The 72,089-nt window shown below is 40.4% G+C and overlaps 1 protein-coding gene across 3 annotated transcripts; it reads left to right on the top strand.

The window, feature by feature from the left end:
• Positions 1-17,575: 17,575 nt before the first annotated feature.
• On the top strand, positions 17,576-54,944 carry ACTR2 (actin related protein 2). 3 transcript variants are annotated; one of them, XM_032291939.1, is made up of 10 exons: positions 17,576-18,930; positions 30,122-30,232; positions 32,321-32,335; positions 37,183-37,398; positions 37,934-38,006; positions 40,867-41,003; positions 42,201-42,350; positions 45,084-45,229; positions 48,819-48,951; positions 52,380-54,944. In XM_032291939.1, the coding sequence occupies exons 1-10, from the start codon at positions 18,883-18,885 to the stop codon at positions 52,548-52,550; spliced, it is 1,200 nt and encodes a 399-aa protein (XP_032147830.1). In that variant the 5' UTR covers positions 17,576-18,882; the 3' UTR covers positions 52,551-54,944. The 3 variants fall into 3 exon arrangements, with proteins under 3 accessions (XP_032147830.1, XP_032147831.1, XP_032147832.1); XM_032291941.1 differs by having other exon boundaries at positions 18,709-18,930; positions 32,318-32,335; XM_032291940.1 differs by lacking the exon at positions 32,321-32,335.
• The last annotated feature ends 17,145 nt before the right edge of the window (positions 54,945-72,089 follow it).

The following is a 72,089-nucleotide window of genomic DNA, read 5'->3' as shown; positions in this document are numbered from 1 at the left end:
CTGAACCCAGGAGGCGGAGGTTGCGGTGAGCCGAGATCGCGCCATTGCACTCCAGCCTGGGTAACAAGAGCAAAACTCCGTCTCAAAAAAAAAACATTCTTTTAGGAGTCAATAAATTGCATTTATAGTTTATAGTGAGAATTGAATTCAAGCATAATAGGTCAATTATCCACGTTTACCTAAACAAATACAGAAAAGTGATCGTATTTCCAGAAATGTTAATACAGGTGATAGGAGTGAACATGGTGAATCTTTTATTTGATAGTTAAGGAGAAAGAAAAAAGAAAGAAGGGGAATGCAGAAGAAATATGTATACGAGCTGAGACTATCTGATCATCTTAATGCACACTTAGTACCTCACCGATGAAAAATAAGACAGTACGACTTTTGCCAGGCGCGGTGGCTCACATCTGTAGTCCCAGCACTTTGGGAAGCTGAGGTCAGGAATTCGAGACCAACCTGGCCAACATGGTGAAATCCTGTCTCTACTAAAAATACAAAAATTAACTGGGCATGAGGGCAGGTGCCTGTAATCTCAGCTGCTCGGGAGGCTGAGGCAGGAGAATCGCTTGAACCCGGGAGGTGGAAGTTGCAGTGAGCTGAGATTGTGCCACTGCACTTCAGCCTGGGTGACAGAGTGAGATTCCGTCTCAAAAAAAAAAAAAAAAAGACAGCATGACTTTCAATGTCATGACTGTGCTTTGTAAAAAGTAATAACAAAAACTTTTAAAATTAAAAGAGTAATACATTTATTGAGAGCAGAAACCAAACAGAATTGTATAAAGTGAGAAAAGTTTTAAAAGTCTGGCCAGCATCACAAAGTTAGTCATTGTTAAATTGAAGACTAGAACCCAGGTCTTCTAATTCACAATTTGCAATTCAGTATCCTTTTCACTAGATTCATTATTCCATCATTTAACCTGTCTACACCTCAGTCTATTTTTTTTTTTTTTTTGAGAGGGAGTCTTGCTCTGTCACCCAGGCTGGAATGCAGTGGCGAAATCACGGCTCACTGCAACCTCCACCTCCTGGGTTCAAGCAATTTTCCTACCTCAGCCTCCCGAGTAGCTGGGATTACAGGTGCCCGCCACCACGCCTGGCTAATTTTTATATTTTATTAGAGTCGGGGTTTCACCATGGTAGGTCTAGCTGGTCTCGAATTCCTGACCTCAAATGATCTGCCCACCTCAGCCTCCCAAAGTGCTGGGATTACAAGCATAAGCCACCGTGCCTGGCCGTCAGTCTACTTATCTTTAAAATAAGAGGCTGTAACAAATATGAAGGTAGTTATGGGTACCTGAGGACTATTTTCAATTTTCCACTAAAGAACAATGATACTGATTATTTTAGTGTGTGCCATAATAGTTATTAGAGACACATGTCAGATAGTCCTCTACACATGCTGAACACACAAAGTACATGCACCACCTGGCCAGAGTTCAGAGCAACAGCCAAAATTAAGCAGCAAAGCGTACTCAGTGGGCTCATCATGGTAAAAAGATTGAAACCTCTGAACTAAATTGCTATGTTGCTTTAGCAATGGCAGAGAGTTTTAACCCCCTGTTAACTCTTCTTGTTTACACTTTATTGAAAGTCAGGATTATAGAAAGGGAGCCAGAGTTTGAAGAAAGTGTGTTTACAGCTTCATTGAGAGCTGTAGGTGAAGATCTCAGCTGACTCATAAAGACTATGATACAGATAAGAAGTAACCCTAGGATGGTGCTGGGAAAAACAGATAGCCATATGCATAAGAATGAAATTAGATCGCCATCTCTCACCATATATAAAAATCAATTCTAAATTGATTTGACTTAAATCTAAGACATAAAACTATGAAGCTGCTGGGAAAAAAATTGGGACATTGGTCTGGACAAAGGTTTTTTTGTGTGTGAGAGACTGCAAAAGCAAAGGCAACAAAAGCAAAATTAGACATATGGGATTATACAAAGCTAAAAAGCTTCTGCACAACAAAGGAAACAATCAACCGAGTGAAGAGACCATCTACAGAATGAGAGAAAACATTTGCAAACTATTCTTCTAACATGGAATTAATAATCAGAATAAATGAGGAACACAAACAACTCAACAGCAAAGAAAAAAAAAGCAACATTGATTTAAAAATGGACAAAGTGATTTGAATTGAGACATTTCTCAAAAGAAGACATACAAATGGTCAACAGGTACGTGAAAAAATGCTCATGATCACGGATCATTAGGGAATAAAAATCAAAACCACAATGAGATATATCATCTCACTCCAGTTACAATGGCTGTTAACAACAAGACAAAAAGTAACAGATGCTGTTGAGGATGCAAAAAAAAGGGGAACCCTCATGCACTGTTGATAAGAATGTTAATTATTATGATCATTATGGAAAACTGTATGGAGATTCCTCGTAAAGCTGAAAATAGATCTACCACATAATCTAGCAATTCCACTGCTGGGTACATAACCAGAAGAAAGGAAATCAGTATATCAAAGAGATATGTGCACTCCTATGTTTATTGCAGCACTAGTCACAATAACAAAGATATGGAATCAAGATAAGTGCCCATCGATGGATGAATGGATAAAGAAAATGTGGTGGACATACCCAGTGGAATATTAGCTATAAAAAAGCATGAAATCCTATTACTGCAGCAACATGGATAAGCCAGTAGGACATTATGTTAAGTGAAATGAGCCAGGGAAAGACAAATATTGCCTGTTCTCACTAACATGTGGGAGCTAAAAAAGTTGATCTCAATGAGGTATAGAGTAGAATGGTGGTTACCAAATGCTAAGAAGGGTAGTGGGGAGGAAGAGATGAAGAGAGGTTGGTTAATAGGTGCAAAAATACAGTTACAGAGCAGGAATAAGTTCTGTTTGATAGCACAGTAGGGTGAATGATAATTTATTATATATTTCAAAAATATGTAGAAGAAAAGACCTGGAATGTTCCCAATACAAAGAACCGATGGCCAGGAGCAGTGGCTCATGCCTGTAATCCCTGCACTTTGGGAGGCCGAGGAGGGCAAATCACCTGAGGTCAGGAGTTCAAGACCAGCCTGGACAACATGATGAAACCCTGTCTCTACTAAAAATACAAAAATTAGCTGGGCATGGTGGCAGGCATCTGTAATCCCAGCTACTCAGGAGACTGAGGCAGGAGAATCTCTTGAGCCTGGGAGGCAGAAGTTGCAGTAAGTCAAGATCAAGTCATCACACTCTAGCCTGGGCAACAAGAGCAAAACTCCATTTCCAAAAAAAAAAAAAACAAAAAGCTGGTAAATGTTTGAGGTGATGGATATCCCAATTACCCTGATGTGATCATTACATATTTTATGTATGCATCAAAATATCACCTATATCCCATGAATATGTACAATTGTTATGTATCAATTAAGAAAAAGAAGTAATTCCCCAGGGAAATAGACAACATAGACACCTTAGGCCTCCAGACCAATAGAAGAGGCAAGATCTGAGCTTAGTTTTACTAGGCTCTATTTTTATTTCTATAAATTCACATATTTTTTATTTTAGACTTGTTTGTTAAGCTTCAAGGCCTGAAACAGCTTGTGAAAAAAAGCTCATTCTGTTCCAGGCACATTGCTTTTGGGGGACTTGGCCAGGGAATATATCCCTTTTTAATCTTTCATTAGAGATGTAAATTTATCACTGAACATACAAGTCTTCTGTTTGTTCTCTTTTCTTTTTTTTTTCCTATGTCACCCAGGCTGGAGTGCAGTGGTGTGATCTCGGCTCACTGCAACCTCTACCTCCCAGGCTCAAGCGATTCTCCTGCCTCAGCCACTCAAATAGCTGAGGCCATAGGCGTGCACCAACATGCCTAGCTAATTTTTGTGTTTTTTTTTTTTTTTGAGACGGAGTTTCACTCATGCTACCCAGGCTGGAGTGCAATGGCGCGATCTCGGCTCACCGCAACCTCCGCCTCCTGGGTTCAGGCAATTCTTCTGCCTCAGCCTCCTGAGTAGCTGGGATTACAGGCACGCGCCACCATGCCCAGCTAATTTTTTGTATTTTTAGTAGAGACGGGGTTTCACCATGTTGACCAGGATGGCCTTGATCTCTTGACCTCGTGATCCACCCGCCTCGGCCTCCCAAAGTGCTGGGATTACAGGCTTGAGCCACCGCGCCCGGCAATTTTTGTGTTTTTAATAAAGACAGTGTTTCACCTTGTTGGCCAAGGTGGTCTCAAACTCTTGGGCTCAAGTAATCCACCCACTTCAGCCTCCTAAAGTGCTGGGATTACAGGTGTGAGCCATGACGCCTGGTCTGTTCTCTTTTCATTTTTTTTTTTTTTTAATGGGGTCTCGATATATTGCCCAGGCAGATCTCCAATTCCTGGGCTCAAGCTGTCTTCCTGCCTTTGCCTTCCTAAGAGCTGGGATTACAGGTGTGGGCCACCATGCCCAGCCTGTTCTCTTTTCAATAGCAAATTATTATATCAGATTTTAATCACAAAGTTGAGGCTATAGTGTATCTTATTTAGGTTAATGATTTATAAATTCTGAATTTAATCACATTTTTCTTCTTTTTCTTTCTTTTTTTTTTTTTTTGAGACGGAGTTTCACTCATGTTACCCAGGCTGGAGTGCAATGGCGCGATCTCGGCTCACCGCAACCTCCGCCTCCTGGGTTCAGGCAATTCTCCTGCCTCAGCCTCCGGAGTAGCTGGGATTACAGGCACGCGCCACCATGCCCAGCTAATTTTTTGTATTTTTAGTAGAGACGGGGTTTCACCATGTTGACCAGGATGGTCTCGATCTCTTGACCTCGTGATCCACCCGCCTCGGCCTCCCTAAGTGCTGGGATTACAGGCTTGAGCCACCACGCCCGGCCCAAAGTTTTTTATTTTTAAACCTAGGGGCACTGAACATTGATTGAAAAGTCAGCTACTAGAAGTCAAATTCTTAGAACAATAAAAATGATACATCATTGTGTAACAGATCCTATAGGCATAAGTTTTATCATCTATGTGTTATGTTACATATATGTGTATGTTTATGGGAGTGATAGACATTTAATTATAGTGTAGATCTATTATACAACTTACAATAAAACTTATTCAACAGGAGCGTCATTGTTCACCTGTTGGACAGCACATTTGGGTCAGCAGGCCTCAAAGACAAAAAAATTAAATGTAAACAAAAGCCTGAAAGAATCTACAGTATGTGGCTGAGTTTTGGTAGCAACATGTATTAAAATGTTGCAAAAGTTTGTAAAAGTGCTGTTGATGAATTTATGGTAGAGTGTCTTCCATATGTCTTCCATATTTTATCCAGAAGCCTAAGAGTGCTCTAGGCTTAACACTTAACAGGATACACTATCATCTTGCAATTTATTGTGTGTAAGGTAATGGAGCCTTGACAAAAGGAGAACCAAAAAGAAAAAAATCTGCCATTGTTTATTTAGTACTGAGTATTCTGTCCACAACCTAACTACCTACCTACAAATAAACACACACACACACACACACACACACACGTTAAAAAGTTAAACGGTTTAACAAGCTTTATAAAGATGAACACTAGACCCCTGCCTTATTCTCTCTACTCCTAATTTCTTATTCTCTTTACTCCTAATTTCTTATTTTTCTCTACTCCTAATTTCTTATTCTACTACTAATTTCTGCTCCCAGAAGGCTACAACTTTAACTCTTTTAGTTATTTCTTCTGATATTTAACCCTCTATTTCTAAACATGCTGATTTGACTATTTTTTAACATGCTGATTTGACTATTTCTTGATCTTTTTCAATGTAGACATCATCTATTAATCATCTGCTGTGGAAAATCATTTATTCTCTTAGGACACCTCCCCAATAACCAATACACACATTTCCTTTCCCCTTGCCATCCTAACATCAATATATCATATTTGATTAGACCATTATTCAATATTTACATTCATACTGAGTCATATAGTACATATGATATTTCCTTGGTACAATTATTTATTTATTTATTTATTTTTGACATGGAGTCTTACTCTGTCACCCAGACTGGAGTGCAGTGGTGCAATCTTGGCTCACTGCAACCTCTGCCTCCCAGATTCAAGCAATTATTCTGCCTCAGCCTCCTGAGTAGCTGGAATTACAGGCTCATGCCACCACGCCTGGCTAATTTTTGTATTTTTACAAAAATATAACCTTTTGGCCATCTTGGCCAGGCTGGTCTTGAACTCCTGACCTCCAATGATCTGCCAGCCTCAGCTTCCCAAAGTGCTGAGATTATAGGTGTGAGCCACCATGCCCGGTCTACAATTTTTAAATTTTTTCCTAGACTTAATCATTACCCCATTTTTTCCTTAGTTTTTCTTTGTTCTTGCTATCACTTATTCATCACCAAACTACTACAAGTATATATTTCTCAAAATTTTAAAATATGTCAGAAAATCTACCGTGTGTGTGAGTGAGAGTAATGAGAGAAAAAGAGAGAGAGAGAGAGAGAGGGAGGGAGAGGGAGAGAGAGAGGCTGATTTCCTTCCTTGGGATTTCTGTTCCATCAGCATTCATGGAATTCTTGTCTCCCTCCTGTATTGGATCCAGGCCTCAGGCCTCCTAGTTCCTCTGATTCCATATTTCTTTTTTTTTTTTTTTTTTGAGACGGAGTTTCGCTCTTGTTACCCAGGCTGGAGTGCAATGGCGCGATCTCGGCTCACCGCAACCTCTGCCTCCTGGGTTCAGGCAATTCTTCTGCCTCAGCCTCCCGAGTAGCTGGGATTACAGGCACGCGCCACCATGCCCAGCTAATGTTTTGTATTTTTAGTAGAGACGGGGTTTCACCATGTTGACTAGGATGGTCTCGATCTCTTGACCTTGTGATCCACCCGCCTCGGCCTCCCAAAGTGCTGGGATTACAGGCTTGAGCCACCGCGCCCGGCCTGATTCCATATTTCTTGAGTAACTCCCCTACTTCCCTTCAGTAACTATCTGAGGAAGGGAGCATATCTAGAAAACTGTTTCTAGACTCTTGAAAATAACTTTTATTTTTCTTAAATAATTTTTTCTCTCTGCTTTCTGTTCTTTCTTTCTAGAAATAATATTCTGATATCGATCTGATGAGTCTAGGCTGTCATGCCTGTAATCCCAGCACACTGAGAGACCGAGATGGGAGGATCACCTGAGGCCCGGTGTTCAAAGCTGCAGTGAGCTCTGACTGATCTACTGCACTCCAGACTGGCTAACAGAGCAAGACTCTGTCTCTAAAAAAGAAAAGAAAGAAAATAAATAAATAAACACTAAAAATAAAACAAAACCAAAAGAGTCCCACTGATTGGAAGCTGTGTGTTGAATGCTGTGTCTTGCTAACTAGTGGGTTTCACTGTACTGTAATCTAGCAGGGGTTTGACTACTTTTGTTAGAGGACCACCAGCTGTCAATATCTATTGATGTTGTTTCTGAATAGGTTTTTTTTTTTTTTTTTTTCGCAAAAGAAAGAGATGAATGAGGTAGGGTGGAAGTGGAAAACTGACTACCAGCTCATTGGCAGCTTCCCAATAAGCTAATGGCTTATTGGGAAGGAGGCTGGGTTGCTCACCCTTTGGATACAGACTTCTCACTACCTCCCTGTTTTTAACCAGGCTCTCATCCTCAGATATGCATGTCCTTGAGAACAGGCTGCCTTTTTCTTCAACTAATCTGAGAGTAAACTGCTCTATTCAATTACAGAGGAGTGGGTCATTGGCTGCCAGAGCTGAAGGAGGTTATTTAAGAGTCCAACTGATTTGGACATATTTTCAACCAGGTCCTTTTCGGGATTCTTCCTCATGAATACGCTTGCTTTCCTCCCTATTTCCACCTCAGGCATTAAGTTTTAAACTTTCTAAAGTTTTCTTAGTTAATTATCATTCTTTCATCTGCTCTCCAGTTTGTATTTGCTGATCTTCCTTTCTCACTTTTCCATGTCTGTCTTCTTGTGGGTTTTTTTTTTTTTTTAAACCCAAAGCCTTAGCTGTCATTTTGTTGGCATCACGGAAAGAGTGGAGAAAATGTGTGAAGCTTGACCATGCTTGAGATGTCAGTATTTCTCAAAGTCTAGTTTTAAAACAAAGTCTGCCAAAAGTATGCCACTATTACTGGACTAGAAGCTAATCTTACTGTGGTTTACAAAACCCTCCATCTACCACTCTTCCCTTCATGTAGTATACTCTAGCCTCATGGGCCTTCTTCTATTCCTTGAATGAATGCACTAAACTAATATTTTTTATTTCTCTCTGTCTTTCTTTTCTTCAAAGCAAAGATCACTAATTGTCTCCCAATATCCAACCTCCCCTCTTCCTTGGAAATAAAACTCCTAATTAGTAGCTCGGTACATGGCTATCCAGAACAAAGACTACATTTTCCAGCTTCTCCAACAGGTAAATGGGACTAGCAAAGTTCTAGCTAGCGAGATGGAGCTAGGAACACTATATGATATGGAGCTTCCAGAAGAGTCCTTAAAAGGAAAAAGCTTGTACTTCATCATCTCCACGTCCTAACCCCCACACTTCCTTTTTCTTACTGGCTGAGATGTAAAAATGATAACCATAGCACAAACAACCATTATATACTATGAAGCAGAAGCTGTATGATGAAGATGGCAAAGCCACAAGGACAAGAGGCCAGATCCCTGTTACTGTGGAGTGTCATTTGGCTCTAGAATGTTTACCTACCGGCCAGGCAAGGTGGCTCACGCTTGTAATCCCAGCACTTTGGGAGGCCGAGGCGAGTGAATCACCTGAGGTCAAGAATTTGAGACCAGCCTGGCCAACATGGTGAAACCCTATCTCTACTAAAAATTCCAAAATTAGTCAGGCGTCATGACACACGCCTGTAATCCCAGCTACTCTGGAGGATGAGGCAGGAGAATTGCTTGAACCCGGGAGATGGAAGTTGCAGTGAGCCACGATGGTGCCACTGCACTTCATCCTGGGTGACAGAGCAAGATTCCATCTCAAAAACAAACAAACACCAGAATGTTTACCTACCAACTTCATTTATGTGGCAGAGAAATAAACATTGGTGTTCTAAGCCACTGTTATCAAGGTCCTCTGTCATTCACAGCTGAATCTAACAATGCCAAAAGGTTCAGGTTGTGTGCTACCTCCTTAGAGTGGTATTCCCCATTCTAAGTCACTTTTAATTATTTTCCTTATAGCACTTCTCATTATCTGAATTTATCACATTTTTAAAGTTTGCTTGTTCAATATGTCTCTCCCAACAAGAATGTAAGCTTCATAAAGGCAAGAACCATGCCCAGGTCCTAGAATGGAGCCTGGCATACAGTGAGTGTTCGGAACATATTTGTTGACTAATAACACCTGGTTGGGTCAGAACCTACTGGTGTTAGGAAGAGAGGGAGATTCTCTAGGCTCTCTCTGCATGGAATAGTTCCAGTATCTCTGTACAATATCACACTTGCATATCAATTTCTTGATTACGAATTCAACTCTTCAAATGTTTTAAAACCAGAAAATAAGGTTTCTGAAGAGATGACTCACATCTGTTGGTTAATAAAAGATATGGGCTGGGCGTGGTGGCCCACATCTGTAATTCCAGCACTTTGAGAGGCTGATGAAGAAGGATTGCTTGGACTCAGGAGTTCAAGAGCAGCCTGGCCAACATGGTGAAACCCCATATCTACAAAAAAAAGAAATACAAAAATTAGCTGGGCATGGTGGTGCATGCCTGTAGTCCCAACTACTGGGAAGGCTGAAGTGGAAGGACTGTCCGAGCCCAGGAGGCAGAGGTTGCAGTAAGTCGAGATCATAGGACTGCACTCCAGCCTGGGTGACAGAACCAGACCATGTCTGAAATAAACAAACGAATAATAAATAAATGGAACGTCTTCTACTCTAAATTGATAAACTGGGATGATTATGGTTTATAATTGATTAGGACACATAGTTTTGGAGGTAGGCAGACAAAGCTATGAACAGCAGTTTTACTGTTTATGGAAGTGTGAACTTGACCAGTTACTTAAATTTGCTGAGCTTTCATTTTCTCCTTTGTAAAAAACAAACAAAAAACGGAGAATGGTAACACCTGCATTTCAGGACCAATGGGAGTATCAAATGAGATAATCCATGTAAGAGATTAAACAATTTCCTCAAGGAGAGAGCTAGGAAGTCAGGGTCCAGTTTTTAAATTCAAGTCTGTGATATGATACTGGATTCGTCTTTTTTTTTTTTTGGTTGGAGTCTCTCTCTGTTGCCCAGCTGGAGTGCAGTGGCAGGATCTTGGCTCACTGCAACCTCCACCTCCTGGACTCAAGCAATTCTCCTGCCTCAGCCTCCCAAGTAGCTGGGACTACCAGTGCATGCCACCATGCCCAGCTTAGTTTTGTATTTTCAGTAGAAACAGGGTTTCATCCTCTTGGCCAGGATGGTCTCCATCTCTTGACCTCGTGATCCACCCACCTCAGCCAAACTGCTGAGATTACAGGCATAAGCCACTGCACCCAGCCAATACTGGATTCTTAGCTCTTAGCCTCTATACTGTGCCACCACTAAAAAGGCCTCTGTGACTGTCCTTGTCAGTCTTGCAGCCTTGCTGTGTTTACTTGGATCATCACTTCAACTGGCTTGAAGAGAATATTTTTTTCTTCTTAAAAAATCTCAGCTTTATTTGGTGAAGCAAGACTCAGCATTTAGGACTTGGAGTTAGTTCAGTCACAGAATTAGAGTATTTGGTAGGAAAGACAACTTCTGGATTGGAAAAAGTACTGACAGAATCGGTGAACCAAAATACTGACAAGTCAGTATCCCCAAATGAACTGCTTTAACTTTCATACCCAAATTTATTTTTCTGAAATAATATTAATAGCTTTGAGATACAACTAACATGCGATATAATAATTCACTCGTTTGAAATGTATAATTCAATGGTAAAGTTGCACAAACATCACCACAATCAATTTTAGAACATTTTCGTTATTGCAAAATGAACTTTCATACTCATTAGCAGTCACTCCCCATTTCTCTGCCACCTGCTTTCCCACCTCCCACCCAGTTCAAGCAACTGCTACTCTACTTTCTATCTCTATAGATTTGCCTGTTCTGGAAACTTAATATAAATGGAATCATACAATATGTGGCCTTTGGGAACCAGCTTCCTTCCCTTAGCACAGTGTTTTTGAGGTTCATCCATACTGTGGCATGTATCGGTACTTCATTCCCTTTTATGACCAAATATAGTCTATTATATGAATACACAAGTACCACACTTTATCCTCTCATCAGGTAATGGACATTTGGGTTGTTTCCACCTTTAGGCTATTATGATGAATGTTGCTATGAATCTTTGTGTACAAGTTTTAGTAGGGACACATGTTTTCATTTCCCTTGGGTATATACCTAGGAGTAAAATTATTGAATCATATGGTAATTCTATGTTAAACCTTTTGGGGAACTGCCAGACTGCTTTCCAAAGTGGCTGCACTGTTTTGCATTCCCACCAGCAATGCACAAGGGTTCCAGTTTCTCCACATCCTCATTAACATTTACTGTCCTTTTGATGATAGCCAACCTAGTGGGTATGAAATGTAATCTTGTAATTTTGATTTGTTTTGCATTTACCTGATGGCTAATGATTCATGTACTTATTGGCCATTTTTATAGTTTCTTTGGCCAAATTTCTGCTCAAATTGTTTGGCCCATTTTAAAATTTTGGTTGTCTAATTATTTATTTATTTATTTATTTATTTTTATTTTTAGAGTTGGGGTCTCATTCTGTCACCCAGGCTGGAGTACAGCAATGGTGTTATCTTGGCTCACTGCAGCTGCGAACTCCTGGGCTCAAGTGATGCTACCAACTCAGCCTCCCAAGTAGCTGGGATTACAGATGCCAGCCACTGTGTCTGGCTGTTTTGATTTGTTTTTCTGTCTGCTCTGTTCACTGAGTTGTACAAGTTCTTTGTATATCCTACATACACGTCTCTTGAAGGATATATGATTTGCTCACATTTTCTACCTTACCTTTCTGTGAGTTGTCTTTTCACTGTTTTGATGAAGTCTTTTGTAGTGCACACATTTTAAATTTTGATGAAGTTAAACTTGTCTATTTTTTCTTTTGTTGTTGTACTTTTGGTGTTGTATCTAAAAATCCATTGCCTAATCTGAAGTCATAAAAATTTATACCTATCCTCCTCCTAAGTTTATGATTTTAGCTCTTATATTTAGGTCTTTGATCCACTTTGAGTTAGTTTCTGTAGATGATGTGAGGTGAGGGAGAGATAAAAGAATGAGGGGCCAAGTGCAGTAGCTCACACCCATAATCTTACTATTTTGGGAAGCCGAGGTAGCAGAATCCCTTGAGTCCCCAGGAGTTTGAGGCCAGCCTGGCCAACATGGTGAAATCCCATCTCTACTAAAAATACAAAAATTAGCTGGATGTGGTGGCACACACCTATAGTCTCAGCTACTCAGGAGGCTAAGGCAGAAGAACTGCTTAAGCCCTGGAGGCAGAAGCTGCAGTGAGCTGAGATCACACTGCTGAACTCCAGCCTGGCCAATAGAGCAAGACTCCATCTCAAAAAAGAAAAGGCTGGGCACAGTGATTCACGACTATAATCCTATAATTCTAGCACTTTGGGAGGCCAAGGCTGGTGGATCATGAGGTCAAGAGATCAAAACCATCCTAGCTAACACGGTGAAACCCTGTCTCTACTAAGAATACAAAAAATTAGCTGGGCATGGTTGTGCGTGCCTGTAGTCCCAGCTATTCAGGAGGCTGAGGCAGGAGGATTGCTTGAGTCTAGGAGTTCAAGATTACAGTGAGTTATGATCATGCCACTGCACTCCAGTCCAAACAACAGAGACCCTGTCCCAAGAAAGACACACAGAGAGAAGAAAGTGTTATAAACTAAAATAGACATATCAAACACATGCAATTTGTGGACCTTGTTTAGAATACGATTTTTAAAAAAACAACTTTTTTCATTTCTCTTGGGTATATACCTAGCAGTAAAATTCTTGACTCATATGGTAACTCTATGTTAAACCTTTTGGGGAACTGCCAGACTGCTTTCCAAAGTGGCCACACCATTTTATAAACTAAAATAGACATATCAGCCGGGAGCAGTGGCTCATGCCTATAATCCCAGCACTTTGGGAGGCCAAGGCAGGAGGATCACCTGTGGTCAGAAGTTCGAGCTGACCTATGTTGACCAGCCTGGTCAACCTGGTGAAACCCCGTTTCTACTAAAAATACAAAAATTAGGCAAGTGTGGAGGCACGCACCTGTAGTCCCAGTTGCTGGGGAGGCTGAGGCAGGAGAATAGCTTGAACCTGGGAAGTGGAGATTGCAGTGAGCCAAGATCATGACACTGCACTCCAGCCTGGGCAACAGAGGAAGACTCCATCTCTAAAATAAAATAAAACAAAACAGATATATCAACTAATATAATCTGTGAACCTTGTTTAGAACATTTTTGAGACAATTAGGAAAAACTGGCTATGGGTTGAGTATTAGCCAATAAGAAATTACTATTAATTTTGTTAGTTATAATAAAGGCATTGTAATTGTTTTATTATTTCATTATTTATTTACTTATTTTTTAAGACAAAGTCTCACTCTGTCACCCAGACTGGAGTGCCGTGGCTCGATCTTGCTCACTACAATCTCTGCCACCTGGTTCAAGCAATTCTCCTGCCTCAGCCTCCCAAGTAGCTGGGATTACATACCACTACACCCAGCTAATTTTTGTATTTTTAGTAGAGATGGAGTTTCTTCATGTTGGCCAGGTTGGTCTCATACTCCTGACCTCAGGTGACCCACCTGCCTTGGCCTCCCAAAGTGCTAGGATTACAGGCATCAGCCACCACATCTGGCAGGTATTGTAATTGTTTTAAAAGTGTCTTTATCTGTAGAACTACCATCAGATCCAGCAATCCCCACTGCTAGGTATACATCCCAAAGAAAGGAAATCAGTGTATTGAAGAGATATCTGCACTCCCATGTTTACGGCAGCACTATTCACAATAGCCAAGATACAGGATCAGCTTAAGTGTCCATCAATGGATGAATGGATAAAGAAAATGCAGTACACACACACAATAGAGTACTATTCAGCCATAAAAAAAGAATGAGATCCTGCCATGTGCAACAACACAGATGAAACTGGAGGAATTATGCTAAGTGAAATAAGCCAGAGACAGAAAGACAAATATTACATGTTCTCACTCATATGTGGGAGGCAAAAAAGTAGATCTCCTGGAGATAGAGAGTAGAATTGTGGTTATCAGAGGCAGGGAAGGGAAACTGGGGAGGGCGATGACAAAGAGAAATTGGTTAATTTTACAAAAATACAGCTAGATAGAAGTTCTAGTATTTTAAAATACAATAGGGAAATTATAGTTGACAATATTTTATTGTATATTTCAAAATAGCTAGAAAATAATAATTGTATTGTTCTTAGGCTGGGGGTGTTGGCTCAGGCCTGTAATCCCAGGTCCAAGTGAGATGATAGAATCCCTCCAAAAAAGTCATTCCTGGCTAGGCACAGTGGCTCACACCTGTTAGGATTAGGATTGGGAGGGAGGATCCCAATGAGATGGGAGGATCATTTGAGGTCAGCAGGTGGAGACCAGCCAGGTTAACATAGCAAGACTTTACCTCTCTTTCTTTCTTTCCCTCCCTCCCTCCCTTCCTTCATTCCTTCCTTCCTGTCTTTCTTTCTCTCTTTCTCTATCTCTCTCCCTTCTTTCTTTCTTTCTTTCTTTCTTTCTTTCTTAGGCTCACTACAACCTCTGCTTCCCAGGTCACTCAGCTAATTTTTGTATTTTTAGTAGAGACAGGGTTTTGCCATGTTGGCCAGACTGGTATTGAACTCCTGGCCTCAAGTGATCCGCCTGCCTCTGCCTCCCCAAGTGTTGGCATTACAGGTATGAGCCACCGTGCCCAACCACCATCTCTATTACTTTTAAATACAATACAATTAAAATAACACAATTATAATAAAAAAGTCATTCCTAGGCCAGGCGCAGTGGCTCACGCCTGTAATCCCAGCACTTTGGGGAGCGGAGGTGGGCAGATCATGAGGCCAGGAGATTGAGAACATCCTGGCTAACATGGTGAAACCCCATCTCTACTGAAAATACAAAAAATTAGCCGGGTGTGGTGGCATGCTCATGTAGGCCCAGCTACTTGGGAAGCTGAGGCAGGAGAATCCCTTGAACCTGGGAGGTAGAGGTTGCAGTGAGCTGAGAATGTGCCACTGGACTCCAGCCTCAGCGACAGCCAGACTCTGTCTCAAAAACAAACAACAAACAAAAATTAGCTGGGCATGGTGGTGTGTGTCTATAGTCCCAGCTATTCAGGAGGCTGAGGCAGAAGAATCGCTTGAACCCAGGAAGTGGAGGTTGCAGTGAGCTGAAATTGCACCACTGCACTCCATCTTGAGTAACAGAGTGAGACTTAGTCTCAAAAAAAAAGAAGTCATTCCTGAGTAGGATGACCCAGGTTAGGAATGACTTAGGTTTTCATGATAGATCTGGAGTTTCCAAAACTCTGGGTAAACAGAGCTCAGGCTTTGTAGCCAGGCACACCTGTGTCTAATCCTGTTTTTGCTACATGATAGGTAAATTTGGACAGGTAACTTAAATTATTTTAAGGCTTATTGAAGTTACAACACGAAATTTACACATCTCAAAATTTACCTATTACAAGCGTGCAGTTTGATGATTTTTAGTAAATTTTTATGGTTGTGTAACCAAGAAGAAGCCCCTGAAACAGTCCAAGAAGCAGGCCAAGGAGATGGACGAGGAAGATAGAGCTTCAAGCAGAAACAAAAAAAGGAGCAGAAGAAACTGGAGGAATTAAAAGAGGAGGCTGAGGGAAAGGGGCCCCTGACCACAGGTGGAATTAAGAACTCTGGCAAGGCTGGTTGCAGTGGCTCACGCCTGTAATCTCTCAGCACTTTGGGAGGCCAAGGCGGGCGGATCCGGAGTTCAAGATCAGCCTAGGCAACACAGTGAAACCCCATCTCTACTAAAATACAAAAAATTAGCTGGGCAGCCTGTAATCCCAGCTACTTGGGAGGCTGAGGTGGGAGAATCGCTTGAACCCAGGAGACGGAGGTTGCAGTGAGCCAAGATTGTGCCACTGTACTCCAGCCTGGGCGACGGAGCAAGACTCCGTCTCCAAAAAAAAAAAAAGAAAAAAAAAGAAAAGAAATCTGGCAAAAAGTAAACTGTTCCTTGTACCTAAGGAGATGGTGACCCTTTATTTCATCCGTATTTAAACATCTGTATTCCCTGCCATAATGTCTTTTGCCACCTATAGCTGGAATTAAGTATTGTCTTGGAGCTGTTGTACATTTAAGAATAAACTTTTGCAAAAAAAAAAATTTCTATTATGTCAATTATCAATTTTTTCTTTTATAGATCATTATCTTAGTGTCATGTCTAAGCATTCTTTGCTTAATATCAAAAGATTTTCCTCCTTTTTTTCTGAAATTTATAGTTTTAGCTTTTATATTTAGGTCTATGATCCACTTAAATCAATTTTTGTGTGTGATGTGAGGTAAGGATCAAAGTTCTTTTCTTTCCCTTCCCACACCATTCGTTGAAAAGATTACCCTTTCCCCATGGATTGTTTTGGCACCATTGTTGAAAATCAACTGACCATAATGTAAAGGTTTATTTCTGTACTACCTATTTGGTTCCACTGATCGATATATATCTGCCTCTATGCCAATATTACAGTCTTCATTACTGTAGCTTTATAATAAGTTTTGAAATCAGATATGGAAGTTTTCCATCTTTTTCTGTTTCAAAATCCCTTTATTCTGGCTCCTTTTCATTTCACATAAATTTAGGACCAAACTTGCCAATTTTTTTGTTTTCTTTTGTTTTTGATATGGAGTCTGGCTCTGTTGCTCAGGCTGGAGTGCAGGGGCACGATCTTGGTTCACTGCAACCTCTCCTTCCCAGGTTCAAGCGATTCTCTTGCTTCAGCTTCCTGAGTAACTGGGATTACAGGCACATGCCATCACACCCAGCTGGCCGAGTTTTTTTATATTTTTAGTAGAGATGGGGTTTCGCCATGTTGGCCAGGGTGGTCTGGAACTCCTGACCTCAGTAGATCTGCCCACCTCGGCCTCCCAAAGTGTTGGTTACAGGCGTGAGCCATCTTACCCAGCCTCACATTCTTTCTTTCAAAATAAAAATTAGCAATCCATTTAATTCCACAAAGAGGAAAAGTAAAAGAACACAGAAATGCTTGAGTTCAATTTGCTGAGACCAATAAAATGTACTTTCAAGAAAATTGCACAGCACTAGCATTGGAGCCACGAAAGTAAGATATGGATTTTATGCTCAAGGAATTTATGAACAAATAAATTTTTCCGCAGACTGAGGTACTTCTCTGTTAAAGCAGGTAAAGGGAAGAAATGTTCTCCTGAGACCTCCTACCTATTCTAATCTCTCAAATTTCCAATTGCAACAATGGCAGCTTTATTTATCTGTTTACATTTATCCATGTATTAGGCGTTTCATATAAGATTAAATTTGAATAAAGCACTCTATGCCTTTAGATAGGTTTGAAAATCACTGGTCTAATAAGAGAACGGTGAAAACTGAGAGGCAGCTATTGGGGGGGTTCACGATTCCTGTTTTATTCTATTGTTGAACATGTACAGCCATGTTGAAGGCAAAGTTCTAGTTCTCAGCTCTCAAAAAGGATGGCATTTTAAATGTGAATTTTAATGTCATTCATCCGATAAATATTTGTTGCATGTAATAAGCACAATAATGTTATTCATATGTTCATAGTAAAATAATAGCGAGGAAAGGGAGTAAGGAACATCCTGAGGATATCAGCTGTCATCAGAGATGTGACAAGCTGGGTCTCAGAGCACAACTTTGCCAACCGATTTTTAAAAAGGAAAAAAAAATGAGGCATCGTAGATAGAATCATAGGTTCAAAAGAATAGAATTAGTAAGAAATAGCTACCACTGAATGAACATTTCTTCTATTCATAGACTCTTATTCTCACCACACCCATGGAGATAGAAGTTATCACCATGCACAGACAGGGGTATGCCAAAATTACAAAACTCGTGAGTGGCAGCGCCACGTTTGAAACTGGAGTTGTCTGATTTCAAAGCCAAGGCTCTGGGCTCACAGATGTACATGTACTGAAGAGGTGTGAAGAGACATGGGACTACTGGAAGAAGGAGGCAGTGAGCCAGGAGGCTGGAAATGCAGGCACCTGCTTTCTCTCACTTGACCATAGAGCAACTTGGGCAAAGGAGTGGGCTGAAATTGGAGTATGGAACAAACGCATGATTTCAAATAAGCGTGTGTGTATGCATCCCAGTTCTGTCCGCTGAAAAGGCCTAGAAGCAATGATACACCAAGCCCTGTTCAATGGTGGGGTCGGCCAGAACCTCCCAGGCTTGCTTCCGGTCCTCCCCGCCGGCTTCTCCGCTACATTCCACGTCGCTGCAGAAGCAGTGTCCTTCACCTGCCTGCGTCTTCTGCAGTTCCTTAAGCGGCGCCCTTAGTTTCTGTAACACTTTAGGGAGAAAGCCGCAGGACCCGCGATAACATTGGCCGCCATTAATGCCCGGCAAAGCGCCGGGAACTGGAAGCAGCGAGGAAGAACCTGGGTGGGAAGCAACCGTGACAGCCGAGCCGGAAGCGGAGTTGCGGGAGGCGCCTCGACGCTTCTCCATTTTTTATTGGAGCTCACCGCTGCCAGTCGCGCTTCCAGCCCGTCCCACACTTTCCGCTCAGATATTCAGCTAAATGACGGGCGGAGCCGGGCGGCGACTTCCTGTTGGGGGAAAAAAGTTGGGCCGAAGGAGGGGCCGCGAAGAGGGAGGAGAAAGAAAAGAAAACGGCGGGGCGCGGCGGCTGTAGGTTGTGCGGCGACAGCGGCTCTCACCCGGGCGGACGATGGACAGCCAGGGCAGGAAGGTGGTGGTGTGCGACAACGGCACCGGGGTAAGCGCCGGGCGAGGAGGCCTTGGCGGCCACAGGCGCAGGCGGGGACGTGCAGCGGGGGCGCGGGCCCTCGGCCCCCTGGGCTGCACCTCCAGGCCCTAGGGGCCAAGGGGCGCGGGGCGGTGCCTCCCACCTTCGCGGGCAGGAGGTCGAGCCGGCCGTGCCCTGGTCTCCCCTTAGCTTGCCACCCCTTTAGCCTGCCACCCCCGCAGCCTTCTGGGTCGGGGCGGCTGGCGAGATCGACACTGGACGCGGAGCCTACTGGCCGCTCGGCAGGGACCGGCTCCGCGCTTGAGCGGGGCAATTGGGCTAAAGCGGACCGAGGGGTAAAAGACTAAAGCGGCCGGAGGGGTAAAAGGCTCGGTTTGTGTGTTCCGAGAAGTGCTGTTTTCCCCAGGGCCGCCGGTGTGTAAAAAGGAGAAACACCTAGAGGCCTTCCTCTTCCTGTATAGTTGAAGATAATACCAAACGAGAAGCAGGAAACGGGTTCACTTAAAAAAAAAGGAAGTGCTGTCATGGAGTGTGGGCCTCAGCCCTTTCGCTGTGTTTGTTGGGTTTTTTGTTTATTTTTTCGAGGGAAGGGGGTCCAGATTGGCAGCGCATCGTTCACTTTTTGTTCTACATACTGGTGGTTTGGACCAGGTACAGGCCCGCGGAGACCAGCATGTTCCATTGGGTGGTTTGGGGACCTAGGGCCCGGCAGTGTTAATTCCACTGACCTTAGGGGAAGTTAATTAGTATTGGTTACCCCGCCCCCAGCCCCCTTTTCTCTTAGTCTCAGAATACAGGTAATATTAGACTTTAAGATTCAAAAATTGTAAAATCTGACCAAAGCACTGATTTAGAAACTATTTGAAAGTTGTTTCTATAATCCCAGCACTTTGTAGGCCGAGGCGGGCGGATCACGTAAGGTTAGGAGTTCAAGACTAGCCTGGCCAATGCGGTGAAAGTCCGTCTGTTCTAAAACTACAAAAATTAGCCGGGCGTGGTGGCGCATGCCTGTAATCCCTGCTGCTCAGGAGGCTGAGGCTGAGGCAGGAGATTCGCTTGAGGCTGGGAAGCAGGGGTTGCAGTGAGCTGAGATCGCGCCACTGGACAACAGGAGTGAAACTCTGTCTCAATAAAACAAAAACAAAAAGAAAGAAGATTGTTTCAAACCTCCCTCTTGCCAGATTTTTTAAAAATATGTTTCGGGTAGCAAAGTCAGCAAATTAGAAGACGGCAATATTACTTATTCTGGATGACTTCTGTGATGATTTCTAACCATTTTAATGTTGCAACATTTTATGACTTTTCTCCCCTCTCTCCCATAAATATGATATACGAATTAAAATGCATTTTACTTGAACAAAACACTTTGGAATCTGAATTGTTGAGGGTGAAAAAAAGCTGGTATTTACTGCCATAATAATGCCCTTGATTAGATTTGTTACAGACTTTTACAAGCAATAGTTATGCCAGCTTCATCTGAACTGTGTTAAAAATGGACTAGAATAAAAAGTGTTAACATATAATGAGGCCAGGCACGGTGTCTCACGCCTGTAATCCCAGCACTTTGGGAGGCTGAGGAGGGCAGATCACCTGAGGTCAGGAGTTCGAGACCACCCTGGCCAACATGGTGAAACCATGTCTCTACTAAAAATACAGAAATTAGCTGGGCATGGTGTTGGGCACCTGTAATCCCAGCTACTCAGGAGGCTGAGGCAGGATAATCGCTGAACCTGGGAGGCAGAGGTTGCAATGAGCTGAGATTGTGCCACTCACTCCAGCCTGGGAGACAGAGTGAGACTAAGTCTCAAAAAATAAAAAATTAAAAAAAATATATGTGTATATATATATATATATATATATATATATATATATAATGGGACAGTTATTCAAAATGTAATACTTCCACTGCTATGGAAACATGGTTAAGATTTATTAAGTTAAAAAAGATTTTAGAATGATTCAGTTTAAGTGTGTGTTCTTTATTAAAAATGTGTGTCCACAAACCTATATCTGCATATGAAAGTTTTCTCTATCATCCAGGCTGGAGTGCAGTGACGCAATCTCGGCTCACTGCAACCTCCTTCTCCCAGATTGAAGCGATTCTTCTGCCTCAGCCTCCCTAGTAGCTTACAGGCCTGTGCCTCCACACTCAGCTAATTTTTCCATTTTTAGTAGAGATGGGGTTTCGCCATGTTGGCCAGGATGGTCTCGAACTCCTGACCTCAGGTAATCCACCCACCTTGGCCTTCCAAAGTTCTGGGATTACAGGTGTGAGCCACTGTGCCGGCCTTAATGTTTTATTTTTGTAGAGACTAGGTCTCCCTATGTTACCCAGGCTGGTCTTGAACTCCTGGGCTCAAGAGATCTGCCCACCTCCGCCTAAAGTGCTAGGATTACATGCTTGAGCCACTGCACTCAGCTTTCATAAGCTAATGTTATGTTACTAATCCGTTAGTAGTTTTTGTTTTGTTTTGTTTTTGAGATGGAGTCTTGATCCGTCACCAGGCTGGAGTGCAGTGGTACAATCTCAGTTCCCTGCAACCTCCATCTCTCGGGTTCAAGCGATTCCTCTGCCTCAGCCTTCTAAGTAGCTGGGACTACAGGTGCCTGCCACCACGCCTGGCTAATTTTTTACATTTTAGTAGAGACAGGGTTTCACCATGGCCAGGATGGTCTTGATCTCCTGACCTTGTGATCTACCTGCCTCAGCCTCCCAAAGTTCTGGGATTACAGGCTTGAACCACCATGCCTGGCCTCTGTTAGTTTAGCTAACATTAGAACGCTGATTTTAGGCTGGGTGCGGTGTCTTATGCCTGTAATCCCAGCACTTTGGGAGGCTGAGGTGTGAAGATCACTTGATGGCCAGGAGTTCGAGACCAGCCTGGCCAATATGGTGAAACCCTCTGTCTACCAAAAATACAAAAATTAGCCAGGCATGGTGGCGGATGCCTGTAATCCCAGCTAGTCGGGAGGCTGAGGCAGGAGAATCACTTGAACCTGGGAGGCAGAGGTTGCTGTGAGCTGAGATCACGCCACTGCACTGGTCCAGCATGGGTGACAGAGTGAGACTCCATCACAAAAAAAAAAGAAAGCTGGTTGTAATATTATTGATTTGTCTTGTGTCTCATCCATATTTTTAAGATCCTTTTCCTTAATACAAATGATCAGTTGCTGTGATATAAATGAAGAAAGTGAGTGTAGTTAATTCAAATAAAAATTTGTTGTTATGCTTCTAGTTATTTTTAAATTTTATCCAGATTTTCTATGGACATGATTGGTTTCAACCGAAGAAACAGTGGTAATAAAATATGTGAATCATATAACAGAAATGCTGTGGTAGTTCTGAGTATGTAGTATGTAGAGAACTAGGAATCACTTAGATTGTATATTTCCTACCACTTGTAGACATAGTCATCTTGATTTTATTTAGGTACCTGAAGTTATAATGATTCTTTTATAATTAAATATTCAAGAAGATATTCAGATGTAATTTTTGAAGAAGTTATGGAAATAGTTGTTACCCTAAGGTTTTCTCTTTTGTTCCTTACATGCCATAGGTTTTAAAATGGTAGGCTGGCTGGGTGTGGTTCCTCATCCCTGTAATTCCAGCATTTTGGGAGGCTGAGATGAGACGATTTCTTGAGGCCAAGAGTTTGAGACCAGCCTGGGTTAGTATAGCAAGACCCCATATCTAGTAAAAAATAAAATAAAAATAAAATTATAGGCTTTTTGAAAAGTTGATTTTTTTTTTTTTTAACCTCTCTGGCAGACCCAAATTGAAGATTCTAGGACAAGAGTGTCCAATCTTTTGGCGTCCCTGGGCCATGTTGGAAGAAGAATTATTATCTTGTGCCACACATAAAATACACTAACACTAATTATAGCTGATGAACTAAAAAAATGGCCAAAAAAAATTCACAATGTTTTAAGAAGTTTGTGAATTTGTGTTGGGCCTTATGTAGTTCGTGGGCCATGGGTTGGGCAGGCTTGCCTGGGAACAAGTTTGTTCTTAGAATCACATGCCTGATGTTGGTCCTGCTCAATTTTCTATCTCCCAGCTTGACCAGTGTCTCCCTAGGGTTGCCCAGAGGAGGAAAACTCATCTGATCCAATACTTTATGTGGATTTTAACCATTCAAACCTCCTTCTGGAGTCAACTGGTCCAGACAGGTGAAAATCAAGAGGTCTGTGAAACTCTACGTTTAGGTCTCCTTCAAGAGCTGGGCCCAGGCCCCTGGCGTTGTTTATCTTGTTACCAGACTTGGGAGATTTCATCAGCAGGGAGTTAGATCACCAACAAAATGAAGGTTTCCCCAGTGCTTGCTATGTTGCTAGTACAGTGCTTAATAAGGTCTAGTCATACAGAGAAGCTTATAGTACCAGAATAATTGTATTTGCATTTATATAATTGACATTTGTAGTTGATTGTGGCCTGCTTTATGAGGCTTTGCTAGTTTATATGTTGAATTTAGTAGTGTTTGAAAGAGAAACAAACCAAAACCAAATATGGTTTTATCTTGCAAAATGCTTTGGGATAAGTAGAATAAATATTTTGGTGGCCTAAGATAAAAATAGTCCCTGTGCAGTTAAATTACTAAATACATCAATATCATCAGATAAAATTAGTAAGGGGAAAATAAAAATTAAATTAGGTCCAAATGGGGCCTTATAAATCACAGGTTATTTTTTTGAAGAGAAAAAAATGTACTTTTAGAGCAGATGTAGGTGAAATTTTTCATTTTTGCTTGACAGAACATTATACTGTTCTTACCATTTGATGACTCAGTGGGAAGTAAGGGAACTAGTTTAAACCACACTGCTATGAAGAGGAAGCTATATATGGTAAAAGCTATTTCTTAAACACAGCCTTTATGCACACAATGAAAGAATGAAGTCACTAAGTCTTAAAATGATTGACATGGGGGAGGAATTTGAGGGATTAAGATGATATCAAATGATAGTTTAGAAAAGAATGTTTTCTTTGTACTTTATCACATCATGTTTAGATTTTTTTTTGTTTTTTAAGATGGTGTCTCCCTCTGTCACCCAGGCTGGAGTGCAGTGGTAGGATTTTGGCTCACTGTAGCCTCCAGCTCCTGGGTTCAAGCTATTCTCCTGCCTCAGCCTCCTGAGTAACTGAGATCACAGGTGCACACCACCATACCCGGCTAATTGTTGTATTTTTAGTAGAGATGTTGGCCAGGCTAGTCTTTAACTCCTGATCTCAGGTAATCCACCTACCTCGGCCTCCCAAAATGCTGGGATTACAGATGTGAGCCACTGCACCTGGCCTAGATTTTTTAAAAAATACTATTTTTTGCAGAAGTAATCAGGTTGTCAGTTTCATATTATTGAAAAATTAGGGCCAGGCACAGTGGCTGATGCCTATAATCCCAGCACTTTGAGAGGTAAAGGTGGGAAGATTGCTTGAGGCTGGGAGTTCAAGACCAGGCTGAGCAACAGTGAGACCCTTGTCTCTACAAAAAAAATATAATTTTAGAATTACAATTTTTATTTTTGCTGCTCCTTGCAGAGCAGTATTACCTCAGTGGCAGTGTGCCCAGAGTAGCCAGTATAATTAAAAAAAAAAAAAAAGAAAGAAAAAAATTAATTTTATTATTATTTTTTTGAGACAGAGCCTCTCTCTGTCACCCATGCCGGAGTGCATTCATATAATCTCACCTCACTGCAACCCTTTGCCTCCGAGGTTCAAGCAATTTTCCTGCCTCAGCCTCCTGAGTAGCTGGGATTACAGGCATGCACCACCATGCCTAGCCAATTTTGTAGTTTTAGTAGAGATGGGGTTTCACCATATTGGCCAGGCTGCTCTCGAACTCCTGACCTCAAATGATACACCTGACTTGGCCTCTCAAAGCCCCAGGCCCAGCCTTTTTTTTTTTTAGACAGGGTCTTACTCTCACCCAGAGTGAGTAGCACAATCATGGCTCAACGCATCCTCAACCTCCCCGGGCTCAGGTGATCCTCCCACATCAGCCTCCCAAGTTTCTGGGACTATAGGTGTATGTCACCATGCCTGGCTAATTTTTGTTTTTTTTTTTGTAGAAATGGGGTTTTGCTCTGTAGCCCCAGGCTGGTCTCAAACTCCTAGGCCCAAGCAGTCCACCCACTTTGGCTTCCTAAAATGCCAGGATTACAGGTGTGAGCCACCATTCTCAGCCAATTATTTTAGTTCTTGTTATTATAACCGTTAATGCTTTCACATTTGAAGTAATGTGAAATAGTGCGATTTTTGCTATTTTGGTGGGTTAATATATGCCCTGTAGGAAAGCTCGTGCTGAATTCTGTTACAGCATCTGCTTCCAATAAGCTACTGCTCAAGCAGAATAAATAGTTTCATTAATAAGTGACTGATAGCCGGGCGCGGTGGCTCAAGCCTGTAATCCCAGCACTTTGGGAGGCCGAGGCGGGTGGATCACGAGGTCAAGAGATCGAGACCATCCTGGTCAACATGGTGAAACCCCGTCTCTACTAAAAATACAAAAAATTAGCTGGGCATGGTGGCGCGTGCCTGTAATCCCGGCTACTTAGGAGGCTGAGGCAGGAGAATTGCCTGAACCCAGGAGGCGGAGGTTGCAGTGAGCCGAGATCGCGCCATTGCACTCCAGCCTGGGCAACAAGAGCAAAACTCCGTCTCAAAAAAAAAAAAAAAAAAAAAAATAAGTGACTGATAATCTTTCAATAAAAAGCCAATTTTTTTTTCTTTTTGTGAAGCAGTAATAGTAGGTTAACATTTGTTTTTATAGTTTCAGGAATTTTAGTTTTTGTCTTCTAACTTGGGAAATGTTTTGTTGCTTAAAATATACTCACAAGAATCTTAAGACATGAACTACCCATATGAATGATTATAATCGGAAAACTGTGAGTGATGTGATTATTTGCCACTTTGCCATGTTGTGTGTCCAAGTGTGTGTGGCTCTGAAGGAGAGGGGAGACATGTCAGCCTTAGCAGCCTCTTCCCTGCACTAGGATTTGACCTATGCCCCATCCCAGGCTCTTCCTGCCACCTCAAGCTTCTCTTATGATTTCTCAGTTAGTAAACTTATTTATTTACATTTAGCATGCCAAAAGTGACCCTTACAAACTAGTAGATTCTCTCTTCATTCACTCACTCTATATATTTTTTGAGATCATTTATACCCATATAAGTGAGCATTTTCATCCTAATAGATGGATACTTTTGATTATATCTGTTTATTACTTTGAGGTAAGCATAAGAATTTAATATTAGTATTTAATTCCTATATTTGAGATATTTGTGTAAATTATGACTGACATTAGGTTGGTGATGATGACAAATGTTATACAGAACTGTGGATATGGTTGGGATAACAAGAACACATTCTTTACTCTTCCATATCATTTCAGTTTCTATCAGGTAAACTGGATTTTGACTTAAGGATGAAAGAGAGTTTGTGATTTGGGAGAGAAGAATATGTGTGTGTGTGTGTGTGTGTGTGTAAAATACTAAAAAATACTAGATGTTACTTTTTCTCTGAGGTAATTTTTTCTCCAAGTCTTAGGTCACACTATTTAAGGAGACGTTGAGAAAAAATGAACTAATTCTCTTGAATTCTGTTCATTTTAAGGGTGGGAAGTATATTCTAGTTCATCACTATCAACCACTGCCAAGAGGAAGTAGCTGTGATCAAGTGGGTTGTGTATTACATATCATGCTAACTTCTGCCTTAAAAAAGTAATCCGGAGGAATTGTATTATACTTTTAAAAATGGGTGGCTGTACCTGAAAAATGCCCTTACCTTGGTGGCTCAATGGTAAACTAAGACTAGGTTTTGTGTGGTTGGGAGAAAACATCTGAATAGTATGTTTTATGTAGTTTCTATTAATAAAGTGAAAAACATGAGGTGAGAGGATAGGAATTGAGATGGCATTGGGAGTGTGAACCTGCCTCATTTCAGACAGATTTTTTCATAAAAGCTTTAATCTGGTTGTCATGATTCTAATATATTTGGGAAAGTCTATTTATAAAAGACAAGTGGGGCCAGGTGCAGTGGCTCACACCTGTAATCCCAGCACATTGGGAGGCTGAGGTGGGAAGATCATGAGGTCAGGAGTTCAAGGCCAGCCTGGCCAAATGGTGAAACCCTACTAAAAATACAAAAATTAGGGCCGGGCGCGGTGGCTCAAGCCTGTAATCCCAGCACTTTGGGAGGCCGAGGCGGGTGGATCACGAGGTCGAGAGATCGAGACCATCCTGGTCAACATGATGAAACCCCGTCTCTACTAAAAATAACAAAAATTAGCCAGGCGTGGCGGCATGCAGCTGTAGTCCCAGCCACCTGGGAGCCTGAGGCAGGAGAATTGCTGGAACCCAGGAGACAGAGGTTGCTGCACTCCAGCCTGGGCAACAGAGAAGACTTCCATCTCAAAAATAAAAAAAAAAAGAGAGAAGTGAAATACTGAATGGCAGAACGTCCTAGGCTATTTATAATTAAATGTGCTTCATCAACCTCATCTCCAACAAGGCTGCTATAGAGATCTTTGAAAATAACAAATTTTTATCTTTTGGAGGACTAGTCAAAAGCCAGTGAGTTTAGGCTGGGCGTGATGGCTCACACCTGTAATCCCAGCACTTTGGGAGGCTGAGGCAGGTGGATCACAAGGTCAGAAGTTTGAGACCAGCCTGGCCAACACAGTAAAACCCCGTCTCTACTAAAAATAAAAAAAAATTTAGCTGGGTGTGGTGGTGGGCACCTGTAATCCCAGCTACTTGGGACGCGGAGGTTCAAGATCACGCCATTGCATTCCAGCCCGGTTGACAGTCTGGAGTGCAGTGGCATGATCTCAGCTCACTGCAACCTCTGTCTCCCAGGTTTGAGTGATTTTCATACCTCAGCTTCCCAAGTAACTGGGATTACAGGCATGCACCACCATACCTGGCTAATTTTTGTTATTTTTAGTAGAGATGGGTTTCCGTCATTTTAGCCATGCTGATCTCAAACTCCTGGCCTCACATGATTCAAGTGATATATGTAGTATCTTTCTATCGAGAGGTGTATTACTATTTTTTGTCTACCTTTATTTTATTACTGTCATGTATCACATCCAGGTACTTACTGTTTTTCATCCTTAGTTCTAAGAATGCGTGGTGCCTGGAGCCATAGAAAAATAGACTTTTTTCTGAATATTAAATATATGTATATTTAAAAATAATCAGTGTCATACTGTTGAGTCAACAGCAAAACTTTTAGTCTTTATTGATCATTTACTGTGTACCTGTTATGTGCCAGACACTGTTCTAGGCAGTTGGAATTAATCAGTAAATGCAGTGTAGCTAATATTAAATAAAGGCTTGTTAAAGAGGGTGCAGATTATGATGACATTTCCTTTCTTACATAGCTTCCTCCTCCCACCCTGACATTTTTAGTTGCCCTTTCCTTACAGTGTATACTCGTATTAAATACACGATATATTATTTATTTTTTACATATTTTTTGAGACAGGCTTTCACATGATCACGGCAGCCTTGACCTCCCAGGCTTAAGTGATCCTCCCACCTCAGCCTCTGGAGTAGCTGGGACTACATGTGACACATGCCACAATGCCTGGCTAATTTTTAATTATTATTATTATTATTATTATTATTTTGACATCTTGCCATGTTGCCCATACTGGTGTCGAGCTTCTGGGCTCAAGTGATCTGCCCACCTAAGCCTCCCAAAGTGCTGGAATTACAGATGTGAGCCACTAGGTCTGGCTAAACAGACTATGCAAGAATTTATAACTTTCAGTCACAGTGTCTCATGCCTGTAAGCCTAGCAACTCAGGAGGATCACTGGAGGCCAGCAATTCCAGACCAGCCTGTGCAACACACTGAGACCCCATCTCTTCAAAAATTTTTGAAACTTAACGCTGGGCGTGGTGACTCACCCCTGTAATCCCAGCACTTTGGGAGGCCGAGGCAGGTGGACCACTTGATGTCAGGAGTTTGAGGCCAACATGGTGAAACCCCTTCTCTACTAAAAATACAAAAATTAGCTGGACATGGTGGTGGGTGCCTGTAATCCCAGCCACTTGGGAGGCTAAGGCAGGAGAATTGCTTGGACCTGGGAGGCAGAGTTTGCAGTGAGCTGAGATTGTGCTTATTGCACCCTAGGCTGGGTGACAAGAGTGAAACTTTGTCTCAAAAGAAATAAATAGCCAAAAATGCCTACTAAATGTTTCTTTTCTTAATATGGTGATATTAATTTAAATGCCACTTGGTTTTCCCACTTTGGAAAACGTCATTGCCTAAGTGATTTGCCCAAAATGAATGAAAGCCTGCTTTAAAATTGGAGCTTTAGTTCTGTTCATTTTATCACATTTCCCTCTTTAAAAATACTAAGCATTTGGCCGGGTACGGTGGCTCATGCCTGTAATCCCAGCTACTTGGGAGGCTGAGGCAGGAGAATCACTTGAACCTGGGAGGTGGAGATTGCGGTGAGCTGCGATCATGCCATTGCACTCCAGCCTGGGCTCTGTCTCAAAAAAAAAAAAAAAAAAGCCGGGCGCGGTGGCTTAAGCCTGTAATCCCAGCACTTTGGGAGGCCGAGGCGGTTGGATCACGAGGTCAAGAGATCGAGACCATCCTGGTCAACATGGTGAAACCCCGTCTCTACTAAAAATACAAAAATTAGCTGGGCATGGTGGCGCACGCCTGTAGTCCCAGCTACTCGGGAGGCTGAGGCAGGAGAATTGCTTGAACCCAGGAGGCGGAGGTTGCGGTGAGCCGAGATCGCGCCATTGCACTCCAGCCTGGGTAACAAGAGCGAAACTCCGTCTCAAAAAAAAAAAAAAAATACTTAACATTTGTTCAGCGAATTGGTCCATCCCACAGATCCTTCTGGCATGACCACTGTGTGCCAGGATCTCTGTTAGGTATCGGATTCCAGCGTGAACCGCTCAGCTTAGCTCCCTGCTCTTAGGAGGCTTTCGCTCTAGTGAGGGGACTTAGGCACTAATGAAGCAGTAAATAAACATGAAACCTGGAAGTAGTCATTGCCATGAAAGAAGTAAAAAGGAGATGATGCGATAGATTGGGTGACTACTTTGGGTGGTCTGAAAGCACCAAAAGTTTAAAATGTTATATAAATGCAAAGTGGTATTTTTCAGATGCTCTCTTAAAATAAATATAGTAAATACCCTGATGCTAACCCACTTTTATTTTACTGTTTCATTCCAGTTTGTGAAGTGTGGATATGCAGGCTCTAACTTTCCAGAACACATCTTCCCAGCTTTGGTTGGAAGACCTATTATCAGATCAACCACCAAAGTGGGAAACATTGAAATCAAGGTAATATTTTATTTATTGATAAATGATAATCAAGACGTGAGATGTTCTTGTAAGAGTAGTTTAACAGTTCTTTTAAGTAGCTTTAAAATATGTTGCCATGAAAAGCAAAGGGGAGGGCAGAAGTTCTCATATTTTTAATTTATATCAACACCTGAACAGGGGCACAAAAATTGAAGTTAATTTCATCTGGTTTTGTTTATGTAGGGCTTGATGCCATTACTCTTTGGAGTAAAATACTTAAGTTTACTGCATTAATGCGAAACACTGTGTTAGTGACTTAAAGTCCTATTATATAATACAATTTTTAAAAGAAATCAGTCTGATATTTTCATGTCTTTCAATTGCATATATTTGTCATTGCATGTGAGTATCTCTTTGGCACTTTAGACTTTTTCATTCCGTGTTTTTATGGCCTGATCCCTCTACTTTTTTATATAGCCATTTAGGTAAACACAGGGCGTAAATCCCATTGATTCCTCTTTTCAGTAATATAACTTATTTCCATAATGTGCAGAAGGAAGCCATGCAAGCCTTTATTTGGCCTCACATTATATGTCTTACCATAAACAGAAAGGAAAATTTTCATTGCCTACTTGCTGTATTTAACGTGAAAGACTACATGAAAAGATGATATATTTTTCTCCCATATTAAAGGGATCAGAAATCAAGTGGGAGTTACAGTATTTGAGAAGAAAGAGAACAGTCCGAGGACCGTGGTCACCAGTTGGCTTTAAGTTCTTCAGGTGACCTAGGGATCAAGTTATACAGAATGCAGTAGAATTTAGGATCTTTTTTTTAGTGAAATATTTGTGAACACGCTAGCATTGTTGGTCCTATCTGGATAGTCTTCAGCAAGGCTTCAGTGTAAGGTTATGAGTCATTTGAAATATGTGTTAGGGTGTGTCTCTTTGGGACATTTGTTTGATAGATGTAGGAAGGTGGTAATAGGTAGTAGAGATGTGCTATGGTGCTTTCTGCTTTTGGAACAGAGAGTTGAGTTACATAGTGAATAAAAATACAAGCTGAAACTTGGGTTCTGTGTTAGCTTTTTTTTTTTTAAAGATTTAAAGTAGTGAATTATTCTGGCCTCTCCTGTTACAAAAAAATAAAAATAAAATGGGACACTCAATATAAGTTTTTCCTTTTTAAGGGGCTTTTAGAATATTTGTGGGATTCCTTACTTGCTTTTTGTGAACTCCTTTCATTCAGAATGAATTCTATCCTAAATGAACTTTGACTTGAAATTAGCTAATAATAGTGATAAGGATAAACTGTTTAATGAAGTTAAAGGCTATACTTTTTATTCAGTGTCAGGTTTTTAAAGAATGACTTTTTTATATACTGATGGACAATAAAATTTTGAGATATGAAGAAATATCATGTATAGCCAATTTATTTTCCAGCATAGGCACAAATAACTACACATTCTTCATGCCCGCTTTCTTTGTTTTTAAGGCCAAATGATGGAAATCAGACTTGTCAATATGCTAATAAAACATTTTTGCCAAGGAATTCCCTAGTAGCATTTGCTTGTATGGTTTGTCATTCTGTATTCTGTTGGCTCAATTCTGTTCAGTCTTAGCAATCTTGTAAGCCTATCAAGTTAAATTGTTCTTCCAGTAGAAAACAGCAAAAGATACCTGTGTCAGATAAATTTAACTTGAATACTAGAGCTTGGAAAAACAACCCTGAGTTGTCTCTCTACCTACTCAGCTAGACCTTTGCTGTTATCATTTATTTTTCTTAAAGTTCTTAAATTCAGTAATGAATTAAAGAAGCTTACTTTCTGGAATTCCTGTGCTTAGTATTTTGACTTATACTTTTTGTGTCTTGTTAGCTGAAATGTGGTAGACTAAAAAATGGAAATTTAAATCGTTTAATGAGTTAATTTTCATTCAGGAATAACTGTCCATGTTAATTTGGCCCTAATTATTAACTCCATTAAATATCATAGTACTGCATCTGACTTCAACCTAATTGTCTCTATTGCTTGTATGTTTAAACATTTCAGTGAGGATTTTATTTAGGCCTTTTCTGACTCTTACTTCTACCTTCTCTCTCTTCACCTTTCTTGACCCGTTGAAGTAGAATAACAAAAAGATGGTAAGTGAGGTTACACACATGCTCTGTTTGTTTTCCACTTTTGCTTGGTGGGACAGTAGTTGTTGTTTTGTGTCCCTTTAGTATTGGGGAGGGGGGTTATTCCATATTTTTATTTTAAGTACTTTGATTTTTAACCTTTTTCATTGCTTCAATTTGGTAGCAACTAATTAAGTCCTATACTTTCCTGATTGCATACAATGGACCAAACAAGAACTAATTACTAACATAGTTTTGAATTGTTTTCCTTGTTTTTTCTTGTAGATGAATGTTATAATTAAAATGGAATGTATTGTGCATAATATTAGAAACCAAATGGCTTTATATAGGATACGTGTAATCCAGAAAATTAAAGTTGTTACATTTGAATAAATTCACTTTATTGACAAATGTTAATTTGAACATTGACTGTCATAGCCTGAATATATATATATATATACATATATATATATTTGCATCTAGTATGGTATCATATATGCACTTAATAAACTGAGCACAATTTTAATATGTAAATGAACCATAGATAGAAAAACAGAATTTGTTCCATATCATCCTTACTGATGAGCAGATTTGACAACGTTATCTGAGGAGAAATAAGAAAAAGGTAAAGCTTTTCTATAAACAACAGATTTCCCCCCAAATAAATAACATTGTGCAGTGCCTTTTTCTTTTCAACTATAAGCTTGCTGGGCTTATCTCAGATGTTTAACTCTTTCATTGTGTTTTTCCATGATAGTCTAAGTGCTCCTGTCATAGACACTTTCCAGGTTTGTTTTTAATATTGTTTGTAAGAATCTCTGACAAAAATCAGGCACTTCTAATATATTTTAACTAGTAATAGTAACTTTGTGAAATTTTTTTTTGAATAAACAAAAACATTTAAAAGAGGAAATTTCTATATCCTAAATAAAAGATCATGCATTTGTGTTAACATGCCAGTGAGATTAGGAAAAGGGTGTGCTTGCTGGGCGAGGTGGCTTGCGCCTGTAATCTCAGCATTTTGGGAAGCCAGTGTGGGCGGATAACGAGGCCAGGTGGATCATGACATCAGGAGTTCAAGACCAGCCTGACCAACAGGGTAAAAGCCTATCTCTACTAAAAATACAAAAATTAGCCAGGCGTGGGTGGCACTCATCTGTAGTCCCAGCTACTTAGGAGGCTGAGGCAGGAGAATTGTTTGAATCCAGGAGGCAAAGGTTGCAGTGAGCCGAGATTGCACCACTGCACTCTAAAAAAGAAAAGAAAAGAGTGTGCTTGTAGAAAACAGTGTAGTCTTACTTAAACAGAAATTTTTTTTTTTTTTTTTTTTAAGACGGAGTTTTGCTCTTGTTACCCAGGCTGGAGTGCAATGGCGCGATCGGCTCACCGCAACCTCCGCCTCCCGGGTTCAGGCAATTCTCCCGCCCCAGCCTCCTGAGTAGCTGGGATTACAGGCACGCGCCACCATGCCCAGCTAATTTTTTGTATTTTTAGTAGAGACGGGGTTTCACCATGTTGACCAGGATGGTCTCGATCTCTTGACCTCGTGATCCACTCGCCTCGGCCTCCCACAGTGCTGGGATTACAGGCTTGAGCCACCGCGCCCGGCCTTAAACAGAAATTTTTGACTGAGCGAGGTGGTTCATTCCTGTAATCCCAGCAGTTTGGTAGATTGAGGTGGGAGGATAGCTTGAGCCCAGGAGTTTGAGACCAGCCTGGGCCATATGGCAAGATCCCATCTCTACAGAAAGTTTTTTAAAAAGTAACCAGTCATAGTAGTATGTGCCTGCCTCCCAAGCTACTTGGGAGATTAAGGTGGGAGTATCGCTTGAGCCCAGAAGTTTGAGGCTATAGTGGTCGATGACAGGCCACTGCACTCCAGCCTGGGCAACAGAGCAAGATGCTGCCTCTATTAGGTAATTAAACAAACGTTTTCAGTGGAATTTTCTTCTAGGGATTTAATTGTGCTTTTGAACTTGAGTTTTCTCTGTATTGTAATTTGAGGTGACATTGTTCAAAATGATTCTTGGCAAATATAATCCCTGCTACCTGCTTTCCATGAAGTATAAATACCTTTGAAACAGCATCTCAGTTACTGTGGTTTTTTTTGTTTTTTTAAATTCTTTCAGATAGGTGATGTTCAGTGGTGGGGCAGGTGGTTAAAACCTAAGGTCTGATCTGATCACTAGTAACTTGGTTCTGAGTGATGAAGGCAAGTTATATAACACTTAGCAGTTTTAGTTTTTGAAAGTCAAAGCTAGGGAAGGCTGTACATAGTTCTAGGATTTTTTTAATTAAAATTTTAGACATGAAAATTTTTTAATTGGATAGCTTGAATAGTCAAACTGTACTTCTCAAATAGGTTAATACTCCATTTTAAATGTTCTGAGGAAGGTAAGGATACTCAGTGCCAAACATTTCTTTCAGTTAATCCTTTATAGTATGTGTGGTCCTAGAAGTAGATACATGAGGCATTTATTTAGAGTTTACATTGGGTCATGTAATGTAAGCCCCTATTCATGCATGAAATAAAAAGTAAATTTCTGTTCAAATCAGATCAGACTTATTTCAAATTGATTGAAATAATACTGATTATATTATCTAATTATCTAATGTTATCTTGTACAACACAAAAAAAGACATAGAGGAAAGTTAGTAACAAAAAAAAGGCATAGAGGAAAGTTAGTAACAAAAATAGTGTATATAATTATAGGTATAGATTTTCCCACTAACACTGTATTAAGCAGTGTATTAAGAATACATAGCAATATTGAAATGATTTTATAATGAAACTTGTATATTCATCACCTAGATCTTAACATTAATATATATCATACTGATTTATTACCTATCTGTTCATCTATCTATCCATTCATCCGTATATCTTGTTTTTTGATGGATTTCAAAGTTAGTTGCAGATATCACTATACTTCTCCCTGAATACTTCAACATATGCGTGTCATGAATTAGAATTCATAAATACAGATTTTTAGTTTTGCATATTCCTCATAGAAGAACCTAAACATTTGGGTGGGTGTGATGACTCACGCCTGTAATTCCAGCACTTTGGGAGGCTGAGTTGGGTGGATATCTGGAGCCTAGGAGTTCAAGACCAGCCTGGGCAACATGGTGAAACCCCATCTCTACTAAAAATACTAAAATTAGCTGGGCATGTATCCTGTAGTCCCGGCTACTCAGGAGGCTGAGTTGAGAGGATCACCTGACCCTGGGGAGGTTGAGGCTGTGGTGAGTCATAATGGCACCACTGCACTGCAGCTTGGGTGACAGAGTGAGACCCCGTCTCAAAAAAAAAAAAAGGAGCCTAAACACTTAATAATTCAACAATTTGAGTAATAAGTAAGTTATGATAAATCAGCTTCATAAGAAACTGCAACAAAAATTTTACTGAACATTTCTAGCATCTGTTTTTACCTATGTTGTACTTTTTTGATGCTGCTTTTAGTGGATTTTCCAGGGATGTTTGTTTATTAGAGTCCTCGGGTTGGTTTTATCTGTGATCTTTTTTTTTTTTTTTTTAATTTAAAACTCATATATTTTTTCAAGCCTTAGTTTTAAAACATCTCATGTTGCCATGTGCTGTGGTTCATGCCTGTAATGCCAACACTTTGGGAGGCCAAGGTGGGTGAATCACTTGAGGTTGGGAATTTGAGACCAGCCTGGCCAACCCCATCTCTACTAAAAATACAAAAATTAGCTGGGCATGGTGGCAGGTGCCTGTAATCCCAGCTACTCGGGAGGCTGAGGCAGGAGAATCACTTGAACCGGGGAGGCAGAGGTTGCAGTGAACTGAGATTATGCCTCTGCATTCTAGCCTGGGCAGTAGAGAGAGACTCAGTCTCAAAAAAAAAAAACAACAACAAAACTCATGTTAATTTTGCTGCTTCTTTTCTTTATTCCCCCATAATTAAAACTTAGCATATTATAGCAAATATCTACAGAAATATAAACAGAGGCCGGACACAGTGGCTCATGCCTGTAATCCTAGCACTTTGGGAGGCTGAGGCAGGTGGATCACCTGAGGCTAGGAGTTTGAGACCAGCCTGACCAACATGGTGAAACCCTGTCTTTAAAAAAAATAAAAGAAATAAAAGAAAAAGAAATATAAATGGAAAAAAATACCTGTTTTCTGAAATGAGTCTAAATGCTAGGACATCCTTAGCCTTATTATCTATACAAAATGTGACTTTCAAATGTGGGTCATCATAAGTATGCTGTCATTGGAAACAAGACTTGTATCTCTACAAATTCTCATTCACCCTGGTGAGGCATATGTAGAAACAGTTTAAATTCTAATTCAGGCATATGTAGATAGAAGTTTGTGACATTTATAAGATAGTTGGTGTATATATGCATTATTATAGAGTAATAATCATTTTATTTTTTGCTTCTTTCATTATGCTTTATAGTACTTAACATTTATCATTTTGATATTTAGTACAAAGAAATGTGCTGCATGCAATGAGCATTTTTCTACAAGTTTTCTTCCCCCTGATGTGCTATTTCACATATCACAGGCTTTATTTTTTGAACAATTGAGCAAAAGAAACAGATGAAACCTCATACAAAACCCTCCAAAATATGAAAATGTGGGGTTTATTTGTGCTAATGCTCTTCTTTTGGAAACATTTGTGTTAAAGGTAAGGTCAATTTATTGATTTAAAACCACATTGTACATAAAAATTTATTATCCATGATTAAACTTTCTAAGACATTGTTCTTGATAGAAAAGCTTTTCTAACTTGTGGAATTAAAAGCTTTATTTTGCAAGTGTCAGAAAGATTAAAATTATTCCCAAGTTTTCTTAAATATGCAAAAATTTGATCTAAAGCTTTGACATTATAATTTTCTAGGACCTTATGGTTGGTGATGAGGCAAGTGAATTACGATCAATGTTAGAAGTGAACTACCCTATGGAAAATGGCATAGTACGAAATTGGGATGACATGAAACACCTATGGGACTACACATTTGGACCAGAGAAACTTAATATAGATACCAGAAATTGTAAAATCTTACTCACAGAACCTCCTATGAACCCAACCAAAAACAGAGAGAAGATTGTAGAGGTGAGTTTTTATGCAGGATATGCATAGATGTATTACTGTGATATCATGTTAAATCAAGTATTTTCTTTTTTCTTACTGTTGCCATGGATAAAGATAATAAAAATAATTTCCTTCAGATCTCACGCAGCAGAGTGAGACTTTATCTCAGTGTGTGTGTGTGTGTGTGTGTGTGTGTGTGTGTGTGCGCGTGTGTGTATTTCCCTTAAGGGACATCAATTAAGAAAGTCTTGTTCAATGCAGAGAGCTTTCTTTCACACTAATTAGTCATTAACTAATACACGAAGAAATCTTTGCTTTGTTGCTCTTATGAAATGCTTGGGGACTTAGTATGTATCCAGAAATCTGTCCTCAGACTTGGAGCTCTGTGGCAGCAGGACTTTAATAAGAAGCAAGAGGTGCTGATGAACATGGAAGACCCTTTCAGGTCCATTTGATTCTATTTTGAGCAACTAATTCACTCTGTGACCATGAGAAAACATATATTTATTATGTGATTTTCTGAATACCAATTTTTTTTTTCTAACTGTATTTACAGGTAATGTTTGAAACTTACCAGTTTTCTGGTGTATATGTAGCCATCCAAGCAGTTCTGACTTTGTATGCTCAAGGTAGGTGAAGCTTAACTGTTATAAAAATCAATTCATCCAACATTTATTATGTATGTTTTATGTCAGAGCATTAGGTTTCTCAATAATTTATAAGTCCCAGAAAACTACATTACTTATATGCCATACTTTGAAATATTTTCACAATTTCTAAAATGTGTCAAATAAGATTTCATGTACATTTTTATTTCCTTTGCTAAATAAGGATTTAAGGTTAAAAAAGACTTAATTTTAAAAAAAGTAGGATGTTCTCTCTTTTTAAGCTATTTTAATTTTTTTTTTGAGACGGAGTTTTGCTTTTGTTGCCCAGGCTGGAGTGCAACGGTGTGATCTCAGCTCACGGCAACCTCTGCCTCCTGGGTTCAAGTGATTCTCCTGCCTCAGCCTCCCATGTAGCTGGCATCACAGGCATGCACCACCATGCCCAGCTAATTTTATATTTTATATAAAATATAATTTTATATTTTTAGTAGAGACAGGGTTTCTCCATGTTGGTCAGGCTGGTCTCGAACTTCTGATCTGAGGTGATCCATCCATCTTAGCCTCCCAAAGTGCTAGGATTACAGGCGTGAACCACCATGCCCAGCCTAGCTTCTTTTTTTTTTTTTTTTTTTTACGGTTTTTTTTTGACGGAGTTTGCTCTTGTTGCCAAGTCTGGCGTGCAATCTGCAGTCTCAGCTCGTGGCAGCCTCTGCCTCCTAGGTTCAAGAGATTCACCTGCCTCCCGAATAGCTGGGATTACAGGCATGTGCCACCACGCTGAGCTAATTTTGTATTTTTAGTAGAGATGAGATTTCTCCATGTTGAGCAGGCTGGTCTCCAACTCCCAACCTCAGGTGATCCGCCTGCCTCAAGACTCCCAAAGTGCTGGGATTACAGGTGTGAGCCACTGCACCCGGCCGCCATTTTAATTTTTTATACATGGAATTTGTTAAATTTGTTAAATTTGAGTTCAAAAAAATACACAGAGATTCAAAAAGCTAGCATAAAATCATGCCTGTCAAATACGTAATAGATTTAAAAGGAGAAGGTAAACATTTGTGCATTTCTAACTTTTGAGGTGGGTTTAATGGAGGGGACTACTTACATTCTCTTGATACTGCCATTAGCAGCTGCCTTCCTATTTATTGGAAATAAAATATTGGCCAGGTGGGGAGCGCTCTTTTTTTTTTTTATGGTCTTATAAATTCAACAGGAACTTACTGAGAATATCTTGGCTTGTCAGATAATGTGCCAAGTAGTCTTTTAGGCACTTAAAGGGATAATCCAGTGGGAAAAGGGTGTGGCACTGGAAATGAGTCAAGTGTGTTTGAAAAAAAGGCCAGGATGTGATGTGATGGAAGTGGTAGAAAAAACGGTGAGGTTGGTAGGAAGGGCTCTGTGGGAAATAAAACGTAAATTCTTGCATTAGTCGATGTTACTGGGAGTATTTTTGAATTGATGATGGTGTGGATTCCTCCTTTTTGTTTTTCTTTTTTATAATGGAAAGCCTGTTAAAGGACAACATTAAAGGGCAGTATATGAGTTTTATGAGGCTTATTACATCAAGGAAAGACAAATTATATCAACTTAAAAAGGAAGTAGTTTTAATAAATGTTTCCCAAGACAAATTGTTATAATTAAATACTACAATACATGCAAATTTGTGTAAGAAAAAGGGTGAGAGTCTAGGGATGAAAATATAATAATGTAATACTGACATGTTATAGATTCTGCATATTCTGGTCAAAATAATTTTTTTAATTAAAAAATGTGAGTTAAAAAAAGTTTTTTTGGCTAGGTATGGTGGCTCTTGCCTGTAATCCCAGCACTTTGGGAAGCCTAGGTGGGCAAATTGCTGGATCTCAGGAATTTGAAACCAGTCTGAGCAACATAGTGAGATCCCTATCTCTACAGAAAATCAAATAAGCTGGATGGTGGTGGTGCACACCTATAGTCCCAGCCACTTGAGAGGCTGAGGTGAGAGGATCACGTGAGCCCAAAAGGTTGAGGAAATATGAGAAACAAAGCAGCTTCTTTGCTATTCTTCTGTTTTAGGCTTAACTGACATTACCTTTTTTTTTTTTTCCCCCCCAGCAACATGGAGACATTGCCTTTTATTATAAGGTTTCTAGTGCATAATCAAAATGATGCTTTGGCTAGCCAAGTTTCGTTTTTCTTAGATTTCTAGCTGTCTAGTATCAATAGGAACTTTTCCAGAACAACAAAATATATGTTGTTTGTAGTATATTCAAAACTAAGATTAAGTTTGATAAAAATAAAGAATTGTACAGAGCTTTAAGAACATGTTCTGCCGGGTGTGGTGGCTTACACCTATAATCCCAACACTTTGGGAGGTCAAGGCAGACAGATCACTTGAGGCCAGGAGTTCGAGACCAGCTTGGGCAACATGGCGAAACCCTGTCTCTGCAAAAAAATACGAAAATTAGTCAGGCGTGGTGGCACATGCCTGTAGTCCCAGCTACTCAGGAGACTACAGTGGGAGGTATGACTTGAACCCAGGAAATTGGGATTGCATGTGAGCCTAGATTGAGTCACCATACTCCTCCAGCCTGGATGACAGAGCCAGACTCTGACAAAAAAAGAAAAAAAAAAGAGTTCTCTTTTTCAGTCCTCAGTCTCAAGGTCTATTTCTTCTCATCTCCTTGGGCAGCACATGATAGTAGACTAAAAGCTTTAAAAGAGAGCACTTGCTTTAATACTTACGCATTAGAAACAAACTACAAAATAAGTACAGTAAATAATAAATCCTGGCTTCTGGTTGGTTACATTTCTATTTTGGCTTCCCTACTATATTTGGAACTCGCTGACTTTGATTTTTCTGATTTGATTTTTTATTTAAAATCCCTTGGCTTTTATGCAGGTTTATTGACTGGTGTAGTGGTAGACTCTGGAGATGGTGTAACTCACATTTGCCCAGTATATGAAGGCTTTTCTCTCCCTCATCTTACCAGGAGACTGGATATTGCTGGGAGGGATATAACTAGATACCTTATCAAGGTAAGTGAAAGGAAAGTATCATGGAATTAGATTTTGTAGTTTGTTTACCAATTAACACAGAGTTGAATGTATCATTTTAGGATTCCAGCAAATCTGTACCAGTAGAGAAATTACCCAGTTACCTCCTTTATTCATATAAAAATCCATATAAGATTTATACACATGAGGAAAAATATATATATATATATATATAAACAAGAAAAAAAGAAAAAAGGTTTACACACATAGTCTTTGTATACTAATGAGAGTATATTATATCATTTCATAATTATATTTGTTATTCCTGAGGAATGACTAGACAGATATTTCAAAGATGGAAGAGACCCCTGACTTGAAACATTTTTGGACCGCTCAGGCAGCCTTTTCTGTCATAAAACCTTTCTCTGACCAGGTATGTTTTAGGCCATAATCTTGGTTGGGTTGCCTACTCTTGTCCTTTCCCACAGAATGCAGTGATAGCAAATTAATGATATTTGAGAAAAACAGCCCAAATATGCCAGACGTCCATGTTTAGTAGTTTTCATGGAATATATCCACTTTGGGTCATCTTTAGAACACAGACTCAATATTAGAGGATCTTTTTTATTTGTTTTTTAATTTGTGAAGTCTAGTAATGTTTTTCTCTCAGCAGGTTTTTTTTTTAAATAGTAATATTTTCTAGCATTTAAGAAACTAGAGATTTAAGAAGCTAGAATAATGTTTTTTAGCATTTAGTAACACCAGAGATCATACCTTTGAGTACCCAATAATTCCCTTGTTAAACAAATGCTATTGTCCTTCCAATATGTGCCAGACACAGTATTAGAAACTAAAGAAAAAAATTTGTAAGACCTGGGAGCATTTCATATTGCAGGCTACAGGAGTCTAGTACTAAAATAATATTTATTCATTAATATACTTTTGATTGTTTATCAAAACTATCTAAACATTAGTACTCATGCAGTGCTTTTCAAAAACTGACTTTTCTAGTCATTTTACTGACTTTCTTATGAATTGTTAATTCTTTTACCCTCTCTGAAACTAAAATATAAGTTTTTTTATGGCAGGGAAAATCCTACTTCTGAAATAGTAGGAGCTGAGAATCTACTGCCCATTATGTTTGTTATTGATGTGACATATTTAATGAGCATTAATAGCTTTTGCAGAGTAGAATTCATTCAGATTTCCTATGAACTTACTGCTATTTTTTTGTACCAGCTGCTTCTGTTGCGAGGATATGCCTTCAACCACTCTGCTGATTTTGAAACGGTTCGCATGATTAAAGAAAAACTGTGTTACGTGGGATACAATATTGAGCAAGAGCAGAAACTGGCCTTAGAAACCACAGTATTAGTTGAATCTTATACGGTAAGTGTTTCCAGTGTATAATATATATGTGTTTTAAAGTGGACAATTAAGATTATTGGTGTCAGCTTAAGGAGGTTTTCTTAAAATCTGTATTTTTGTCTTGGGTTGTTGTAATATGTATATGTGTGACTTTTAATGTCGTTTTCTACATTAAGATTCTATTATTTAACTATTTTAGGGCACCATATAATGCAAATTAAGGCAAGAATCATAAATTACACTCTATGCTAGGATATAATTAGATGTGAGATGTTATTTCGAGATTCTAGTATTTGGCATAGCATTTCTCAACATACATTTTACAGAACTTTATTTCCCTGAGATGTTAAGCATTTCACAAAAATTAAAAAGGATTACATTGTCAGATAAATTTGGGGAACAGCTGATTTCACTTCACTGAACTTCTCAGAGCCTTTGGTATGCTAATATATACACAACTCTGTTAATATGGTATGCCTGTTTCTCAGACTTATACTCTAAGACTTTTCAGAATTTCATGGGATTAGTGGTCTAAGAAACATACTTTGGAAGTGGTCATTCTAGAGTATTACTTTACTAATTCAGTAGGTGGCAGCCTTTACTGACTTAATATTTTTTTAATGAGATGTTAAATGTTAACTTGAAATTATAGCTAATGAGATTTAGGACCTAGTTATAGTGTGTAACGCTAGAGGAGTTGCTCCTACTTGAATTTTTAATGAATTACCATCTTAGGCCTATTAAATTCATCTTGAGTATAAAGTACTTCCAGGTCTCATCTTTGATCTAGTTATTACTAAAATGAAACAGAGTAACAGGCAAGAAAAGCAAGTATTTTAAAACCATATGATGCATACTAGCTCTGCATATTCACAAATATGTGCAAAATGGTCATTTTTAAAGTAATCATAAAAAATGTGTTGTTGGCTGGGCCTGGTGGCTCACGCCAGTAATCCCAGCACTTTGGGAGGCCAAGGAGCGGAGTTCAAGACCAGCCTGGCCAACATGGCGAAGCCCCGTCTCTACAAAAATACAAAAAATTAGCCAACCAAACTGGTGGGCAACTGTAATCCCAGCTACTCTGGAGACTGAGACAGGAGAATTGCTTGAACCTGGGAGGTGGAGGTTGCAGTGAGCCGAGATCATGCCACTATACTCCAGCCTGGGCGATAGAGTAAGACTTGGTGTCAAAAAAAAATTTGTTGTTAAGATAGTGATCCAAATAGTAAACCCATTTATTTTATTTTAATTTATTTTACTTTATGTTGTGATAAAGTACCCAATAATTCCCTTATTTGTTAAACAAACGCTATTGTCCTTCCAATATGTGCCAGACACAGTATTAGAAACTAAAGAAAAAGTTTTGTCAGACCTGGGAAATCTTAATCTTTTTTGAGATGGAGTTTCACTCTTATTGCCCAGGCTGGAGTGCAGTGGCACAATCTCGGCTGACTGACTACAACCTCTACCTCCCAGGTTCAAGTGTTTCTCCTGTTGTAGCCTCCCGAGTGACTGGGATTACGGATACATGCCACCATGCCCAGCTAATTTTTGTATTTTTAGTAGAGACGGGGTTTCATCATATTGGTCAGACTAGTTTTGAGCTTCTGACCTACAATGATCCTCCAGCGTTGACCTCCCAAAGTGCTGGGATTACAGGCGTGAGCCACTGCTCCCAGCCTATTTATTTATTTTTATTATACATTAAGTTTTGGGATACATGTGCAGAACGTGCAGATTTGTTACTTAGGTATACATGTGCCATGGTGGTTTGCTGCACCCATCAACCCGTCATCTACATTAGGTATTTCTCCTGATACTGTCCCTCCCGCATCCCCTAACAGGCTCTACCCAGTGCGTTATGTTCCCCTCCTTGTGCCCGTATGTTCCTATTGTTCAACTCCCACTTAAGAGTGAGAACATGCAATGTTTGGTTTTCTGTTCCTGTGTTAGTTTGCTGAGAATGATGGTTTCCAGCTTCATCCATGTTCCTGTAAAGGACATGAACTCATTCTTTTTTGTGGCTGCATAGTATTCTATGGTGTATATGTGCCACATTTTCTTTATCCAGTCTAACATTGATGGGCATTTACGTTGGTTCCAAGTCTTTGCTGTTGTGAATAGTGCTGCAGTGAACATACATATGTATATGTCTTTATAGTAGAATGATTTATAATAATCTTTTGGGTATATACCCAGTAATGGGATTGGTGGGTCAAATGGTATTTCTTGTTCTAGATTCTTGAGGAATTGCCACGCTGTCTTCCCCAATGGTTGAACTAATTTACACTCCCACCAATAGTGTCAAAGTGTTCCTGTTTCTCCACATCCTCTCCAGCATCTATTGTTTCCTGACTTTTTAATGATCACCATTCTAACTGGAGTGTTTGCATTTCTCTAATGACTAGCAAAGATGAGCTTTTTTTTCATGTTTGTTGGCCACATAAATGTCTTCTTTTGAAAAGTATCTGTTCATATCCTTCGCCCACTTTTTGATGGGGTTGCTTTTTCTTAATAAGGAATGATCTGTTTGCAAAGTGGCATACCATTTTTAAAAGCAAAACAGAATGTGATGAGAATAGTTACCTAAATCTATTGAATTTACCTTTTTTTTCCAAAATATATTTTAGGAAAAATTGTTGCTGGTAATATTTTGGTTGCAGAACAGATGTTTCTAAAAGTACTAGAGTTCTGGAGAATACTGGGAAATTTTAATCTTCTGCTGATTAGTACCTGATTATTCTTGGTTTCTAGCTCCCAGATGGACGTATCATCAAAGTTGGGGGAGAGAGATTTGAAGCACCAGAAGCTTTATTTCAGCCTCACTTGATCAATGTTGAAGGAGTTGGTGTTGCGGAATTGCTTTTTAACACAATTCAGGCAGCTGACATTGATACCAGGTACATTATAAATGATTTCAAAGTTATTTATCAGAAAAACAATAAAGGAAAAAATTTTTTGAGTTATTTATCAGAAATAGATGGAATTAAATAGAATGATTAAGTTGTTTATTATCTCAATCATGTTTTTGGATAAGGCAAAATAATTTTTTGATAGGGCGAAACTGGATGTTGAACAACATATATTACATCATTGTATCTCAGAAGCCACTTTAAACTTACTTGAAATAATTTCAGACTTACAGAAAAGTTGCAAGAATAATACAGAAAATTTATCTATATGCTTTATCTAGTTTTACCATTTTACTAATTCTAATGTTCTGCATGTTTGCTTTTTCATTCTGTTTTTTTTCTGAACCATTTGAGAGTAGATTAAATGCATCAATTCTTTACCAATTGGTGTTTCCTAAGGATAAAGATATTCTCTTACATAGTCATGCTGATTTCAGATCCTTTGGAGATATACCCAGTAGTGGAATTGCTGGATCATATGGTAGTTCTATTTTTAATTTTTTGAGGAACCTCCATACTGTTTTTCATAATAGCTGTGCTAATTCACACTCCCACCAGCAGTGTATAAGAGTTTCCTTTTCTCCACATCCTCACCAGTATTTGTTACCTTTCCTCTTTTTTATAATAGCCATTCTAACAGGTGTAGTTTAATTTGCATTTATTTCCATGATGATTAGGAATGCTTAGCATTTTTTCCATTTGTATATCTTCTTTTGAGGAATGTCTGTTCAGGTCCTTTGCCCATTTATTAATTGGGATATTTATTTTCTTGCTATTGAGTCATTTGAGATTTGAGTTCCTTATATATTTTGGATATTAACCCCCTTATCAGATATCTGGTTTATAAATATATTCTCCCATTCTATAGGTTGTATCTTCAGTTTGTTGATAATTCCTTTGCTGTTCAGAAACTTCTTTTTTTGTTGTTTTTTGTTTTTTGAGACAGAATATCCCTCTGTCACCCAGGCTGGAGTGCAGTGGTGCAATCCTGACTCACTGCAACCTCTGCCTCCCGGTTTCAAGCAGTTCTCGTGCCTGAGCCTCCCAAGTAGCTAGGATTACAGGTATGCACCACCATGCCCAGCTATTTTTTTTTGCATTTTTAGTAGAAATGGGTTTCGCCATACTGGCCAGGCTGGTCTTGAACTCCTGGCCTCAAGTGATCCACCTCCCTCAGCTTCCCAAAGTGCTGGGATTACAGGCATGAGCCACCATACCTGGCCACAGAAACTTCTTTGTTTGATGTAAATGCATGTATTTTTGTTAGATATTACCAAATTTCCCTCTCTGGCAATTGTATCAATTCTCCTTTCTTTTTTTTTTTTTTTTTGAGACGGAGTTTCGCCCTTGTTACCCAGGCTGGAGTGCAATGGCGCGATCTCGGCTCACCGCAACCTCCGCCTCCTGGGTTCAGGCAATTCTCCTGCCTCAGCCTCCTGAGTAGCTGGGATTACAGGCATGCGCCACCATGCCCAGCTAATTTTTTGTAGTTTTTAGTAGAGACGGGGTTTCACCATGCTGACCAGGATGGTCTCGATCTCTTGACCTCATGATCCACCCGCCTCGGCCTCCCAAAGTGCTGGGATTACAGGCGTGAGCCACCGCGCCCGTCTCAATTCTCCTTTCTACCAATCTGATGAGTGAGAAATTATTTGTGTGTAATTTTACTTTTTATTTCTCTCATTAGGAGTGAAGTCAGGCCAGGTGTGGTGGCTTGTGGCTATAATCACAGCACTTTGGGAGGCTAAGGCAGGAGGTTTGCTTAAGCCCAGGAGTTTAAGACCAGCCTGGGCAACATATGTAGACTCTGTCTTTACGTAAAATTTTTTCAAAAACATCAGCCAGGTATGGTGGTGGTGTACTCCTGTAGTCCTAGCTACTCAGAAGGCTGAAGTGGGAGGATCGCTTGAGCCTGAGAGGTCGAGGCTGCAGTTAGCCATGATGGTGCCACTGCACTCCAGCCTGGGTGACAGAGTGAGACCCCATCTCTCCCCACCGCCACAAAAAAAAGTTACTAAAAGGAAATAGTGGGGTTGAACATATTTTTATATGTTTAAGGAACATTTTTAATACCTTTTTTTGGCAGATTGTTCATGGCTTATTATCTGTACGTTTTGGGGTTGTTTTTTTTCTTAGTTTCGAAGTTTTCTTTAGCTTTCTGGTATCTTTTACAGATATTTTCAGTTTGCCATTTGTCTATTGCTGTTAGTGTTTTGGCCATGCAAAAGTTTGTTTTTATTTAGTCATATAAAAAATTTATAGTCTTTTATTGCATCTAGAGCTTGAGTCATAGTTAGAAAGCCCTCCTCTACACTCAAGTTATAGATGAATTGACCCAGAAGCATTTTGTGCAGCAAGCATTTATTTGTGTAACCCTGAGTTAAATAGCCAACTAATTAATTTTGATGGGATGGCTTCAGGGCCAGGATAATAGAAATTAATAAAAATAGCAGTTGACTCACAACAAGCTGTAAACCTGATGGAAGATGATCAAAAATCGAATCTAGCCTTCATAAGTATGGTAAATTCTCATGTTAGAGATCAGGTAGATGATTTTGTCCTTTGATTTGATGACCATTCAGAGCAAAATTGTGTTTAAAAGTACATGCCTATTGGTGATAAAGCATCGACGTTCCTAAAGCACAGGATTCAGGTTCAGCGCCTTCTCCGCACAGTTTGCATTGCAAAGTGGCACAACTCAAATTTTGTCTTGTGTGTTCTGCATGTTGGAAATGTACATGTAAATGTTTATGTGTACATATCACAAGTAGCTGTACTTCACCTGCTTAGTTTATGCAACATTCACCTGGCTTGCTTTGGCAATTAAATACAAAAACAATGCTTTGTTAGAGTTGTAGTAGCTTTAGCGATTGAGAACCTGGAAGCAAGTAAAAACCTGGAAGCCAGGTTGAATAAGGCCAAAATGGATGTGAATCAGCTCCCAAACTTTACTGTGAGAATTATTCCTCAGATCCTCACTCAAATTCTGTTAGTTTTACTACATATGCAGTCTTTTTAGATTGGTTTACCTAAATCCTAGACAACAACATGTTTAAGGAAAAAAGAGGGGACTGCTATAAGAAGCATACGCATCAATCTAGCCAAAAATAACAGCAGACAGCCTCTAAGAAAAGGCACAAAAAAGAAAACTACAAAAGGCAAATGGAAAAATTAAAAAGCAGGAATTCTGAATTAAAGTAGAATATGGCTAATTATAGTAAACAACCACATCTCACAACCATATCACAGAAGCACTGTGATAACATAGTCTAAATACTAGAGGCTTGTTGTGTAAATCTTGGTCATTATTAGAAGTCTCAGTTACATTCACAAGAAAGTGTATTATATACTTTTAGAAGTATTTTATTTTCATCAAAATTATAAAAAGATTTTATATGTGAAGAGGGGTCGTTACTTCACAGTAGTAATAACAGCAAATATTCAGCCCTATGATTTACATGTGGAATTTTATTTAATTCTGCCAGCCATCCCCTGAGGCTGACGTAAGTAACAGTAACACTGAGATACCATTTTCCTAATCTAAAACTCCAAATGAATAACCATTTTGCTTTTCTAGATCTGAATTCTACAAACACATTGTGCTTTCTGGAGGGTCTACTATGTACCCTGGCCTGCCATCACGGTTGGAACGAGAACTTAAACAGCTTTATTTAGAACGAGTTTTAAAGGGAGATGTGGAAAAACTTTCTGTAAGTATTAGTAAATCAACTATTAACATTCTTTTAAAAGCCTATACAAGGCCGGGCGCGGTGGCTCATGCCTGTAATCCCAGCACTTTGGGTGGCCGAGGCGAGTGGATCACGAGGTCAAGAGATCGAGACCATCCTGGTCAAAATGGTGAAACCCCATCTCTACTAAAAATACAAAACATTAGCTGGGCATGGTGGCGCGTGCCTGTAATCCCAGCTACTCAGGAGGCTGAGGCAGGAGAATTGCCTGAACCCAGGAGGCGGAGGTTGCGGTGAGCCAAGATCGCGCCATTGCACTCCAGCCTGGGTAACAAGAGCGAAACTCCGACTCAAAAAAATAAAGTAAAAAATAAAAGCCTATACAGTAGTTTGTGAATCTTGACAACCACCAGAGGGAGCAAGACGTCTTCCTAAACAAATTCTTAACTGCAGTCAAGTGCAGCCTGGAAATGATAGGAAGAAGGAAATAGTTCAAGATAAACTCTGATCACCTCTATAGTCAATGGATAGAGGCAGCCAGGTCAGGGCCAAAAGTTCTGGTTCATCTGTAACAACCAGCGCAGACTCTGAGGCATCTCTATGTGCATGAGAAGAACCAGCTGTACTATGGGGAAATAAATGCCCCACTTGGGTTTTGTTTTGTGTTGAAAACTTATTTTTTGGACATGCAATTAATTAGCCTTCAGCACTTCTGTTGGGCTATCTCATATTTCTGACTTTAGGTTATTTTCTGGCTATTTGTTGCATTATGTCTTCTCTCAGTCAGGTTGTAAAACATCATGTCTCAAATTTTTTTTACATTCCAGTAACTGTCATAGCTCTTGAAACAGACTTAAATTGGTAGTTGTTGGTATGTACAGTAGAAAGAAATGTTTAAACTTTAATAGTTGATGTTTCTTTGGCATGGGTTTTGTGTTTTTCTCACCAAACTCTGGACTGTGTGAAGTATACAGTTTGTGCTATATGCTCAACCAAGAGTTATCTAATATACTCAACTAAGAGTTATCTGTATACTCAGCCGGGAGTTAATTTCTGAGCTTTGTCTCGCTGACTTCGATCAACTGTTTTAGATAATGAGATTACTTATTACAGAGTACTGTGTGTTACATCCTTCATATATGACTCAAATTATTGAAATTAAATTGAGTATGGGCTCACATGCATTAAATAGATTAACAAACTGGAAAGGAGCCATGCTATCTAAGTACTTCACTTGTTTTTCTGATTTTTATGGAGTTTTACATATAATTTAAAATCAATCTCAGGTGATCATTTATTCAGCAAACATTTCCTGAACTCCTGAGTGCCAAACAGAGGTCTAGGTGCTGGGGACAAACAAAACAATGAAAACAGAATCCCTGTTTTTAGTCTAAATACTTTATTAGTTGTAGTAAGTGGTATGAAGAAAAGGTGAAGAGCTGGAAGATGTTAGTGGTTGGGGAGGATGTGTGCTCCTTCATAAACTGATCAGGAAAGGCCTCTTGGGTGAAGTGACTTTTGATCAAAGACCTAAGTTGAGTGTGAGCGGAGTGAGCCATGCAGCTGTCTGCGGGAAGAATCTTCCAGGCAGGAACAGTGCAAAAGCCCCAAGGTGGGAGTGTGCCAGTGTGGCTGGAGCAGAGTGAGCAAGAGACGGGGGCAAGTGGGAGATGAGATCAGAAGGGTAGCAGGAGGGCAGGTCTTGTTCAGCCATGGTAAAGGGTTTGGCTTCTGGTGAAGTGGAAACTCTTGGGTGGGGGGCAGTTTAAGCACATAAATGATAGGATCTGGTGTATATTTTTAAAGGATCATTAAGTCTGGTGTGGTGAATAGACCCTTGGAGGAAGAGGGAACAAAGGTGGGCATTGAGAGACCAGTTAGGAGGCGATGGGAGGAGGGAAGGGATGGTAGAGTTTTAGAATAGAGGTTGTTTTGGAGAATGGAAAAGAGAATAGAGAAATGTAATACGATTGCCAAGCAGCAGGAAGGGCTCAGTTGAGGTTAGTGTTACATTAAAGCAAGATGTTTTGTCTCCTTCCCATCTTTTTCAGCTGCTTGAGAGCAGGTGCAATTTGTCTGTAGGAATCTATAGATGAGTTCAGCAAGGAGGGAGTGGTAGATGGAATAATCTGATAGAATGAATGTCACATGGGGCTGTGGAGTTTTAGGGATGAGCCAGATAGAAGCAGCAATGAAGAGCAAGAACTCATATTCCCAAACCTCCAGGGTTAAGGTAGTGTGAGAGAGACAAACAGTAACCAGCTGAGATATTTACAGAAGCAGCAGTGTCTTCAGGAGCTAGCTAAGTTTCCCTTAGAGCAGAGGTAGGCATCTATGATCTTTATGCCAAAACTGCTTGGTTTTTGTAAAGTTTTATTGGAACACAGCCAAGCCCATTTGTTTACATAATGTTACCTGTAGTCACATATTGTCTGTGGGCACCTTCTAGCTACATGGGGGGTTGGGTAGTTGTCAGGCTTGCAAAGCCTCAAGTATTTACTGTCTGGCCCTTTACAAAAAATAGTTTGCTGACCCCTACCGAAGAGCAAGAATGTAACTAGAACAATGAAACAGTACGTTAGTCTCAGAATTGGTACATAAACTGATGTTTTTCTTTATCTTGGATTACTACAGTTCACTTATGTGACCTAATATACAAATGATTTAGAATGACATAGTTACATTGAGTCTTTTTTGCAGGATTGTGACACTGTAAATGAAAACTTGCTATGTCATTTTAAGATTTCTCTTTCAGGTGTTGACCAACCATAAAGATAAGGGTGTATCCTTCCTAGGCATTTAATAGCAGCTACAGAGTATAAAACTTTTCCCAATTGTCTTTGATTTTGGTTGCTGTGTTCATTTTTTCATAACCTCCCCATGATTTGTTTTGACCATATTTGGCCTTGTTTATTTTAGGAACATTTCATTTGATTTTGAGACAATAAAAGTAAGCTTTGCTTAAAAGAAAAGAACTTCAGTTTGACTGTATTGCACTGGATTAGAATCATAATAGTCTTAGACCTTGAAGAAGTCATGGAAGTCCTCTTATCCAGAACTTCCTCAAGTGGTCTTCTGCCAGTGGATGGAAAATTTGCTATAATAATGTCTCTGATGTTTGGTCTCTCAGTAGGGTGTTCAGTCGTGTAATTTATTGATCAAATTAGGACACTCAAGAATGAAAAGGGATGGTGTTAATAACGATGGGATACCGCATGTAAATCAGGACTGTTCCAAGCATACTGGGATAGATGTGTGGTCTCCTAAACATGAGCTTTGGGCAAATTACTAAATGTTTTTGTACCTCAGGTACCAAATCGTACTGTTCTGCTTATATGACAAGACTGTTGTAAGGTTGAGCAAAAGCCATATATTTAAAAAGTCATTTTCATAAAGCAAAAAGCACTGTGCATATGTAACCATTTTAATATCCTTTCTTTCTCCTTTAGAAATTTAAGATCCGCATTGAAGACCCACCCCGCAGAAAGCACATGGTATTCCTGGGTGGTGCAGTTCTAGCAGATATCATGAAAGACAAAGACAACTTTTGGATGACCCGACAAGAGTACCAAGAAAAGGGTGTCCGTGTGCTAGAGAAACTTGGTGTGACTGTTCGATAAACAGAGCGTGTTCCCATCACACCCGTAATGCTTTCTTTTTTCCTTTATTGCCAATCTCTGAACTCATTCAACTCCAGGACATGGAAGAGGCCTCTCTGTGCCATTTCACTGGAAAGGTCAAGTTTTATTCTGGTGTCTTGGGGAAGCTTTGTTAAATTTTTGTTAATGTGGGTAAATCTGAGTGTAATTCAACTGCTTCCCTGCATAGATGAGAGGGCTAAGGATCTTGTCTGCTGCTTTGTTGCTTCTAAGTAGGCATTTAGATCATTCCTGTGGGCTTCCTATTTTCACTTTACTGCTCTAATGCTGCTAGTTGTAGTCTTTAGCACACTAGGTGCTATGCCTTTATTAGCATAAGAAAAAATCTTTAACAGGAGCTTTTACATATTACTGGGATGGGGGTGGTTCGGGATGGGTAGGCAGCTGCTGAGCCCTTTGGGCATTTCCCCTGTAGTGTGGCGCTTTCAACTGTACTGCTGCAGCTTTAAGTACCTTAAAGCTTCTCCTGTGAACATCTTAGGGAAATGTTAGGTTCAGAGCTAAAGTGTTTTGGGTGGGTTTTGTGGAGGGGGGTAACAGTGGGTGGTCTTTTGATTTTTATTTTTGAGGTTTTCTCACTGGAGTACATAAGAGGAACTTTATTTACAGTACTTTGATTTGGCAGGTTTTCTTCTACTTGTGCTCTGTCTGGAACTGTTTCCATATGATATAAAAAGCAACTGTAGTATTCCATTACCATGTGGCTTAGGGATTTATTTGTTTTTTAAAATCAACCATGTTAGCTGGGACTAGACTCCCTACAGTCTATCAATGTAAAAGTAACATTTAAAAGTCCTTTTGGAATTCAAATTACAGATTTAAAAGTGCTTAAGATCTGGTGTTGTGTTAATGCTTCTGCTTATTCAAGAAGTATTAAGATAAGCCAGTGCCAAGTATCATTCTAGCAAATTATTCTTTTATATAATTGACCAGTGCTTAATAAAACAAGCAGGTACTTAACAAATAATTTCTGGCAGTAGGTTATAATTGGCAGTTTAAAAATAACACTGGAATATGGGACTTGTTGCCAGTTGGGTAATTTTCATTAGTTTTTTTGTTTGTTTGTTTGGATTTGAAACCTGGAAGTAGAGTAAAATTTGACTGTTTAAAATGTTGGCCAAAAAAAATCAAGATTAAAATTTTTTATTTGTACTGGAAAACTAATTGGAACTGTTAACTTTCACCCATCTTTGAAGCTTGAAAGTCTTTGGTATTCTGTAAATGTTAGCAGACTTTCCTGCCTGTGTCAGAAAATCCTATTTATGAATCCTGTTGGTATTCCTTGGTATCTGAAAAAATATCAACTAGTACCTATACATGAGATATTTCTCAATTTGAAAAATAAAAGAAATTATTGACTTGAGGGTATCTGTTTTGTAAGAATACATAATTAGTTTATATTAAATAAGCAGTGAAAAGTTAGTTTTAATTATGTAGCTTCTGTTAATATTAAGTATTTTTTGTCTGTTTTACCTCAATTTGAACAGATAAGTTTGCCTGCATGCTGGACATGCTTCAGAACGCATGAATAGCCCGTACTAGATCTTGGGAAAGTGGATCTTAGAGTCACTTTGCAATTCTAAAGTGTTCCCAAATCTTCTTCTTATATGAGTACCCCCAGCCTTTTGAGAACTGGGCTTGTTAAAGGATGCATATGTAAGGCCAGTACCTACTGGCTGTTGGGTTCAGGGAAATGGGATTGACTTGGCCTTGGTCCTTTGGTCATAATTTTAAAATATGGAAGTAGAAAACAACAAAGAATGGAATGGACTTTTAAAACAATGAAAGAGCATTTATTGTTTGTTCCTTGAATGTAAAATTTGTTTTGATCTCATAATTCTGCTGGTAAACATGACAGTTAAAATGGTGTATTATGTGTATATATTATAATTTAGAAATTCCATTTTGTAATTTTACTATTCCAAGGTGAAATAATGCATTTAAATTTGAGATTTGGGTGGAGTATTATGTTTAACTGGAGTTGTTGTCATGTATGAATCCCTCAGGAAGAAAAAAATTGTTTTTAAAAGCGATCTGATTCTTTAGCTCTTGAACGGTTGGAACTTAAATTTCCAATAATTAAACATTTTAAATGTTTTAATTAGAATTGCCAATACTTTGACCTTTGAGAAGGGTTTCTTAGAAATACATTTACTGGTGTCCCCAAGACATTAGTCTTGCATTTAAACTTTTTTCTTTAAAACATGGTATTGGTTGTTAACTTTTACATAGTTCTGAGCACTGTTAATATCTGGAAAGTATCTTGAGATATCAGTGGAAAGCCAAACAGTCTAAATTTAAGATGAAATACTTCTTTTTGATTCAGAAAATAAAATCAGATTTTTTCAAAGTCAACTTGAATTTTGTCATTTTCTTTCTAATAGTTTTTTATCTCACTTCATTTTCTTTTATTCATATTTTTATTTTTGTTAATGCAGGATGAATTGACAGCTTTATGCTAGCTATTAGGTCAAGTTAACATCAGTGTTCCGTTATTGATAAACAACTCATTATTTCTGGTATGATTTTATAAATATGTAAGAAAATAGAAGAGCAATTTGTAGCTACATCAGAGGCTGTTTTCTTCCAACACATTGTTTTGATTTTTCCCAAGAGATTTAAGGTGGCTTTCGCAGAATTTCACATGCCCTCTTTCAAGGTCATATTAGCTCATCTTCAGATTTTTAGGCATATTATTTTTAACAAAATAAAAGAAGGATTAAAATATATTTAACTGACCACTTCTTGCTTTTATACTAGTCTTGAGGATGAGGGCTGGAGAGTAGAGAGAGTATTTTTGGCTTTCCTTCTTCATGGACCTGTATGTGGAAACCTCATTGCCTGTCTCAGCACCAGAGTCCCTCCAGACATCCTGAGGGTTCTCTGGTGGTTCATTGAGTTTCTTCTGAGTGGCAGAAAAAGAATGTGGTGACAGCTATCTCCATATGTAATGGAGGAAGAAAATACCAGGCAGCGCATAATGTCCTTGATGGAATGAATGTCTCTCTGTGCCCTTCATTTTTTTCCTCCACCCACAAACTTTAACCACTATACAATTGAGTGAGTTCATTAACTGTACTAATTTTAGAACCATCAAAGAGGGTATCCAACTAAAGTGAACCAGAAACTTGAGAATTGATCAAAGCTCAATTTTTTTTTATTTTTTATTTGTTTTTGAGAGAGATTTTTGCTTTTGTTGCTCAGGCTGGAGTGCAATGGTGTGATCTCGGCCCACTGCCACTTCCACCTCCCAGGTTCAAGTGATTCTCCTGCCACAGCCTCCTGAGTAGCTGGGATTACAGGCATGCGCCACCACACCCAGCTAATTTTGTGTTTTTAGTAGAGATGGGGTTTCTCCATGTTGGTCAGGCTGATCTCGAACTCCCGACCTTAGGTGATCCACCCGCCTTGGTCTCCCAAAGTGCTGGGATTACAGGCATGAGCCACCATGCCTGGCTAAGCTCAATATTTAACATGCTGTCTAACCTTGGACTAATTGGCCAACTACACACAATGCTGGGATACTTTTTTAATCCTTGACCTCTTTGAAGATTGAAAAATGCTACATCAGAGATAAGTGGAGGAGGTGAGGGGATGTACCTGGGAAAGCATGTTTGCATGTGTGAATAACTAAAAGGCTAAAATTAGTGACTTTATTCTATTGGAAATAACTTTAGTCATAGAACAGCAATAAACCTGATTTAGGACAGTTGAAAATAAGGCAGCTATTACATAAATTTCAAGTGATTTTCACATTAACATAACATTTTAAAAACATTCTAAAGCATCTTGCCCTGTATTGTTTAACATCTGAAATTAGGAAGAAAAGCTATTTAACCATAGTTACTTTTGTTTAAATTATCTAGACTGTGGCAGTGACAAAAAGTCTTGTTGCCTATTATAAGTATCTCAGTTTGCGTTATCTGCAGATGTAAAATATATGAGTAGGGGGAATTCAAATGATTTCTCTCTTCCTTTTGGCAGAATGGAGTTCCTGTCTCTTTCATATCTACCCCCTCAACTCCTCCCACCCACCAGAGGAAAAAGGAAAGACTGGAAAAGACTTTGCATATAATTTTCCGTGAAACATAGGAATAGAAGAATTAGAGAATGTTGAGTAGATTTTCATGGACCAGTTGAAAGGTTTGGGTTTGGCAAGTGCAGAAAGCAGTCACAAAGGTATTGCAGAATGGTTCTCATGCCCAGGGTAGCCTTTAAGAACTATGCCCTTTGCCATTCACAACAAGTGGAGCTTTTGCCTAATGAATGCTTTTAAAAATTGGTAAAAAGAAAACTCCAGGGAGTGAAATACTTGCTCTTCCTTAAACATGGGTTTGAAAAAGAGGGCCTCAACTTGCAAGGATAAGGATTCTTTTTTTTTTTTTTTTTTTTCTTTTTTTTTTTTTGAGACGGAGTTTCGCTTTTTTTACCCAGGCTGGAGTGCAATGGCGCGATCTCGGCTCACTGCAACCTCCGCCTCCTGGGTTCAGGCAATTCTCCTGCCTCAGCCTCCTGAGTAGCTGGGATTACAGGCACGCGCCACCATGCCCAGCTAATTTTTTGGTACTTTTAGTAGAGACGGGGTTTCACCTTGTTGACCAGGATGGTCTTGATCTCTTGACCTCGTGATCCACCCGCCTCGGCCTCCCAAAGTGCTGGGATTACAGGCTTGAGCCACCGCGCCCGGCCAGGATTCTTAAAGTTATACTTTTTGTGCATAAAAGTATAATTAAGGCCGGGCATGGTGGCTCACACATGTTATCTCACCACTTCAGGAGGCCGAGGTGGGTGGATCATCTGAGATCAGGAGTTCAAGACCAGCCTGACTAACATGAAGAAACCTAGTCTCTACTAAAAATACAAAATTAGCTGGGCATGGAGGCGCATGCCTGTAATCCTAGCTATTTAGGAGGCTGAGGTAGGAGAATCACTTGAACCTGGGAGGCAGAGGTTATGGTGAGCTGAGATCGTGCTACTGCACTCCAGCCTGGGCAACAAGAGCAAAACTCCATCTCAAAAAAAAGTGTAATTATAAAAATGTGAATGCAAATGCATTAATATCAAAGGTTGGGGTCTTAAGAAATTAGGGAAATTCTGAAATTAAAGTCTGCCACAATATTAATTTGATCATTTTAAATGAGTACTTTTATGTAAGTACCTTGGTCTTCTGTAGGGGTTGGAATTTTTTTTGTGATGTCTAAAATATGCACAAGAAAATTAAGAGATCTGTTTTACTTTAGAAAACCAAATCTGGCTGGGCATGGTGGCTCACGCCTGTAATCCCAGCACTTTGGGAGGCCCAGGCAGGTGGATCACTTGAGATCAGGAATTCAGGACCAGCCTGGCCAATATAGCAAAACCCCGTCTCTACAAAAAATACAAAAGTTAGCCAGGCATGGTGGCTTATGCCTGTAATCCCAGCTACTCAGGAGGCAGAGGCTGCAGTGGGCCAAGATTGTGCCACTGCACTCCAGCCTCAGCAACAGAGTGAGACTCTGTCTCAAAAAAAACAAACTAAAAACAAATCTAAGAGTTTCCTGAGTTAACTGTCAACTCTTACATTTTCATATTTTCTGATGTTTACATATATATTCTTATATTTTATGATAACTTAGTGTTTGACGAGTAAGAAATGTGGGCCTTAACTGAGGCTCAATTGTTAAAAATAAATTGATAATACACATTTGACCCCTTTATTTGATACCTACAATTTACCTCCAAGTGTGGGTTTTTTTCTTCCCTTAAATATACATTTGAAAGCTTCTGGCATTAACTAAGTTTGATTTAAGAACTATTAAGCAGGAGTGGAACCTAAACTATTTTAAAGTTTAAAGGAACTTGAGTCAAAGAATTAAAGAGGCTGTCCTCTTTGTTTTTCTTTTACTTAGTAGTTTAGCTGGAATTCAAGCAGATATATTCAGCCTTTAAGTTTCCTGCTTACACAACTCGGAATTCTAAAGGAGACTCTAAAATGAAAGCATCCCATAGGAAGTGATGTAGCTAATGTATAATTATCCATATTTTTAAAACAGTCAAATTACTTGTCTTTCAAATGTCTTTTTTAGTATGGACTCAGAATTACATGTAGCATTTGTTAAAAATGCAGGGTCTTAGGCTGGGTACAGTGGCTCATGCCTGTAATCCCAGCACTTTGGGAGGCCGAGATGGGTGGATCACCTGAGGTCAGGAGTTGGAGACCAATATGGCAAAACCCCATCTCTGCTAAAAATCCAAAAATTAGCTGGGCATGGTGGTGGGCATCTATAATCCCAACTACTCGGGAGGATGAGGCAGGAGAATCACTTGAACCTGGGAGGCAGAGGTTGCAGTGAGCTGAGATCATACCATTGCACTCCAGCATGGGTGACACAGCAAGGCTCTGTCTCAAAAAAAAATAAACCACAAAAACTGGAGCCCCACTCTGGAGCACTAAATCGAGCCTGAGGGTTTGCTTGTTTTCTAGCTGTTCCCTCAAAACTCAACACTCCTGTTGTAGGGGCTAAGAGAACAATTAGGCTTCAAAGTATGAAGCCACTCTTCTGGGCCCACACCTATGATGCCCGTCTTTCCTCCTCTTCCTTGGGAAAACTCCTAGAGCTTTTAGCAGATGGGTTCAGAAGTGACACAGGAAGCAGCCCTTGGAAGCCGGAACCACTTAGAGACCAACTGTTTTGTCAGTGTGCTGACCTCTGCTCCACCTTCCCCAAATGGATCTTCAGTTCAAATGGATGATAAACACCTTTCATTAAAAAGGCAAATTCTGGAATGGTTAAAGCACCATCAAGTCATTTACACATCCATTTGTATTAAAAGGAAGTCCAGTGACTCACTGACACCTAGGGGAGATTAGCAGCTCTTTGTGATTTAAGTGAAAGGAAGGTCTGTAACTTTGGCCTAAGGAGTGCATTGGAGAAAATTGGTAGGTTCCTGAGAAAACTCAGTTTTTAGAGCAAGCTCACTTTTTAGAGCAAGCTCACTTTGGTAGATGAGAGTTGAGTACTGGAAGTGGTAAAATAACCAGAGCCAACTGCTCATTTCAACATTCCTTTCTCCTCACTTCTAACTTGCAGTGTTCCCAACTTCCTGAACTCAGGCTAGTACAGCTAATGCTACAAGTTTAGCTGCTTGATACATGAAAATGATTTATAGTCAGGCCAAGAAACATACCTACCAGACGTAGCTTTACTTTTAGGGAGCACGTATGTATTTCAAGTTCCATGCAACTGACTTAAAAATGACCTTTTGGCCGGGTGCGGTGGCTCAAGCCTGTAATCCCAGCACTTTGGGAGGCCGAGGCGGGTGGATCACGAGGTCAAGAGATCGAGACCATCCTGGTCAACATGGTGAAACCCCGTCTCTACTAAAAATACAAAACATTAGCTGGGCATGGTGGCGCGTGCCTGTAGTCCCAGCTACTCAGGAGGTTGAGGCAGGAGAATTGCCTGAACCCAGGAGGCGGAGGTTGCAGTGAGCCGAGATCACGCCATTGCACTCCAGCCTGGGTAACAAGTGAAACTACGTCCCTCACAAAAAAAAAAAAAAAAAAAAAAAGAAAAGAAAAGAAAAAAAGAACTTTTGGATACAACTTATTCAAAAGTGGAAGTATTGAATTGTTCATGGTGACCAAGCATCCACACATTAACTTTCATGACCACTATAATTATGTTTCTTATGATATCAAAACTAGTATGGTCCCTTAAGACAGAATGCAGTTCATAATGTGGATTTGGGGAATGCCAGTGTTTACTATTTATATAGTAAAGGTATAGGTGGTGTGAGGAAAACTATCTTCTGACTTTAAGCTACTGCTTTTTAAATGGTGTGTCTACTTTATATGTTTATTTCTTTTGGTTAACCCTACCAGTCTCAGAGTTGCATGAAAATGATCTTCATCTTTTGCATTTCATAGCACTCTTTTATGCCTTAAACGTTTTTTTCTGTTCATACCATTCAAAAGAAGCTAAGATTTGTGGTGTGAGCCAACAAAAATCCTCTCTAAGATTCTTTAATAACAGTAAGACAGGCTTCTTTGAGTATCCTAAATAAAAGTTTTGTTATTTGCACTTTTGAGCAAATATGTGAAGAGAAAGATTTATGTAATGAAATTCCATGTTTTAAGAGTCTAAAGAGGTTTGGATTTATGGTTCTTCCACCCCCATCCCCACCATTGAATCACTGAAACTACAAAACTTCTGACGTTGGCCCATATCGCAAAAACGTTTGCTGCTCCCAGGTTCCCTGAACTGTTAGGATAAAATGGAATACTAAAGAGTACCTTAAACTCAGAAGGCATGATTTGCTAACTGGCAAGCTAAACCAAATGGCAGCTCACACCACTAGCTGATTTTATTCAGAAGATGGGGCTAAAGGAGGAACTTTTCCCACTAAATTTCAGTACAGCTATTACTTTCAAGAATACACCCTGTTTTCTTCAGGCTCTGAGCTTGTCTGCTAAAATAATTAGCTGTGAGGCAGACAGGGAAAGAATTGCATCTGCAAAAGGAAGGAAGACAAGGTCAGGAGAAGAGGCAGCTTGACTCACAGCTGCCCACCCTGCAGAGGAGCAGAGCTTGCCAAGAATATCCACATTGATTTATGGAGAAAAAAATCAGGAAACCATTCACCCCAGATAGCTTGGATTTGTGACAATATCAGTGTAAACTATTTCCATTTAGACAAAGAATTCTGAGTCTGTGGTGCTCCATCTTTTCCCGCCTTCGCCCCGTCTAGCATTTCCAGCAACATTCAGGCCAGTGATTTTCAAACTTTGGAGTACCTGAGACTCTCTTGAGCTAATGACAATGCTCATTAGTACCTGGCCCCACTTGCAGAAATTGAAGTGACACTCTTAGGAAGGGGTCTATTGCACTTAGAAAAACATGAATCAGAAACCAGGGAAATTTTATAAGAATTAAGCTACAGACTAAATGATATTAATAAAAATCTTGATATGTTTGTCCAAAAGGTTTCACTTAATTGAGAGTTTCCTAAGAGAATGAAGGCAAAGGCTTTCCAGCCTGGGAACTCTTGGGACTCTTCGGGCTTACTCTACAAGGTCCAGCTGTGTCCCTTGAGAAAACTGGCTTTCTTCATTCTTGTGCCTAATTTTGCTCACAAAGGAACATGCTAACAGTCTCATCTGCTTCCAAAGGGCTTTATTTCAAATCCCTTTTGGAAAAGGAGTGCATTTTTCTGCCTTGGTTAATGCCTTTTGGAGAACAAGAATGCATCTCAAATATGTTTATTGAACTTTTAAAGTTCCTTGACTTTCTGCGGGCAGAGCTAACCATGGTCTTCAGACCCTATGTTAATTAAGAAAGCTGTATAGGAAGCAATGACAACAATGAGGACTCGAGAAAGCTGTAATGGTCACCATTTATGAGTGTCTGTGAAGTGCCAGGCACTGTACCTTAAGCATTTGCCAGCATTCTTGCTTAATGCCAAGTAGGAATTACTATTGCCACTTTATAGATGAGGAGACTGAGACTTAAGAGGCAAAGTAACAAGAACAAGGACTCAGAGCTAAGAAGTTATAGAGCCAGAGTGGCGCTCAAGCATCTTCCTGGCTATACAACCCTTGCTTCACCAACACCCATTGATGGCTCTATGTGGTGGTCATCAAGCCCTGCCCTACTTCAAAGCCTTGATAGTTTAGGAGCCTGTCTTGACCCTGCCCCTCATCACAGGACTTGGGAAAAGCACTTGTCTTTTGTGTGCCTTAATTTAATTCAGTGAGTCAAGTGCCCCAAGCCTGGAGTAGTTGGCATCCCAAGTGCCATTTGAAAAGTGCTTTGATATGAAGTGCCCACAAGGGCTTGCTCTTCTGTTTATAACAAACCATTTCCATAAAGAAAATTAAGTGGAAGCTCTGGGAGTAAACAAGTGAATGGCGTGTTGGCCAAAGGCATTTGGATCCAGAGGAGCTTGTCGCTGTTTTAAGATTTATCAGTTGAGATTTTTTTCCCCTTAGTAGGCTTAGTTTTTGACCAGCAGGTGTACACTCGGGTCCCAGGCCCTGGATTTGCCTCAGAGCTTGACAAATGAGTCAGCGGAGTTTGTAAACTCTCCACTTACAAGAGGAAGGCAAGAAATGGAAAGAATGACAGTTTACTAAGGCTAGCAGTGGTCCCTGGAATCCAAATGGCCCTTGAGAAGAATACTTGGGGAGGGGAAGCATTTGAATCACTTAAATCTCCTAACAGCTTGCCCTGTGTTTTGGGAACACTCTTGAGAATGGTGACTACATGAGCTAGCTCTCAGAGCAGCTGTCTTCAGAGGGGACAATCTAATGGGAGGCCGACTGCAGAGGCTAAAACATGCAAGTTACCACCTGGGAGACGGTAACAACGCTTGCATGCAGAACAGCTGTGTGTTACTTTAAAAGCAGCTAATTTCGCTATCTGAATTCAAGGATGTTTCCCAGATCTCCATGCTGTGAATAGCAGTGTTGTTTGAGATGGCCATTATTGCTTACATCCTCCTCGAGCCAGGAGCAGAGGAAGGAGCCTGGATCTGGTTCTCCTGTCTCACTGGGGCAAGGGGACATGATTAGCGGTTAGCCTATCTCTAAAAGCCCTGGGGAGCAGAGTGTAGGAAGGAAGGAAGGAAGTTGTGTAGGATAAACAAAACAAAGCAAAATCCCAAAAAGCCGCTAGAAAGTACTTCAGATGTGGAAGAATCTGTAATTCACATACTCATGGGATAGTTGAGGGTTAGGACCTGGATTAAATGTTTTCACATGGAATGGGAATACTAAGAACAAAGCAACTTAGGAGTGGGGAAACTGGCTTGGTTAAAGAGACCTGGAAACAGAAGCCTCTTACTGTTTCTGGATGTTTAGACACATCAAGGCCAACATATAAATTGTTTAAAAATGTATCTGTTCTCAGTTTTACATGCAAAAAAAAAAAAGAAAAAAAAGGAAAAATATATCTTGCAAGTTTTACCATAAGATCATTGCTAATTTGCCTTTAGACTCCCATGACAGGATGCAATAGGTTTGATAATCTTGTGGAAAATAATTCACTTAAAAAAAATGCGGTGTAAAAGAAGTGAATATACTGATAAAAACTATGAAAGCCTCTCTTGAGTAAGACACTATTTTAGAGTAACTGGACTGGTTGCTGCATGGCAACCTTCACAGTTCAGTGCTTTTTGTTTGTTTTGTGTTTGTCTGTTTGTTTTGTTTTGTTTTGAGGCCGAGTCTTGCTCTGTAGCCCAGGCTGGAGTGTAGTGACGTAATCTTGGCTCACCGCAAGCTCCGCCTCCCAGGTTCAAGCAATTCTCCTGCCTCAGCCTCCCAAGTAACTGGGATTATTGCGTACCACTGCACCCAGCTCATTTTGTTGCATTTTTAGTAGAGCTGGGGTTTCACCATATTGGCCAGGCTGGTCTTGAACTCCTGACCTCAGGGAATCCACCAGCCTCGGCCTCCCAAAGTGCTGGGATTACAGGCATGAGCCACTGCACCTGGCTCAATTCAATGTTTTTAAAATTAAGAAAAGATTTACTAGGGCTCACCAAACCTCCAGGATAGGTTTTTTTTGATATCTTAATGGTCGTTTAGATGGAACCAAACAAACACCTTTAAAAAGTGAGAGTGCTGGGCATTTTAGTAGACTGCTGAATTATCTCAACATCAAGTGCGCCAAGGATTACTAAGCCAAATGGTATGCTGTAGTTGGAAGTGTTAGCCTTGTGCAGCTGTTCTTGTGAGGGGTTTGAGGGCCAGCTCCCGTGGGAGCCAAGGTTTTTTTTTGCAGGTTTTGTACATGTATATGTGTTAAATTAGTTTGGAGCAGATCTGTCAGGTTTAACTTGGCAATGACTTTTTTAAAATCAGTTCATGACAATGTTAGTTTCAGTTTGCACAAAATAAGCACATTTGATATTTCATATGTATTAAATTGACTTTGTAGGAGAGAAATCTTTTTTTCCTCACTGAATAACATTATTTTATCTTGTGTTAGTTACAGCCATTTGATCATAAAGCTTACACGTAAGGGGGGCCTGTTCAAGTTGCGTTTCCTAAGTCAAATGGTGATGGGGTAAAGCAACTTCCCAAGGCATTACGTTCTCAAGTTAGAGAACTGGAAAGGGACTGGAGTACTGTTCCCTCCTTCCCTTTTTAAAGTAGCCCTCCACTGGGCTTGGTGGCTCACGCCTACGATCCCAGCACTTTGGGAGGCTAAGGTGGGTAGATCACCTGAGGTCAGGAGTTTGAGACCAGCCTGGCCAACATGATGAAACCCTGTCTCTACAAAAATTAGCTGGGTCTGGTGGCGCACACCTGTAGTTCCAGTGACTAATCCAGAGGCTGAGGCAGGGAAATCGCTTGAACCCAGGAGGTGAAAGTTGCAATGAGCCAAGGTCGCGCCACTGCTCTCCAGCCTGGGCAACAAGAGCGAAACATTGTCTTTTTTTTTTTTTTTTTTTGAGACAGAGTTTCGCTCTTGTTACCCAGGCTGGAGTGCAATGGCGCGATCTCGGCTCACCGCAACCTCCGCCTCCTGGGTTCAGGCAATTCTCCTGCCTCAGCCTCCTGAGTAGCTGGGATTACAGGCACACGCCACCATGCCCAGCTAATTTTTTGTAGTTTTAGTAGAGACGGGGTTTCACCATGTTGACCAGGATGGTCTCGATCTCTTGACCTCGTGATCCACCCGCCTCGGCCTCCCAAAGTGCTGGGATTACAGGCGTGAGCCACCGCGCCCGGCGAAACATTGTCTTTAAACAAAAAAAATTACTTGTATTTGCATGAAAGTCACTGAGTTTCACATTTGAAGTTAAGTGTTCTTCAGAGTTCCAACATGAGTAAGAACACAGGGTAATGTATTCTGTGAGTCCCAGCTAGATGCCCTATATCCCAAGTGTCCAAAGAGTCAGGAAAATGCTGCAGAAACCTTCCCTGCAGCATATTAAAGTCTCAGAACGTCCTGCAGGAAGAAAACCCAGCTGACTTTATTCAGCGCAAGGAATCTTTCTGTTTCTCTGTGAGTGTGTGTGTGTGTGTGTGTCTGGCTGGTTTTTTTCCTCTCTCTTTCCCCTTCCTTTACTTCCTCCATATCCCTCTCTCTCCCTCCGTCTTCCTCTCTGTCCCTCTTTCCCGTTTCCTTTTTCTTTCTCCCCCACTCTCTCTCCCTCCCTCTCCCTGTCCACTTTTTTACCTCCCCTCCCACTCCTCTCTCTCTCCCCCTCTTCCTCACATCCGCCCTCTGTGGGCCCACCACCTATTAGTACTACGCAAAGCACATTCTGGGAAATCCTGGTCCTAGCCAGTAGGACAGCTGTTGTAGAAATTTCACATTTCTGGGCCCTGCCTGCTTCTTCCTTTGTCAACAACAGGTTTCCAGGTGCTAGGAATTATTATCACTCACACTCCCTTTCTCAAGGGTTCACTTTAGAACTGATTCAAGGATTATAGATGTTTTTAATACACAGAAAAAGCTGTAGAATGCCAAACAGCGGTACATAGGAGAGAAGACTAAGACTGTAACTATCAAATACGTTAGATTAATGAATGCAAAGAAAATCTAGAAACTGGGAGGCTTCCTTGGGTCAGCCGTTCTCATATTGGTGCTGTATTAGTGGGCATTGGTCATGACTTGTGGCCACAAATCATCGTTTGAATTCTATTATCATGATTAGGGAGTTTTCTACATTACAAATCTTGCTTCCCTGAGGCAGAAGTCGGCAACTCACACTGCAAGCTTTTCTTGTAGCAAAGATCTGCCCATTAGACACTCCCACTCCGGAAGCAAGTACCCAGAGGAATTGTTTCTTAGCCAGGGGTCGCCAGAGGCCCGGGGTTTTGAAGCAGAGCTGGGCAAGGTGCCTGGTACTCAGTGCCCAGTGTCAGAGGTGTGAGTGGCAGAGACAATGTCCAGCAGGGAGGTGGCAGGAGTCGCTGCTGAAGGCCCACAGTGTGGTTGTGCCTTGGTCCTGACTGGGTGTCCTCCAACTGGACTCTACAGCTCTCCCTCCTGTGATTCTGTGAACTCCTACATATTCTCTACTAGTTTATTTTGCTTAAATCATCCAGGGCAGGTAGGCTTTGTTGCTTGCAGCTAAGACCCTGACTAATATAGGTAAATCCTGACAGTACATGGCTAGGATGCAGTTCTGTCTTAAGGAAACTAGTGCTTGGCAATGAAAGACATTGGATAGTTCCACACCATTTAGTTCAGCAATACAGAGTATGTTTATTCTCTCACGTGTCCAAGGCAAGAGCTCTGTGTGCCACGCACAGCAGGGGCTCAGTGTTTATCAGGTTAATGTCAGCTTTCTCAAGAGAGAGGTGCCATCCCTTTGTTCAGTCCCTCCACCCAGTACAGTGAGATTCTGATTTAAGATTTCCATAGGAGCAGAAGGTGAAAAGAACAGACAATGTGCTCACCTAATTCCTGCCGAGTTTGTTTTTTCACCCTACGAATATGGTTAAAATTAATGAAATCCCAAATAAACTTCCAGAAAAGACAAAAAAAAATTATAAATCACGATGAGGTAAAATACATTCACACTAGGGTTTTCCCCTTTCTCAGAGGAGCTGAGGGTGGGGTGAGGAGGGGGCTGGTAAAGGATTGGGATTTTATTTGTGCCTTCTCTGAAATAAAGCAGAAATGTTAGATACCAAGAAAGCCACTCTGAAAAGTATTTTCCTAGGCCGGGCGCGGTGGCTCAAGCCTGTAATCCCAGCACTTTGGGAGGCCGAGGCGGGTGGATCACGAGGTCAAGAGATCGAGACCATCCTGGTCAATATGGTGAAACCCCATCTCTACTAAAACTACAAAAAATTAGCTGGGCATGGTGGTGCGTGCCTGTAGTCCCAGCTACTCAGGAGGCTGAGGCAGGAGAATTGCCTGAACCCAGGAGGCGGAGGTTGCGGTGAGCCGAGATCGCGCCATTGCACTCCAGCCTGGGTAACACGAGTGAAACTCCGTCTCAAAAAAAAAAAAAAAAAAAGAAAAGTATTTTCCTTGATCTCGGGAGACTGGAATTATTTAATCAGTCAACAAGTCCCAAGATCAAGGTGCCAGAAAAATAAAGAAATATACTGCAAGGAAAAGGCCAAAAAAATTTAAAAATTAATTAAATAGGCCAGGCGTGGTGGCTCAAACTTATAATCCCAGCATTTTGGGAGGCTGAGGAAGGTGGATCACTTGATGCCATGAGTTCAAGACCAGCCTGGCCAACACGGTGAAAACCCATCTCTAGGCCGGGCGCGGTGGCTCACGCCTGTAATCCCAGCACTGTGGGAGGCCGAGGCGGGTGGATTACGAGGTCAAGAGATCGAGACCATCCTGGTCAACACGGTGAAACCCCGTCTCTACTAAAACTACAAAAAATTAGCTGGGCATGGTGGCACGTGCCTGTAATCCCAGCTACTCAGGAGGCTGAGGCTGGAGAATTGCCTGAACCCAGGAGGCGGAGGTTGCGGTGAGCCGAGATCGCGCCATTGCACTCCAGTCTGGGTAGCAAGAGCGAAACTCCGTCTCAAAAAAAAAAAAAAAAAGAAAACCCATCTCTACTAAAAATACAAAAATTAGCCGGTTGTGGTGGTGTGCACCTATAATCCCAGATACTAGGGAAGCTGAGGCACGAGAATCACTTGAACCTGGGAGGTGAAGGTTGCAGTGAGCCAAGATCGCGACACTGCACTCTAGTCAGGGTGACAGACTGAAACTCCATCTAAAAAACAATAATAAAATAAAAATTAAATAATCAACAAATCTTTTAAATTCATTACTTACTAGCTTAGCTCTCTGGTGGCTGCTGTAAAAAATATTGAAGCAATATTTATTTTTTCTGGACCATTTGAGAGTAGCTTGAGACATCATGCCGTTACCTCAATACCTCAGTGTACATTTCCTAAGAACAAGGATATTCACTTACATGGCCACAGTACAGTTACCAAATTCGGCAAATTTAACACGGGTACAACCTTTTTATGTTCTACACTCCATATTCCAATTTTGTCAATTGTCTCAGTAGGGCCTCAAAGCATTTCCCCTATCCTTTGCAGACTCAAATCCGGCATCACATACATTTAGGTGTGTTCCTCTTGTCACTCTGGAACAGTTCCTCAGCATTTCTTTCTTTTTTATGACAGTGAAATGTTTGAAGAAGAGAAGCCAACTATTTCATAGCACAATTTGGGTTCCTGTGATGTTTTCTTGTGATGAGGTTCAGGTTAGGTAGCTCTGGCCACAAAACTGCATCGTGATGTTGAGTGATGTCCATCTGTTAATGCTCATTTTGATCACCTGGTCAATGTGTGGTCACATTTCTCCATTGCAGAGTTGCCATATTTCCCTCCTTGCAATTCATAAGCAGTTTGTGGGGTGATATACTGATATACTCTTGTCTTTTTTTTTTTTTTTTTTTTTTTTTTGAGACGGAGTCTCACTCTGTCACCCAGGCTGGAGTGCAGCGGTACGCACTTGGCTCACTGCAACCTCTGCCTCCCGGGTTCAAATGATTATCCTGCCCCAGCCTCCTGAGTAGCTGGGACTACAGGCGTGCACAACCACGCCCAACTAATTTTTGTATTTTTAGTAGAGATGGGGTTTCAGCATGTTGGTCAGGCTGGTCTCAAACCCCGGACCTTGGGCAATCCACCCACCTGTACCTCCCAAAGTGGTGGGATTACAGGCGTGAGCCACTGTGCCCAGCTGTATATTATTGTCTTTTAAGGGACTGGGACATCCCAGCTACTCAGGAGGCTGAGGCAGGCAGGAGAATTGCTTGAACAGGGACCTGGGAGGCAGACGTTGCAGTGAGCCGAGATCGGGCCCCTGAACTCTAGCCTGGGCTATATAGAAAGAGTCCATCAAAAAAAAAAAAAAAAAAAAAAAAAGGCGTCTTCATGCTCAGCTTGAGAGTCAGCTGTAAGAAAAATAGCCAAGGAGATACAGACTATGAGACTGCCTGAGCCTTAGGGCTCTCTGCAACATCAAGGTCTCAGGGCTTCACCCCATGCCCAAGGATACAAGGCAGAATCTGCCCTGCTGCCGATTCACTGTGTGTCTCTGGGAAAACTACCAATCTTCTCTAAGTTTCCATTTTCTCATTTGTAAAATGAGGGTTTTTCTTGTTGTTGTTTTGAGATGGAGTTTCACTCTTATTGCCCAGACTGGAGTGCAATGGCATGATCTCAGCTCACTACAACGTCCGCCTCCTGGGTTCAAGTGATTCTCCTGCCTCAGCCTCCTGAGCAGCTGAGATTACAGGCATGCGCTATCATGCCTGGCTAATTTTTATATTTTTAGTAGAGACGGGGTTTCTCCATGTTGGGTAGGCTGGTCTCGAACTCTTGACTTCAGGTGATCTGCCTGCCTTGGCCTCCCAAAGTGCTGGGATTACAGGCATGAGCCACCATGCCCAGCCAAAATGAGGGGTTTTGACCAGATTTGTAGTTCTCAGTCTGGGCTGTGCATTAGAATCAGTAGAGAAATTTTCTGAGCAATTCTAATTCCCGGACCCATACCCAGACCACTTGAATCAGAACCTAGACATCAGAATTTTTCAAAAATTCCCCCAGATGATTCTGCTGTTAACCAAATGTGAGAACCATGGACCTAAATAATCTTAATCTTCCTAGCTTTTAAGTTTCTATGAGTCCATGAATGGAATATTCTGAGGAACTGAATTTTCTGATGAACTTAGAATTCACCACCAGACATTCCTTTTTGTTTCTATTCCTATTTTTGACAACTCTTCTACAGTGAAAAAGTTTAAATAATCTTGAAGTTCCTTCCTACCTTAAAGTTTCTATGACTACATCAGAAGAATATTTGGAGGAGCTAAGTTTTCGGGTGAATTTAGTACTCACTAACTTGCCACCAAAAATTCCTTTTCATTTTTATTTCTATTTCTATTTTTGAAAACTTTCCTAATGTGTAAAATTCCAACCTCCTTGTCTAGGGAAGCAGGGACAACAAAATTCGTAACATGGGGCCGCCACGTGCTCTCTTCCCTTGACAGGGCAGACATTACTAATTGATGAAGACACTGACCTCCAACTTGCCATAAAAATCCATCTCACGGCCAGGCGCGGTGGCTCATGCCTGTAATCCCAGCACTTTGGGAGGCCGAGGCGGGAGGATCACCTGAGGTCAGGAGTTTGAAATCAGTCTGACCAATATGGTGAAACCTCGTCTCTATAAAAATAAAATAAAATAAAAAAGAAAGAAAGAAAAAAATACATCTCACATCTAGGCAGCCATGACCAATCAGTCAAAGCTGACACTTGAAATGAAACTGATTTGCCATTTTAGGTTTGGTGAATTTAGCCCAGTATTTCCTTCATAATGGGGTATCTTTCAGGGCCTCAAAGGCAAGATTCCAGGCAACCCTTCCTCCACTCCATCCTCTCCAATCACACCGGGCTGTAAGACAGGTGGTGTGGGGGCTGTGCTGAATGTATACTGAGTTCAGATAAACTTTGGATATAAATAAAATATTCATAAAATATGTTTTGCTGCCATTACTTCTTTTACTTAAATTTAATATAAAGAAGCCAGCTCTGGGGGAACAATATGGCAAGTAGAGTAGGAGCCCAGGTTCAAATCCTGATCCTGCCACTCACTAGTTGGCCCAGTTTGGACAACTTCCCTAAATTCTCCTCTCTGTGCCTCAGTCTTCTCATCTATAAAATGGGGGCTAATAACAGTATATATCTCATAGGGTTATAGTGATATTTGAATGAAATTATAGCCCCAACACCCAAGGATTGATGCACAAGGAACTCAACAAACCTTACTTATTTTCCTTGCTAATGATATTCCTTGAGGACTTCATTAAGTGATTTATGGCAAATCAAAATTGCATAGAAGTTAGAAGTAGTAGAAATCACAGTAATGGAGATAAGAGAAACACCTGTATTGTGACCCATTTGCCAGCCCTTGGGAGGGAACAAGTCTGCATCCATTCAGTGTGTGTATCACCCAAAGTGAGCGCCTTGGCAGTGTGGTCTTGGGGCAGCCTCCACATCTGGGATGTGGTCATGTAAGTCTGAAGCACTTAGCAAGAGCTGTCGTGGCCCAAATGGGGTGTTTTGCAAATTGGCAGGTGTGCTTTTGCTGTTGACTCCGCCATTGGAATTTGGGGATGGGGAGGAAGCTAGATGTCCTGTAATGTGTCGTGGAGTCCCAGACCACAAAGAACTGTCTCATGTCCCATGTGACTTTCAAATGTTCCCCTAGCCTAAACTCACTACAAATGTAAATCAACAATACTTAGAACACAATGATCCTGAAAATAACTTGAAAGAAGTTACTTGAAAAGCCTAGTAATTTAGACCATTCCATAGAGAGAAACTTTTTTTTTTTTTTTTTTTTTTTTAAGAGCTGCAGTCCCACTCTGTCTCCCAGGCTGGAGTGCAGTGGCGTGATCCCAGGTCACTGCAACCTCCGCCTCCCAGGTTCAAATGATTCTCCTGCCTCAGTCTCCCCAAGTAGCTGGGATTACGTACAGGCATGCGCCACCACACCAAGCTAATTT

The sequence above is a fragment of the Sapajus apella genome, unplaced genomic scaffold (genome assembly GCF_009761245.1).
Source record: "Sapajus apella isolate SASKATOON/1434 unplaced genomic scaffold, GSC_monkey_1.0 scaffold26, whole genome shotgun sequence".
Classification (NCBI taxonomy): Eukaryota; Metazoa; Chordata; class Mammalia; order Primates; family Cebidae; genus Sapajus; species Sapajus apella.
This window is presented reverse-complemented; position numbering and strand designations above follow the sequence as displayed.

Coding starts and splice junctions, on each gene's coding strand:
- ACTR2 (XM_032291939.1), top strand. CDS start 18,883: ATGGACAGCCAGGGCAGGAAGGTGGTGGTGTGCGACAACGGCACCGGG. Junction 18,931..30,121: donor TGTGCGACAACGGCACCGGG/GTAAGCGCCGGG, acceptor GTTTCATTCCAG/TTTGTGAAGTGTGGATATGC. Junction 37,399..37,933: donor ACAGAGAGAAGATTGTAGAG/GTGAGTTTTTAT, acceptor CTGTATTTACAG/GTAATGTTTGAAACTTACCA.